Here is a 72,089-nt window from a genome sequence, read left to right as displayed (position 1 = left end):
ATGTCGAAATTTGCGATAATTTACAGCATAAACGTCTGTATCTTTTGATTGCGTTGGCTTATAAGTTTGATTTTTTCACAGATTTAAGGAACCGTAGATTTGAGTATTCGGTATGAATTTCATCTCTGTCTTGACAGGACAGGCAGACAGACAAACTTGAAAAATATATATTTTTTGCAATTATTCCTGTATCTGTACTATAAGATGTTGCTTTGTACCGAATTTCAAGATTCTGAGTTTACGGAAAGTACCCTGTAGGTTTTGAGTTCTAAGGAAAAATTCATGCTTTTCACAATTAGTAAACAAAGTCATTGTCTCTGTGCCTATGTCCCTATGTATGATTAAATCTTTAAAACTACGCAACGAATTTCGATGCAGTTTTTTTTAAAGATAGAGTGATTCAAGGGGAATAGTATATCTATACTATCTATACTAATATTATAAAGCTGAAGAGTTTGTTTGTTTGTTTGTTTGTTTGTTTGTTTGAACGCGCTAATCTCGGGAACTACTGGTCCGATTTGAAAAATTCTTTCGGTGTTAGATAGCCCATTTATCGAGGAAGGTTATAGGCTATATATCATCACGCTACGACCAACAGGAGTGGAGCCACGGGGGTGAAACCGCGCGGAGCAGCTAGTAATTTATAAGGATTTAGAAAAAGCGGGCGAAGCCGTGGGTGGTAAGCTATTCTGCGTTATAAGACGTTTGATTGTACTAAATTTCATGACTCTGTGTACTCGGGAACTACCCTGTAGGTTTTGATTTCTTAGGGAGTGTCGAATTTTGCGAAAAATTTCAGCATTTACAGCTGCATCTTTTGATTGCGTTGGCTAAAACGTTTGAATTTTTCACAGCATCAAGGGACCGTAGACCGTAGGATTTCGACATTAGCAAGGGAATCAATACCTGCAGGGAGCACCCTGTCCCGTAAACACAGTCTTGAAATTGAGTAAAAAGTATCGTGTTATAGCACAGATGTAGATAGTAATAACTGCGAAAACCCTAATTATTTAATTAAATTAAATAAAAATATACATGTATTTAATTGATGTTCACATCAGAACTCAGGTCTATAATAACTTAAATCTGTTATTTAATTCAAATTCTATCTCAACGCAATCTGAAGAAAAAGCAATTAGAGCCGCATATTCTGTAATTCGCAACTACTTGCAAGGGAATCATCAATCAAAACCTACAAGGTACTTCCCGTGAACACAGTCTTGAAATTTGGTTAAAAGCAACGAAGATATTTCGATATTTGAGGTTTTGTGTGAAAAGTGTAACAGCAAAAGTTGTAGAAAAAAAAAAATTACGTACTTACAACTTTACCATTACACTTTATTCCGCAGTTATAGATTTTTTCAAAAATCGAAAAACCTGTTTTTGTCCTTAAATTACGACCACAGGTCGACCCTAATAAACTTTTTCTATAATTTTTGTTATATTCTCTTCCGTTACCGTTTGTAATTGATTTCATTGTTCTATATTACTTTTATGTCTCAAAATTCAATAAAAACATCATGTTGAACAGTATTAATTTATTAATTTAAAAAAGTTAATATTAAATTAGTGGTCCACTTAGGTCGTGGACCTAGCCCAGGGGGGGGTCATGACCCCGTGACCCCCCCCCTGGATCCGCGCTTGAAACCTCACAATAGAGCTGTTACACTTAATAAGTTCAGAATAGATATTGGATTTATTCGTGTATTTATTCGGTGAAGGCTAATTTTATAAATATTTTATAAATGGTTTTCAAAAAGGGAAAGATATTGCATGTTTCTAATACATATATGAAATTCAAAATAATTAAATAATTTTACTAGAAGAAAGTTGAATTATCCCTGTTTTATTTTAAATATTCAATTTAAAATTAGATTGAAGCTAATTTGATAAATCAGAAAGTCTGTCTGTCCTACTGCAACGCTTTCACGGCAAACCACAGCATCAATTTCGTATGAAAATTGTTGAATTTTCATGCAGAAACATAAGTACTCCTTCTTGCTGAAACAATCAAAGAAAAGAAAAAGAATTTGTTATTACTTATGCAATAGAAAAAACCCAGGTTACGTTATTTTACTTCTCATCAGAATACACCACAGCGTTTCAATTACAGAACAAATATTAAAAATAACATCACGTATTCATACGTTAATCACACGTCGCTATCTTTGGACTTAATCAAATAATCTCCCCCATAGCAAACTGAATTATTCAGGAGGTTCCACACATTTCAGCAAGAAGTTTGAATAATGTAAATTCTAATTAGCCGGTAGGATTAAAAAGCCACTGGTAAAATCCTAAATAGTAACTACTAATTGCACTCGGGTCTCCGCTTTCCTTTATACCTAACGACTACGTAATTGCTCCAAATTGAGTACTTATAAACACTGTTAGACTTAATGTATAGTTTATTTTGAAGAAAGAAAATACATTTAATCACAAATACAAATACAACATTTTAACTTACAACTTATACACTTTAAAAGCAATAACAAATTAAAAAAAAAAAAAAACATTATTAAACCGATACGAAGTTTAGAGTATAGCCTATAGGTAAGCGTCAGAGGTAATTGGATATTTTATAAGTTTTAATGGTCGTTAGTATAATGTAGTCAATATTATCGTAACCTTTCGAAAGCAAACTCATAAGTAAATACTATAAAGCCAATTTATATAAAATGTAGACTAAAGTGAATTTTCAATGCACCTATCCTAAGTACTAATATTATAAATGCGAAAGTTTGTGAGGATGTGTGTGTGTGTGTGTTTGTTACTCTTTCTCGCAAATACTACTGAACCGATTATTACAATAAAATTTAGCACATAGGATAGGTTTTATCCCGGGAATCCCACGAGAACGGGAACTATGCGGGTTTTCCTTTGAAATTGCGGGCGAAGCCGCGGGCGGAAAGCTAGTTTAATATAAAACAAAATCACTTTTCACCGTCCATGTATTTAATTTTAATTTTAAATAGATAGAGTGATTCTCGAGGAAGGTATAGGTATATAATTTGTTAAGTTATAGACCAAGCGAGCGAAGCCACGTGCGGAATGCTAGTATTACATATTATAAAAACATAGCACATAAAAAATTCAGCTCAAATGATAGAAATGTTACTCTGTCAAGTCGTACATCCTTCGCAAACAAGCCGAGCCAGTCTAAGCTGCAAGGAATACAGATAAGATATACTTCACTTTAAATTTACTAGAATATTTTCTTTAGCGACGTACTGAAGACACTTGGACGCGTTCTTTGTTCAGAATTTTCATTTACTCGAAGAATATTGCAGCGTTCTTAGCAGATGTTCCTCAATGACTGAGTCTTCGATTATTATCTTTATTTCTTATTATGTTCCGCCTTATTTCTATACTGTGTCAATGAAATGGTTATTAACCCTTAAATTGTCACCCCTAGATAACTTGTGTTTATAATGTCCAAATTTGGAGGATGTGTTGGAATTAGGATAGAAAAGAGGAAAATGAAAAAAAAAATTAAAAATTTTAATTTTTTCTATTGTTTTCACTATGTCACATAAAACGGACACTGCCAATTATATGTACATGTTCGAACCGTCACATATAACGGACATTGAACATTATTCCTGCAACCGTGGTACATGAATACAATGCACATTTTCAACTCTGTAATTCAAAATGATTACCAAATTATAATTATGGACGATCTAGAATAAGCTTTTCAAACATCTGTCTTAAAATGTTGGTTAAAACTTTAACGATATCGTTAAAAATAATGGATTTTAAAAAACGACACTACCAAAAATCACAGCCTAAGAATATGCTAAGAATTGGAATATAAATAGTATTACATAGCCTGAGAACTTATCTAATACACCAAGAAAGTCCTCTTCCCATTCCTTATATTGTACAGATTGAAATGTGTTTGCATCATTGTATGCAGAGAAGTCGTATACCATGCCTGAAGTACCAAAACAAACAGGAAATTTAAATCGCTTTTTTTTGGATTCTTTGGCATATATTATATCCATTTTCTGCCAGTTTTTTAATTTGTAAGGTATTATTATTTTAATTTTTCAACATTGGGTGGTATTTCTGGTAAGTAACATCATGCTGTGGCTGAAGAACTACTGAAAAGTAGTAGTAGATTCATCTCGCACCGCATGTAACGGCTGTAATTCTGCAGCAATAATATTTTGTTGATGGTAAAAATTCTGACTTTTTGGGTCTTCATTGTGTCTCAAATCAATATGTCGTATAATTCCGAAGGTATGGTGCTGGGGGTAAATGATTGACATTGTTATCATAGTGAAATCACTCCCGTAGGTCTACATTTCCTTCAAAATCGTCATCTCAACTCAACGCGAGACTCTTCAGCTTCCGCCAGAGATAGGTAGGGAATTTTTTATTGATTGCCAAGTCATACTCCTCTAAAACATATTAAAAATAGAGAAAAATATATCAAAATGATGACGTTGAAAATGGATGGCCTTATTGGCAACGTCCGTTACATAGGACATGTGAAGAATACCCTAGTATATACTCCAAGTTGTCAACGTCCGTTTTATGGGACATCGTATATAAACTAAGATTTGTATTCCAAATATTGTAAAATATGTAAAAATTATGTCAAAATACTATGCTTACAATCGTATTCTAACTAATAATATAACATTATAAGCAAAATAGCCAAAATACTTACAGTTATTATCAATTTTATCAGGAGAGTAAAGAGATCCGTTTTTTGCAATTTTCAAATGGTCACCATTCGCGACTGTACTTCGCTTTGGTAAAAAAAACCTGCATATACGCGAAGGACATAGCTAGTACCTTCCCAATATACCAATTAGCGAAGCTTAGGTCTGCTATAACAGCGCCAGCATGTGTGTAAATACTATGTCCTTTAAAACGGACGAAATCAATTTAAGGGTTAAAATATATTTATTTATAACGGTAGTTTTATTAATGAGACGAGGGAAATATTTTATATTTCTATTACTGATAGGTTTTCTTTATGTGTAGATATATTTAATATATATATAAAATATATATAATAAATGTAATATATAAATATATTACATTTATTTAGAAGAGATATATGTAATATTATCTATACTAATATTATAAAGCTGAAGAGATTGTTTGTTTGTTTGAACGCGCTAATCTCAGGAACTACTGGTCCGATTTGAAAAATTCTTTCGGTGTTAGATAGCCCATTTATCGAGGAAGGCCTATAGGCTATATACATCATCACGCTAAGACCAACAGGAAACTTCAGGAACAGCTAGTGTAAGTATAAAATATATACTTACTAAAGATGACGTAAATTCATTGTAAATTCAAAACCAAGCCGATAATTGATCTCAAATAACCTACATTCGGGAATACATTTCATGTTATCCGTTGGCTTCGAATATTATTTTAATATTTCAAATCCAATCCACTATTTGTATGAAACCCGAAATTTGATTGAACTGTTATTTAGTAAATGCATTTTGAGAGTAATATAGTGATTTAGATAGATTGCATTGCGAAAATATTCATATCAAAAATTCAAAACTAAAGGTTGAAATGTATAAATATGTATATGAATTTAGATTTAAGGTTTTGCTTATACATATTAAATTTGACTTCGAATTCTTTTGTTTTAAATAAATTTTTATTCCACAATAGAAACTTTAACACGGAATATATATTAAACGTACCTAACTACGTACAGAAGGTTCACTCCCTAAACTTTAATTCGAAGTTTTCATACAATAATTGAAGATTGTAATTTTACGTACTCTACCTATTTAATGATATTATAGAAGTTGTATTTTTTTAACCTTTAACTTTAGGTACTTCATAGTAATTTCAACTTCTAACCCTCTGTTAAAAGGAATATAGGTATATAATATGTTTAACTATTTTAGCATCAAGAAGCAAATATGTATTACGTTACAAATTGGCCTTATCGTAAACTATTTACCCTATCGCAAGACTGAAAACTTATAGACTACAGTTGGGTTGTTGAGGAAGTGATTATGAGGAAGAGGAGGAGGAAGAGGAATTTTCACACACAAATTTAGAGGATGCGGATGAGGAAGAGGATATTTTTTTGAGGAAGAGGATGCGGATGAGGAAGCGGAAGAGGAAGCGGATGAGGATGAGGATGATAGGAAATTATAATCAAAATTAAAAAAACAAAAAACTTTAAAAATTAAAAATTAAAACAAAAGCCATTCTCCTGTCTCTATATATTGATGTTTAAGGTTAGGGGAGCTGTTAGCTCGCCCGATCGCGAATTTACAAAGCTTGTAAGTACTATACTATTTGATTCACGAGCCGGACTCAGATGAGCTTTTGTGCATATCTATACATCTATACAATACAAATATTATAAAGAGGAAAGGTTTGATTTTTTGTTTGTTTGTTTGTTTGTATGAATTGAATAGGCTCCGAAACTACTTGGCAGATTTGAAAAATTCTTTCACTGTTGGAAAGCTACATCATTTCTGAGTGACATAGGCTAGGTTTTATCCCGGAAATCCCACGGGAACGGGAACTATGCGGGTTTTTTTTTGAAAACGCGGGCGAAGCCGCAGGCGGAAAGCTAGTTACGCATATTACTCGAAAAAACCCACAGAAAAAACCTAATCTATATCAGTGCCAGAAGCGACATTAGGCGATTTCCACAAAAAAGAACTAACTGGTAGTTATTATTAAAGCTTAAACAACTTGTTTGTTTTTTAATTTAAAATGACTTTTGACAAACATTATTTGGTAAAATATGTTTCTTCTGAGTATGAGAGAAAATGTTATATTATTATGTTTAGAGATAAGTGAGGCGCAGATATAAATATGGCGGTAAGACTCTACTCTTGTTCGTTAGTAGAGTCCGACTCGTAACTCAAATACATACATAGTTTAAATAGGCTTTGTAAAGTCGCCGACCGATCGGATCAGCATCCTCATAAATTTCCTCTAAATTTTGAGGAAGCGATAGCGGAAGAGGATTTTTTTATTTTCATTTTTGAGGATGCGGTAACGGTAGAGGAACCCAAAATATTGCGGAACTTCCGCATTATGAGGAAGCGGAAGAGGAATCCTCAACAACCCTAGACTACAGGCCCAGTACAAAAATGGTGGTCCACAAAGACGATATTATTTTTTTTTTCCAACAATTGCCGGGGTAAATTTGGTCATTTGATTTTGTACGGCATCTGTGTCATACTATTTCAATACTGCTTTTTATCCATTATTCTGCAACGCCATACAAAAATCATGGAGATAAGGGGAAAAAAACTCTGTACTTTAATCTTATTCTCATCTGCACTCAGTTCGACAGCTTACAAGTGACGGCATAGTGCTGAATCTTATTATTTTATGCTCTTATATCGTTCTAGATAGGTCATCTGGTGGTTCCATAATTGACCCCTAATTTTATCAAATGACCCATAATTTTTTCAACATGGGCCTGTAGTCTATTATATGTATCATTTAATACTGAATCATTGCATCTGTACAGTCACGTGGTCTCCTCTGAAAATCAGTGCAGCAATACATTTTAAATAATGGTTGCTGCTTTGCTGACGGGGAGTCCTTTTTGCCTCCATTACTATCTTTTTTTTTCTGTTTTGTGTATTAATTACTAAGAGTTACATGGTGGCAAATAAAACGCTTTCTATTTCTATTTCTATTATATATCCAATAGAATATGTAGAACTTTGACTGAATAATGTATCTATCATTAAGATACATGGATTAAATACCTTGAAATACATGGACCACGTACTTACCTAACACATATTACAAATAGTAATCTTTATGCCACTACCAATACATAGATGTTAGATATCACTATAAATAATCAGTCGTTCGTTAAATTCGACAAAACCATTCCATGTTAACTAATACTCATCGATACGCAGCCGGATATCCGATATAACACAATGGACTTGTGAAATTGTTCAACAGTGAAGCGATATCTGAGATAGAAATAGTATTGAGAAGGTAGTCGTGTATGCGTGTGTGTGTGTATACACTGAGTTAGAGAGTAGATTGTTTTTATATTTGACTTCAAAGATGTTACTAAAAAATATCGTTACGAACATTTATAGACAACAGTAGGTATAAACACTATTTTAGGATAGAAATGTACCTATAGAGTAACAAATCAAGAAGACAACTAATCAAAAACCGTTGAAGTAACGTCGCATCTAAAAATCCACAAGAAGAGGAATTTAAAGGAAAGTTCCTCAACAATTTTAACTAGTTCACTTTGCAATTTGCCTCTCACTAGTAAAACCTGCAATCCAGTGGGTTTGCTCAAATTACTTTGGTAAACTGCATAGTTTTTACTGTGTAGGTAAGCTGTCAAGATTGTTGTTATGTGTATTTTAATACTGTAATTATACTGTATTTATCTCAGTATACATGTTACTACTTAATTCAAAAGATTTTATATGTATAATGAGAAGTATAAAACCTATTCTTACCTTATAAAACGGCCAAGCCGACATAAACTTACATGTAAACCATTCTCAAATAAAAAGGTTTAGGCTAGAAAACATGTAAATCATTTTCAAATATAAAAACTAAGCTGTAAGCTTAGTTTTTTTTATGTATTGTATATCATGCCTGTGCATAATGCTGTGAAAAATTACATTAAAAATTATATAAATGGCTCAATAATGGCAGATTATGGCTCAAACTCAATATAGAGTATTTCCTATTATCGTTATAGGTATTCTGTATATGCTATAGGAGCAGTTAGATTTAACCGTTATGAATATAATAACAATGGTCCCTAAATATTTCAATTATATCCTAGTACAATCATACAATCACCTGAAGCGGAAATCAATTAATAAAATTAATTATCCTAAAGGTCTATTATACAGCTTTCAAGAACATTCAGATTTATTAGTATTCTATTATTTTATACTAGCTGTGCCCCGCGGTTTTACCCGCAGTCCTCCGCTCCTGTTGGTCTTAGCGTGATGATTTAATAATATAGCCTACGCCCTACAGCCTTCCTCGATAAATGGGCTATCTAACACCGAAAGACTTTTCAAATCGGACCAGTAGTTCCTGAGATTAGTGCGTTCAAACAAACAAGCAAACAAACTCTTCAGCTTTATAATATTACTAGTTTTCCACCTGCGGCTTCGCCCGCGTTTTCAAAGAAAACCCCACATAGTTCCCATTCCCGCGGGATTTCCGGGACCTATCCTATGTGTTAATCCTAGTTACTCTCTATATGTGTGCTAAATTTCATTGTAATCGGTTCAGTAGTATGTGTGTGAAAGAGTAACAAACATACACACACATCCTCACAAACTTTCGCATTTATAATATTAAGTAGATTTAAGTATAGATAAACGGTCTTTTACTGTAATAATAAAGTCAAGAGGATTATTTAAAATACCTATTATTTTTCAACTTTACATATTCTTATCTAAGACTGAACTTTCTTCTTTGAATATTAAGTCAGTTTGAACTAAAAGACAATATTTTTACAAGCGTTCTTGTGTTTGAGAATTAAGTATTGAGTAGTATTTTATGAAAATACTAGCGGTCCGCCCCGGCTTCGCCCGTGGTACATATGAAAAATAGATGTTGGCCGATTCTCAGACTTACCCGATATGCACAGAAAATTTCATGAGAATCGGTCCACCCGTTTCGGAGGAGTATGCAGACTAACATTGTGACACGAGAATTTTATATATAAGATTTTATCAAAAATATTTATTATAAATGCAAATATTTTATAACGTTTGATATTCAGTTTTTTAACATTCAAATGAGAAATTATTAAAAAATATAAAGGTAATATGAAGACGCGGGTTAGAATCCCGCACCTGGATCGATTTTTTCTATTCTTTAAAAATTTATCTTTAACAGTATTCTATACAAGCAGCTCGGCGCGATTTCACCCCCGTGGCTCCACTCTTGTTGGTCGTAGCGTGATGAAATATAGCCTACAACCTTCCTCGATAAATGGGCTATCAAACAACGAAAGAATTTTACAAATCAGACCAGTAGTTCCTGAGATTACCGCGTTGAAACAAACAAACAAACTCTTCAGCTTTATAATATTAGTATAGATATATTTTATGAACATCAAACACTATCACCTGAAACATTTACATCTCGTGACCCGCCAGAGTGAATTGGTCAGGCATCCGCCCCGGTTTGGAGCGAAAGGATGCGGGTTCGAGTCCCGCTTTGTGATCGAATTTTTTCTATTCTTTATAAATTTATATTTATAAAGCATTTGAATGCCATTAAACCAAAAATATCAAATTCAACATCTACATCTATATCTTAGGTACTTATATGTATAGCTTTCACAATTAATTGCTAGTAATTAGGAACACTTTCGCGCCATTTTGCTCTGTCGCGATCATTAATTAGCCAAGATCGATAATCATTGAAGTAGAACATCTCTTTGAACAAAGATCCATTGTGTGATAATGGGAGTTCGGAAATGTTTGATCTGTGATATCTTTTTGTTTTTCTTTGTTGTGTTAAAATAATTCTGTTTATATAAAAACACGGGTGTTTTGGGAATTTCAGATCGTAATTAAGGCAGTGTTTAATATACTTTCTTATTATTTAATGGTTAAGTTATGCAAGGAAAACTAGGAGTTAGTATTTACAGAGACTTAAAAAAATGAACTATGGGTAAAGTATTGTACCTATTAATTAACTGTTAAGTTTGGTAAGTAGGTAATAAGTGCTGCATAATGCATACTGAGCGCTGTTTTGGCTACATAAATTTTAGCTTTTTTCTAAACGAACTGTCTGAAATATAAAACTTCAATCAATAATGGAATATATATAATTGTCAAACGTCATCCACAAAAAATAAGAAGCTATCTTTTTTAAATTTCGAAATTGGGACACGACCCAAGCATCTAAAGAAAAACTCTATTTCAATACCCGAATACTGGCCGGTTGCCCGCAAGAAAAATAAAACTTGAACTTTTAATGCCACAGATACAAAATCCTTACAATTCGAGGAGCCACAGAGTCGAACGGCATATGTCAGTTCACGAGTAATGTTCACACAAGCGAACTTTTAAAGTCTACGAAAGATGTGGAAATCGGCAGTTCCGGTAAACTTTTAGACTCGATGCTCATGAGATCACGAACCAGATACTTAAGGTGATGACACACAATGAGTGAAAGCGGTTTACGATATTTTCAAAATAAGTATTAAGAGTTGATACTTTTTATCTCGTTTGCCTGTTTTTATTCAAATAATAGAGCTAGAGTTAAAACAATATTCATCGAAATTAAAACGTCTATACAACTAAGCTTTTTTCAAAAGCACTTTTAAACATTTGATAGAGATGAACCATTACATTTTATATTCGACGAACTTCAAACGTAATCTATACAACTAAGTTATTTTCAAAAGCACTTTTAAACATTATTTTGATAGAGATCAACCATTTTATATTCGAATCTGAAAAAGTCTATTAATTTTTACCTACACTATTATTGAATATATGAATTTCCTGTATATTTTTTTGTCGAAGAGAAAGTAAAAGAAAAGGTGGGTAATGTAAAGTTGTAAGCAGTGCACCTAAACAGAAGCGACAGTGGTGGTGTATTAAGCCGGCTTCTTAGCAGGCAAATAGACGATTTAATTTCTCTCTGCCATTCTTAGTAAGTAAAAGTACGAATCTGCCGCTAGAGAAGGCTCTAATTAAGGCTAATTAGTCCATCAAAAGAAATGTTTTCTGACATAAACCAAAATTTTCTATACATTTATACACATAGCCTCGATCTTCTATCGCTCCTCTCATAACCATACCACCTTCCTTAAACTTCGGCTCGTTGAATCTGGTGACATCTCCTCTACAACTTCGCACGAGTTTGTCGTGATAAATTGATTCACTTATTGAGTGTTATATCACTACCATTGTTATATTATCGATATATTCTTCCTTAATTGGTATATTGTTATGATAAAAGTATGAATGGGAAGAATATCCTACTAATATCCTTCCTACTATATAAATGCGGAAGTTTGTGAGGATGGCCATCCATCCATCCATATGTTTGTCATTCTTTTACGCTAATACTACTGAACCGATTAATATTAAATTTATTATGTAGGTAGCTGAAGACCCAGAATAAGACACAGGCTTTTTATCCCGAAAATCCCACTAGAGCGGGAACTATGCGGGTTTTTCTTTGTAAACGCGGGCGAAGCCGCTGGCGGAAATTTAGTTATCTATATTCTTCCTTAATTGGTATATTATTATGAGTAAAGGTATGAGAGAAGAGTATTATTAAAGTGATCTGTAATGTATTACGTTATTGGCAATGTATTTATAAATTGTAATATATAGAACACACACTTTTTATTAAGCGAGGAAATCATATAGAACACACCTAAAAATTTATATTAGAAGAGATGAGTATGGTATTCACTATATTCAACCTATTGTTAATTATTACGGTATCAATTCCTTCTAACATATTATTTCAGTACAAAAACACATCTCATATCGCATTTGATCGTCTTTCACTGCAATTTTAAAGTGTTTGTGTATTTTACACTACAATAATTGATTTACTTTTAAATTTATAGTCGTAAATAAACGAGTAATAATTACGGTATAGATAAGTGTTGTCAAAATGGAATTGTGCAAATATTGTGTGATTAAATTACAATATATATTTATTTATATGTTTATATATTATTATATTATCTCTTTAAGTATTTAGCGCTGAAAATTAGCAAAATACTCCATTGTTTAAGCTGTTAACCGCGCTTGAACCAGCTATCTTTAACTTTTGTGCTGCTCATAAACTTCCTGTATTTTGGGCAAGAATAAACTACAAGATTTTCGCTGAAGTATTCCTCTGTATTTCAATATTTCCAGAAACAATATGGAAAAGATTGAACCTTGTATATCTCGGTTCATCAAAGAAGGTCGCGCAATAAACTGAATTGAGCATGAATGTAGCAGAGGGCAAAAACCTTGTCGTTTAAATTTATTATACAATGAGTTTGACGCGGAAGTTGCTATTTTTGTTACTCTTGTACATATAGGTTTTTTGTTAAATGCCTAAATATGTCTGTCTGTCTCGTCTTCACGAGTTTACGCTCGCATTTACTAAATTTTAATGAAATCAAATCAAATCATCAAATCAAATCATTTATTTATTTCTCCTCACAATTCCCAATCACATAAATTAATCTACATGCATACAAAGTTATCAAACAATAAGTTGGAGTTGGAGGAGCTGGTGTCTGAAATGGGTTTTAACCGGTATCACAGATCACCAGGTCCCCGCCCTCGGAACCAAAAAACAATTACAAAAATATGTTTCACATAATTCATAAGTTTGTGGTTAGGTAGTGAGAACGACATAAGTTTATTGTTATTTAAAATTTACAAAAATAAAAATTAAAAATATACCTACATATGTGTTTGTGTGTGTGTGTGTGTGTGTGTGTGTTGTGTGTGTATGTTTGTGTGTTGTGAGTGTGTGTGTGTGTGTGTGTGCGCGCGTTTATGTTAGTGTGTCATACATATTTTAAAATTCATCCATTTGTTTATTTATATTTTAAATAAAAATAATTTACACTGAAAGCAATTTTATCATTTTACCTACTGTAATAAATAATTTATTATTAGATATATTATTAATATTAATTTCATATTTACTAACATCACAAATTTCACAATTTAAAGCAAGTTTTCTGTAGCAGCATAATCCAATTTTTGAATCCATTCCCTTACCACACGTTTACACTTGTCAGTTGTTAGTGAAAAAATTGAGAGAATTTCGTTTAATTTATTGTAGATATTAGGGCCCTGGTAACAAAAAAAAGCGATGTGAAAATTTTGTACTAAACTTATTTGTTTCACAAATTTTGCCCCTTCTGCGTGACGCGTTAGCCCGCTCAAGGCTGAAGGTAGTAAGAGAATGTTGGCGTACAGCTGTGTGAAGAATAAATAATTGTCGTACAGTTAGTACCCTGGTCATCACATAAACGTCCTTTGTAGGGTGAAAGAAAGGCAGAAATTTTATAACTTTTAAGACAGCTCGTTGTGCTCTTTCTATCTTAATAAAATAAGTTTTAGGAGCACCACCCCAAGATGTTATGCAATAGGTCAACAGTGACTGGCATAGGGCTTTATATACTGTTATAATGAGTTGTTCATCAGCAACATGTCTTAAGTTTTTGAAAATTGAGACAAGCTTACGGGCGCGAGTGGCTATTAAGTTAATGTGTGATTGAAAATTCAATTTATCGTCTATAATAACGCCCAGGTATTTTATTGATTCAGTACTATTTATTCTAGGACATGTGCAGTTTGGATCATTTTTGTTACAAGAGTGTGTAATTAAACTATGCATATTAGTTTTATCAGTATTTTTCATAGAGAAAGTTATATACTTTGTCTTATCGATGTTTAATGTTAGGGAATTTTCATGTAACCACTCAGTAACTTCATTTAGTCCTTGTTGGGCATTTAAAAATACTTCATTCCACGTATCACCGCTGAATACCAAAGATGTGTCATCAGCAAAGGTAATGATTTTAGCTGATGGAAATTTAAGTTTACACAGATCATTAATATAGACGAGAAACAAAGTAGGGCCTAAAATACTGCCCTGTGGGACGCCATAGTTGATAGGAGCCTCATCACTGATAACATCGTCAATTATTACACATTGCGTTCGATCAGTCAAATAGCTTTTGAACAGATTCAATTGTATATCCCTAACACCTAAGCATTCAAGTTTGTTTATCAAGATCGGGACAGAGACTGTGTCAAAAGCCTTGGCCAGATCCAGAAATATTGCTAATGTTTTCTTCTTTTTATCCATATTAGTCACAATAAAATTTGTAAGTTCGTGTACAGCATCAGAAGTCGATTTGTTAGCTCTAAAACCGAATTGAGCTGAAGACAAAAGCTTATTCTTCTCTAAAAAGTCAACAAGCCTTTTATTCATGACTCTTTCCAAAATTTTTGACAAAGCTGGAAGGATAGAAATTGGCCTGTAGTTATTAACACAGTCCCTGTCTCCGCCCTTGTGGATTGGATGGATTCTTGATTTTTTTAAAACTTTAGGAAATTGTCCTGTTGATATTGACAAGTTACAAATATATGTTATATGAGGAGATAAAATTTCACAAAAATTCTTTAGGATATTGGAAGAAATCAGGTCGAGACCAACAGCGCAATCACTTTTTAGATTCCTTATTATAGATTTGACTTCATCTTCATTGGTAGGTAGCATAACAAAAGAATGGGGGTTGGAAACATGTGCTGAAGAGCCTGTCCGTCTGATATGTTTGTTTCGGTTTATTTTTTCTGCCAACTTTTCGCCAATATTAACAAAGAAGCTATTAACGTCATTTATAGATTGCTTAGAGTTATTGCTTAATAGGAGTTCGGATGAATTATTTTTAATTTTCGATGTATTTGTGATCTCTTTGATGGCTTTCCATAGTCTTTTATTATTATTTTTAGCATTTTGTAGTTGTAATTTCTCGTAATCTCTTTTTAATTTTTTAATCAAGGACGAACAAAAATTTCTGTATCTCTTATAAGTAACTTTTAAGATATCGTTATTTGGTTCTTTTTTAGTTTTTTTGTATAGATTATCTCGATTTTTGAGACATTTTAAGATTCCTTGTGTCATCCATGGTTTAAGAATTCTCCTTCTCTTAGACTTTACGGTCTCAGTAGAGTTCGCAACTATCAGAGTTCGAAGACTATTTATAAAGAAGTTAACAGCATCATCTATATCAGGAAATGTGTAGAGAGGTTTAAAATCTGTTTCATTTAAATCAATACCTAATTTATCATAGTTTATATGTGTTACATGTTTACTGGGTTTTAAGATTTTATTTATGGAAATATAAAGAACTACACTATTATGGTCAGTAAGAGATGTTGGAAGTATAAGACAATGAGCAGCTAGTTTAGTTTTAAGTAAAACGTGATCTAAGCATGATTTATAGCGAGTAGGAAGAGAATGAGCCGGTTGAATGCCATGGAATGCAAGCATTTCTAAATAAGTGAAGGCGTTTATATCCGAGCAATTTTCGCTAATGTCAATATTAATGTCACCCACGATAATTATATTCTGAGTGGAAGAATAATTCATCAAAATGCTGTTTAGAGATTGAATAAAGTTGTTTATATTTTTATACCCTGGAGGTCTATAAATAGCAATAACGATAGTATTACGATCTGGTTGAAGAATAACACAGTTTGCGTCCACTATTTGTGGTTCCGATACCAGAGTAACTAATTCATTTCTATAATACACCACGACGCCTTCGTTTTGAGTACGATTGTTCGTACTAGCGTGATGGTGGTACCCTTCCATAATTGGTATATTATAATTAAGTGACAGCCAACACTCCGTCAAGACAACATAGTCCCACAAAACTCCACTGCTGGTAAGAATCGCTAATAGGCCATCAAAATTACAATTTAAGCTACGTATATTTTGCTGGAAAATTTTTAAACATTTTTTAGAAACCGGAAGGTGAGACCGACAGTCTTCAATATCACACATAGTAGATTCAGCTATGTTAAAGGAATCTATGTCTTTGTGTATTTGATTAACATCATCGAATTTTAAATAATATGATATAATACTGATTGTTCATTATATAAAAGGGCGTAGACGATTTTTTAAGACAATACAAAATAACGATACCTTCTACATTTGTACATAGAAACGTATATAGTGTATTTAAAATTGGGGTTTTTTTAATTGCGACCAAGAGAAAACCTAATATTATAGCCTTACAACAACAAGCAGTTGTGTCTAAATTAGCTAAGCAATATTTACTTTTTTTTAAACGGATTATAAAAGCGGTTGTATTGTAGTGGAAGTGCAAATAACATTCAGATCCACAATCAATATAAATGGTAGTTATGATGTAGTACTGGAGGATGAATTTGGTGTCGTTTATAAAATGATAAAAATATGTGTTTCTGAAAATAATTAATGTATAATTAATATGTGTATATGTAATGTGTTTGTTGAAATTGTTTACATTCATTTTAGCAATAAATACATAATAAGTTGGAAGTAAAAAATAGTTTACAAAACTAAAACAATTAAACTTTACAAAAATTAGTCATTTTGATATACATAAGGATGTTAGAATATCTTGCGAGTTTACGCGAATTGCTTGACTACCCTCCTTTTTCTTCAAATAAACAAAACCTCGGGATGTCCAACAATAGCTGTAGTTATTGGTTTTTGCAAAATCTCGGGCTAAATAAAAAAGGTGTCTTGTTTTTGCGGTAAGAGATTCTGACATATAGACCTGTTTAGACGGTCCTTCAATTTCCAGATTTGTAGAGTTGAAGAAATTAGGTTTATTTATCTGATTATATTTTTTTAATGACTGTAAAAATTTTTCCTTAGTTATAACTGAATTAAATTCAACTATCAGAGATTTCATGCCTTGAGAATTTGCTTTAGTACGGAATACATCAAAGATATCCGAAGGAGCGACAGGAACACTTAGGAATTTGCCCGTGTTGATTACTATTTTAAAAAGGTCTTCTTTGGATTCCGGTATACGTGAAGGTATGTTTCTCAATTCTAGGCTAGCTCTTTTTTGATGCCTTTCAAAGTTTTCGATTTTATCTACGAGCATATTCGTGTTATTAAGAAGTGCTTTCTTTTCGCTTATTAAGGTATTAAATTGTTCTTTTAAATCATCGTATTGTTTTGAAATGAATTCCGTTGTCTTACAGAAATTTGATAGTGATTTATTCATTTCTTCAAATCTGTTAAGCAAGGAGGCATATTTCTTTTCTTGTTCATCTTTAAATTCCGTAAACACCTTTTTAAAATATTCCTTTAAATCACTCAATTCTTCACCGTGCTCCAGTTTGCGTTTACGTCTTTGGCTTATATTTATAGTTTGTCTTCCATAAGACGGAGTATTTGAGTCCGATTCGGTATCACATTTTGATTTAGATGAGCCAGTCGGTGGTGTTCTTTTAAGGGGCATTATGAGTCCCAAAAAATAAATAAATAGAAAATAATAAAAATAAAATATAAAAAATTCAATATATTCTGTTGGGACTAGAACTCGCTTTCCTCAAGACGTTGTCTCGTCCGTACTGCGGTCCAACTAGCTAAGACGACATTAATGGACGTTGTGAATTTTTTGTACAGTTTTTAGCGTTTTAATCTCTTTTACTGATGTTCTCCTAGTACATTTATTTGTAATTTTACTTCAACGCTTGCTCTTTTACTCACAGATTGTTTCACTCGCACATCCACAGCGACGCTAAATAACTTCGTACGGTTTATGCTCGCCTGGTACTGCTGACTTTAGTTTCGATTTAATTTAATTAATTATTCGCAAATAAAAATATTTTTAGAGAAACGAACACAAACACGTCCACTCTGACTGAGATCCGAGGGGGAAATAATGCTACAAAGATAGTTTGAGACCTGAGAAAGATTATAAGTAGTTAACACCCTTTCCCAGCTACCTGTATGTTTGTATGTTAGCGACATGTTTGTATATATAACCGACTGCTTCGATTTTGACCCTTAAACGCATAGATTTAATTCAAACTTTGTACACTTATCAAGGATTGTTGACATTACCAAAATTTCATGAATTTAAGCGTGTTTTTTAGTTTTATTTTTAAACTACGTTAATTATTATATCTCCAAGTAAGTATGTACTATGTAAATCTAGAACGAATATAATATCACAAACACATACAAACGATTTTCTTAAAGGATATAGAATATTATCCTACAATTTATTATATTGTGGGGTGTTAAATTGTGTCCACTTGTGCCCCAAGTCCCATTTTGTCCCCAATAAAGTATCAGGGCACATCCGACCAATGGACTATTCATTTCCTTTCTAAATTTATATATGAGGTTAAGAAATATTTATGATAATGTTAAACTGGCCATTCCAGATTCGTGACCCTTATTGGAACCCACAAGTCAATATAAAGTACTTGAATGCCTACTATTAGGTATATTAAACTAGCTGTGCCCTGCGACTTTACGCGCATTGCCCTGCTCCTGTTGCTCTTCGTCTTGATGTATATAGCCTGTAGCCTTCCTTGATAAATGGGCTACCTAACACCGATATAATTTTTCAAATCTGACCAGTTGCAGTAGTTCCTGAGATTAGCGCGTTCAAACAAACAAACTCTACAGTTTTATAATATTAGTATAGATTTTATCCAAAGCCTGTGCAATAGATAATTATCCTCATAATTTTCATACCTTACAAAATGAAGATAACCTTTGAAAATGGTATTGATAAATATTAAACAATAATAACGAAAATTAATAAAATCATATTAACTACTAGCGGTCCGCCCCGGCTTCGCCCGTGGTACATAATATTTACGTTTTCTCTACATAAAAACCATCCTCGTACTTCAAGGAATATACTTAATAAAAAAAGCATTATCGAAATCGGTTCAACCGTTCTCGAGTTATGCGCTTACCAACACATTTTGCGATTCATTTTTATATTAACTATTTAAGTACAATAACTGTTGTTTTGGACGTTTATTATCACGAAAGTTTCCTTTCACAACTCGATATTTAATGAATATTCTCATATTGTTTTAAGTGAAATTACCTGATGTTTATTTACCTATCGCTTCATCTCCATTTTGACAGACAGTACAACAAAATATGGACAGAATTTCAATTTTAACATTACCAACGTTCCGTTTAAATTTAATATTATTCAGATATTTCGAAGGGCGCTGTAGTGGAAACCTTGTTAAATGTTGGAGCAATTTTGTTAAATTTTAACAGTAAATTACGTAGTTTCATCATCATGTTAATAAACCTTTTAAAAGGTCTATCGTTTTCACAAATATAGGGGAATAATACACCTGGGTATAATTAAAGTCAATAAATTATTTATTATTTTATAAGTATAAGTATTGAAGCTATGAGAAATGCCTTCTTTGATGGTTTAAGCCATAATCCACCGCGCTGGCCCTGCGGGTTAGCAGATGTCACGTCGTCGAACTTTTTGGTTCTCAAACATACCTATTCCTCAAGTTAATTGTGTTTCCTTCACTGATAACTAAGTGCTTAAACTAATATAATGTTTGTCCAAGTAATTTTGAATATACGTAATTAGTTTACGTGTTTCGCCATTTATCAAGTGTTTATATTGAATCTGGATATGTTATTAATTATAATAACGATATACGAGTATGTATGTGTAGATATAATACACGCCGCTCTTCCCAGCTCCGCCCGGGTAGACCTGGAACAAAAAGAAAATAAAATATAGCCTAGTCACTCAGAAATATCTTTCTGTTGCTGAAATAATTTTTCGAATCGGTGCAGTAGTTTAGTAGCTTATTCTTTCCAAACAAACACATCAACCTATCCTAATAGAGAAGATATCTCAGTGTCATTTGTAATATTAATAAATATATACAATTATAGGTTAATACTCCTCATCCTGAAAACTCCTTATGTTTCGCAAAACAATGTTTATTACACAATATTAGCTATCAATGCTCAATTTTTTATACCTTCTCCGGTACCATATCTTAAAGCAGTATTTTTTCCAGTGTGGAAAAATGGCAGCGCTATTGTAGGTCGTCTAGCGCCATCTCTTTCCCACACTGAAAATACTACTATACTACTGCTGTAAGATATCATGGTAGACAGAACAAAATTGAAGATGTTCTCGAAACTTCTATTCACGTTTGTATGTGCGTGTGTATTCCAGAAATTAACACAGCCATAAAGTCAACGTCTTCCCTTTGATTTGTCGGTTCAAATCTCATTTGCTTTGTGTAACATTTACAGGGACTTAATAACGTTATAAGGGGTAAATAATTTATGTAATTTACTTAGGGATACGGGTAAACGGGTTATTCTTTTTGTGAATATTAAATGTGGTACGTTACATTATTACACGCGGCTTCGCTCGCATTTTGCGTTATTGTTATGTAATAGCAGAAGATTAACTGATAATATCTATTGTAATTAAAAAAAAAACATACAAACGGAACGTTCTCCCGAATTATAAATTTAACAAGCTCGTGTAGTTTTGTTTTCTTGAGGAATTTTAGTAAATTGAAGTTCTATCAAAGTCAATTCTATAAAAAAAATCTCTTTTTAATTTCTATATTTTCATCTTACCTTCATAAATGAATTTGAGGTAAGTATCGTTTTTTTCAATCTTCAGAGTAGCATGAAATCCATTACTTATTTAAAATTATTATTTTATATGCGAAATTAAGGCTTAATTGGATAATTTCATAAATCATTACAATCGTTAATGAGCAGGCAATAAATGGTTGACATTTATATGAAAATTTAATATATTTTATTATTTTTCATAATTATTCGTTAAATTCGTAATGAGCATTCATTTAAATATTATTGAGAAATTATAAAGGACGTGATTGAATTGAAATAAAGGTTCTTTTAAATTATAATTTTTATTGTATATACAAGTGAAGCTAAAGCGTCTTATAAAATGAAACATTAGTATGAATTTATGGATAAAGCTAATTGTATTTTAAAATAAAAATGTGTGCGTGTGTACAGACGTAAGATGTGAAACTTCTTTATGACCTTATTTTTCAAAAAATAATTTACTATATATTATGTAACTTTACAGAAATACGTCAAATCACGAGTGGTAGGGATAAGACAAAGATGGCGCGTAACGGAAAAGATTCACGCGTTACGAAAAAATGTTACACTAATTTTTTTTCCAAACCCGATAAAGAAGTTTCACTTATTTATAAAGATAAAGAAGAAGACGATAAAGAAGTTTCACTTCAAAAAATATTGCCGCATGGATTAAGATAGATACATATTAAAGATGTCTTTGGCTTTCATAAGGAACTGTATAGTATAAACAGGCTAACACACACACTAACAGACTCGTGAAACGCTTTAGCACAGCAATTTGAGGAATGTTTGGAGACGTCGGAATTTTCCGCTTGTTACCCGCTGGTATTCGCTTCTCTATCAGATGGCAAATATGCTGAGATTAATTATAGATATGTCGTAACTAAGGATTGTATGTAATCATTGTTTGAATTGTATTGCGATTTGTGGAGTATGTAATGATGTGAATATTTCGATGAGATTACTCTCGTAATAAAAAAGACGTGTGGCACTCAGGGACTGCCGCGGTAAAGCTATTGCATGCTATGTCTTTAAGCCACACCTCCGTGCCCGTCGGAGTGGGGAGCGTGAGGTTTTTCGTTACGCAATTTCTGGATTCGGTCCCCGCGCTCAAGGCCCGCGATAGAAGCTATACAATAGCTTAATAATAATTAATCGGTAATCAGTCAAATAGGCTTAAGAGCTGTACCTATTACATTAATAATGATAGAAATAAAATCTATTGTTTCACAAACAAGTGCAAAGAAAAAATATGTCTTTTTTGCGTAAAATAGGCAAATTACGAGTCAGTTGTTTGGTTTATTTCATTGAGCGTCATTCCATTTCTACGAATCAGAACCGTGTTTTATGGAGTCTGTAAGTAAATGTAAGTTAATAAAAATATTTCAGTAGATATGTTTTGAAGAAATTTGTTAATTAAACTATTGAAAACCATACAAAAATATATCTGAGATAGTGACTTTTTTTATTCCTACCAAAATATAGTTTAAAACGAAAACTAGACAACATTTCAGAAGAACTACGCAGGTACACCTTTTTGTTTAATCCTTAAGGAGCTAAAAGGTAACAGATAAACACACATCATACTCATAGATTTAGATGTTAAACATATACCACAAGGGCTAAAGCGATCTTCAGGTTAAGCCAGCTAAGGCGCGGTCAATTTATTCATGGGTGACCGCTTTGTGATAAATGGCGTCGCTAGGTTTTGGATATATGTAGGTATACGTGTATGTGGTCTTAGTTTAGTGGATCAAATTATTATACAGTTATACATTTTATATCCTGATAGTAATATAAGTAAATAAATTAATAGCTGCTCACCTTGGGTCCGCCCGGGTAGATTTAAATTACTATTTTAAAAAATTTAACAGTAATTATCGCAGTATTTTCTAGTTTACGCGAGTATTATACATTAAAGAAATTAAACCACGTGACCACGCTCGCTGTAAAGTGTTAGAAACGTCGGGAAAATAATACCTATATTGAATAAATTGCGTTTAAAATCGCTTAAAAAGTCTTTAATTTCCAAGTCATTATCGTATTTATAAACGGAGATAAATCAATAACTCGGAGATAAAAATCTAATCAATGAAATCCTTTCAGCCGATCTTGTATTCTACCTAGTGGTGAAACTATAGCAGAGCCATTTTAATAGGCAACATTTGACAGTTCAACAAAATTCAACAACGTAACCTAGTAACGACGACATAGAATAATATGATATTTCGTTTTGTTAGAACTGCACATTTGCTTAACTTTTTTCAATTACGATAACATATTTATAATAATAATGACCGATACAAGTAATTTTAGGATTTGATTTTACTGATAAACCATTCTAAACATAATAAACAATTTCTGATTTAAAGAACTGACGTTGCTACAATTTTGTGTCAATAACCCTTTTTTCTTTTTAAATACCAGAGACGTTACTCTAAAAATCGAAATCTGACATCTAGAATCGAATGCATTGATTACTTGGGAATAAAAATCATCATAAATTATTCACATGTGTTTCAAGTTCGATTGACAAATGTTTCAAGTCCGTATCGATTAATTCACTTTAATCGATTTTTTTAAGCAGGTTACCACCCTATGAAGATAAAATTGATAGACGTCAAATGTTGCCTATTAAATTGGCTCGACAATAATCGAATAATTTGTTTATGAATAAATTCAAATAAGGTGTTCGCGACTTCACTCACCTGAAAGTAAAGAAATAAGTGTACAATGTACGTAGTGATGATATCAAAATTACGAACGATACGATTTAAATAATTAGATTCTGGTCCTTTGGGTTGCCTGGCAGAGATCGCTGTCAGCGATAAGGCCGCCCTCTGTACATTGTTAAATAAGTTATTATGTGTTTTAAATTGTCCTATATAGTGTACAATAAAGAATTTTTCATTCATTCATTCATTCTTGAACCATAATTAATAAAAGGTAGAAATCAATAATAATCCGTTCTAGACAGGTTTTTGCATTTCCCAGACAATGTGCAGTCGTATTTTAAAACTTTCTCTTGCGACTGTAATAAAATATTATCTTTATTAGTACTTCGAAAAATTTTATAGAAATGTTACTTAGAAATGTTATTCGTATAAATTATACCAAGAAACTACCAAGAATTCAGACCTTGGCAAATAAATTAAAGTTCATAAAAAACTCACAAATGAAATCAACCAAAGAGGATTACCAAAAACTTTTTTCGTATTGATAAATGGCAGAATTTTTCGAAGAATCAATGTTTATTAATTTTTTTGGGTTTGGTTTCGTACTATTGATGTTCTTTAGAATTTTTTACACGTTTTATGGAGATTCTCTGAAATCATTAGGGTGCACTCACACACATCAGTCACCGTCAAGTCACCGATGACTGATCGGTGACGGTTTGTGTACGTATCCACAAACACCAGTCACCGTCATGTTGTCCGTCAGTCACGTCGCCGGTTTGACTGAATCATTGAACACATACATCAGGTTAGTCAGTGATTAGACGTGTGTCACGCTAGAGAACATGTAGCAATTATTGACGGTAGCACGACGCTGACTGAACTGAGACGTGACGGCACCGGGTGAGTGGGGATAAAAGTATGATACATGTATGGAAAGATTATTTGACGTGCCTGACCGGTGACGTCACTGATAGATTTCGTGCCGGCGACTGTCGTGTGGGAACAGAGTCATACTAGAACTATTGATACATATTTTTTTTTAATCCTGTCCGGTGACGTGCCGTGACGGTGACTGATGTGTGTGAGTGCACCCTTAAGTGAATAAACATAAAAAAACACAAATGATTAACGAATAACCTAATTTTCGTGTGATTTCTTATATTAAAAAATACACAAGCTTCAACTATAACGTTACAAAATATTTAATTCTAATTGTACGACACATATACTTCATGTATTTTAGAACCATATATTTATTAGTTACTAGCTTCCACCCGTGGCTTCGCCCGCTTGGTGTTTTGATAAAAGCTAGCCTATGTTTTTTCTCAGGGTCTAAAGATTGTCTGTGCCAAATTTCATCAAAATCGGTTGAGAGGTTTAAGCGGGAAAGTGTAACAGACAGACAGACAGAGTTACTTTCGCATTTATAATATTAGTAGGGATGTTATCATGTAAATCTGTCTCACCACACATAATATTATAATGTCTTACTAAGGCTCTGCAAATTTACATGCACATAATCCAGCTATACAATATTAGCAAGACCCAATTTTACCACATATTTCCAGCATTTAAGAAGCTTTAGTACGTTATTTACTAGTTTTGCAAGCTTGTAAGCCTATAAGCCCATATCTGGTAGTTAGTAATATCGCATAGCAGTGCATGCATGCATCTCTACGCGTGATTTCCATAGCATTATTGCTCGAATACCGTGTTGTAATTAACATAATATTATCATGATACCTGATAACATGGTGCGTACACTATGTAATATTTATATAACAAACTTTTCGAGTTTGAAGTGGTTAATAGTTTCTTTATCAAAACGATTCATAAGCGTATCTTAAAAAAGTATGTCAATCAATACATTCCGATTTCAACTAAAATGTATACAGGGTGTCCCACTTTTGGTATACTAAGCGCGAAGGAACTTGTAGTTTTGCATACACTAATCACGTAAAAAATACTTTTAAAAAAAAATTACGTCCAAAATTTTTTGCTAAATTTTTCCTGAAAATCCATGTTTTCTTCTCTAGCTTCGCGCAGCCGGCATATACCGCTTCTCTTATATGAGCATTTTATCTATGAAAACATAATCTTAAACGATAGCTCACGTGCTGGGGGCAAAGTTGGGCGGCTCGCTTGTTATGGGTGTACACATAGAGTTTTAAGAATTCATCTATTTGAAAAAAAAAAATGCGTCTGGAATTTTTTAATTATTTTTTACGTACTCAGCGTATGCAAAACTATAACCTCCTTTGAGCTTAGTATACCAACAGTGGGACACCCTGTATATTATAAATAAAGTTAAATCTTAAAATACATACATGTAGGTTTTTAATTATAGTCGATTTGTTTTCAACACTGTAGAAACAAATCAATGAACAGTAAATTAAAATGTATACTCTATTTTTTATTAAAAATATATTACTTTAAAAATATCCAACTGTGCTCAAGATATCAAAAAATCGGTTATAGAGGTAGATAGGAAAAATATTACCTTACTACGTGGAAGCGTAGCACTATCCGTAGCAGTTGTCACGTAGCAAATGTAGCCGATATTTCGTAGACCGCTACGATCTTAGTTGTTTGTTCTTGGGCAATTTGTATCAAAGGTTTTTCATTGTTCAATACAAAATGTATGATACTATATTCACCTATAATTTGTACAACATATGTATATCTTTTTTTAGAAAAATAATAATAAGTTATAAGTTTTACTTCTGAAGCGATGAAAGGAAGTTATCGTTTAATTAAAAGCCTTCTGCTTAAACTTTTTAAATTGCCTTCAATGCCATAGTCGGAAAACATAATGTATTTCAATATTAAATGACACGATAACTTTCTTATACAAAAATTATAGTAATGATAAGAACACAAATTCAGCCCATTTATACGTAATCTATCGCAATATAAATATAAAAAATTAACATTATCACAACGGTAAAAAAAACTTTGTATTAATAACAATAAATATATGGTAAACATTAATTTATCACATATTTACTAACAGTGGTTTCATTCCTAATCTAACATTATTTTTATTCGCATTGCTCTGTAACAAAGAGATTGCTTCTTTGTTTTATCTTCTACGTTGAATGTTGTCTATGGACTGAATTGTCCATAAAGATTGCTTTGCTTTTCGTACGAATATATTTAGAAAGCGAACTGTTCTATTGTACTACTACTATTGTATCGTACTGTTATAGAACTGAATTTATGTTAATGTAAATAAAATACAATAGTATTGTATTATTCATTTATAACAGTTGGTTGGCGGCCACGGCTTCACATATGTTATCTGGGTAAATAGTAGCCTATGTGATTGCCTACTGATTATCCAGACTTTAATCTGAACGATTAAAATAAGCTTTATTGCTAAATAGCTTACCGCCCGCGGCTTCGCCCGCTTTGTCTAAAACAATAAATTATATACTAAAACCTTTCTCTTGAATCACTCTATCTATTAAAAAAAACCGCATCCAAATCCGTTGCGTAGTTTTAAAGATTTAAGCGCATACAAAGGGACATAGGGACAGAGAAAGCGACATTGTTTTATACTATGTAGTGACAACAACTATAAACTATCTTAAATTATAAAAAAATACATAATTATGGCAATCTATGAATTAAAGACTATTTAACAGATTTTAAACGCGATTTATTCATTTTTATTATTTTCCCGACGTTTCGAACACTTTACAGTCTCCCCGTGACCACGCTCGCTAGTTTATATAATATAGAAGGTATTAGGAAATTTGTCTACGATTTTCACCATATCAATATTATTATAAATTTATTTTCACTTTATAAAATATTGTATTACGGTCTGATTAAGTAATTAAAGTCACAATTACGATCGCATGCATAATTATAAAACATTGTTGAAATGTATCTTATGAAAATGGTAATTAAAATTCAATGGATATATCGTTTATGAATTATAATTAAAAACGCATTTTCAAGAGTTATGATAGCGAAATGATATTATTTTTGTGAAGCAATTAACACCAAACTCATTATGGCCTTTTATTCATTATTGCTTTGTTCGTAATTGTTAAATTGCTTTAATCCTTGTTAAGAACGCATTAATTCAATAATTTTGAGTGTAAAACTGATATTTATTAAATGCAAAAATCTGTCTGTTAAACTTTCACGGTAAAACCATCCAAGTTAGTTCAAATCTATACTTAATATAAAACTGAAGAAATTGTTTGTTTGAATCTGCTAATATCAGTTACTATCTGATCTATTAAAAATATCCCTTGGATATGTTCGTGGTCTTTATGTAGGAGTAATGTCTGACAAGGTCTAATTATTTTATTAACGAATTTTAGAAATAAATAAATAAATAAATAATAACTATTTTTTTATTTACTAGTATTAAATAATTTTCTTATATTTATAACGTTTAGTACTAGTTTATTATGATTTTAAACTTCCGGGTACAACGCAATATATTATGGGCGATATTATAAGGCACGGGTCAAACACAAGCGGCGCGGACCGCGCAACCGTGGCACAACCGTGGCGTGCCGTCTCACCGTCTTTCCAAAGTTCTTTCTTAAAAAATGTAGAAGAAGGACGTGGTGCAAAACATATTGAAGACTTGAAGAGGTGCGCTTATGGCACGCCCACTACGCAGCTAGCTGTGCTCGCTGCGCATTGCTCTGCTCGTGTTGGTCTTAGCGTGATTATATATAGCCAATAGCTTTCTAGATAAATGGGCTAAATAATTTTTCAAAATGGGAGCAGTAGTTCCTGAGATTAGCGCGTTCAAACAAACAAACTCTTCAACTTTATAATATTAAGTATAAATTCATAATCTGTAGATTCTAAAAAATTATTAAAGTTAAAGATCCTATAACATACGTAAATAAACAAATCTTTTTCAACTAAATTATACTGTAAAGTATTTATTTTACATCAAACAAAAACTTAAACAGTCATTATCATAATATAAATAGCTTCATTAAGACCCAATTTCACCAATATTTTCTAAATCAGACATTTATTAATCGAGCTTCAAATTAAACATGTATTTTAACATCGTTGTCAACTCTACAGGTCCCAAGAAGGAAATCTAACAGCCGATTATCAAATCGACCATTAACTGAGCGACTCACGAATCATTCATTCGTATTTTAAACCGCCCGAAACAAAATGTCATAGTTGACAATGCCATAGTTTCGCACGTTGGGGCTATTTGTTCTAGTTGTATAATAACTGTCATGTTTGGTAATTCGACTAAATTGAAATGTTCTAACACAGTATACAATTTAATAATCATGTAGAAACTTTTACGTTTGCTGGTTTATACCTATGTCAAACGATTTGGTCGTTACCATGGTTACAAATGTTTGATGTTATTTGGAGATTGTTTTGTTGTGATTTTTCTTGTGTTATTTTAATTTTATTTTGAGTTGAATAAATACAATAATGTTGAAGAAAAATCGCGGTTCAATTTCACTTGGTCGAAGGTAAACTGGATCTGGTTGAAATTACGAAAAAAAATTCGGAGTCCGAAGGAAAGTGCGAGAGATCTCATACTAGAAGAGCAATTAAAACAAGAAAAATAAAGACGAAGCAGCAAGATACATTTAAAGTAAATTAATAGTAAATTCTTGTTTGTAATAACCTAGTATCTAGTTGTTATAACCTATTTATTGAATGATGTTGATAGGTACAATCTAAGGGTACAATAAAAATGTTTTATAAAAACACAAGTTTTATTTATTTAGGTAACATGAAAAATTACATATTTCTATAACAATGTCACATTTAAATTAAATTAGGATCATCATCATCGTCAGCCCATATACTTTCTCACTGCTGGGACATGGGATTGGTAGTGCTAACTTAAACTTAAACACGGTAAGGGATCAGGTCATTATCCACCACGCTATCTTATGATATGTCGGTTTCCTCACAATGTTTTTCACCACTGAGCCATCACTGCACTGCACTACAATAAGCAGTTGGTCTGTAGGTGAAACTGATAGATTCCTAAAACAGAATTTAAAATTAAGATAAGTACATTTCATAATCATGAGGAGGCCTGAGCCTTACCTGAGTAGTGGTGAAGTTTACATTTTAAGTACCTATATTGGTATTCAATACTAGATTTGACATGACTCACAGGATTATTATGGTTTAATTGAAAATAATACAGTATGTAGGAAGGAACCTTTATGCACATAAATATAAATATTACCTCACGAGATAGTTTTACTTACAGATCCGACGGTTATTCGAGTTTATCTTCAATTAATTGCAATACTTTCAAAACCGATTGTTTTGATAAACGAAATCTTGTACTAAAATCAACATCATCATATTCTTCGAAACAATGACGACGTCTTTATAAATTGTGGGCCGTCGCGGTCGCACTATATAATCCAAATTATACAAATCATCCAATACATCTTCATTTTCAAAAATAAAATAGTATGCAGAGTCCATCTTGACAGCAAGAAAACTTCAAATCATTTTTTCTAATCGCTTGTTAAAAATTTAAAGAGCCTCTATGCCACGGGTTAAATATAATGCCGTGTTAAGGAAACTAATCCTCGATTAGGTCATGGTGGGACACTCCCTTACATTGATGTCCCGTTAAAAGAGTTAACAGCGTGTTAAACTAACTAACAGAGCTTGATGAAACTGGGCCTAAATTTGGCAAATGCCAGGCTTGTTATAAAGTTAATTTCAAAAGTACTTCATTCCGCGGAATAACGTCACATATAAATATTAAGGGCCGATTTTTCAATGCTTGGATAGAACTTATTCGTCGAATAATGTATAAAACTACCATTTTAAAAACGTATTCTAATTGCCCGTATTTGACAGTTTACGTGACTTTTTAATACTATCGTGTAATACTTTATTGGACGGATAAGTTTTATCCAATCATTGAAAAATCGGCCCTTAATGGACCTAAAGTGCGTCACACACGGTGAAGATACTATAAAATACGAAAAAAATACTATACGATAAAATGTTACAGTATCTTAAGATAAAATATTATAGTATCTTCACCGTGTGTGACGCGCTTAATTCACTTACAAAAAATGTTATTCTAAGATCTTATAAAAGCAATATTAAATTAACAAACACAGAATATTATAATCCATTATCCTTAATTATCTACAAGACATCTCATTAGATGTGTTTTATTTTATTCTCTTTAGAAATAATTAGATTTATTTAAGATACGGCATTCCTGATTGCTTCAAGAACAACAGCAGTACTTGAAAAGGAATTTTATCTAATTAAATTGTTTTTGTTTTGGAAATCTGTTCAATGTTACAAAATTGTTTTTACAAAGTTTATAACATTTGTTTGTAATTTTTCTTCAAAGTTCAAACGTCTCAAATGAACTCGTGAATATTTTGATGCTGGTTAATTAATTAGTGTGGCAATTTAACATTTATATGAAGATTAGACGTAAAATGAGGTTAATAAATCTGTAATCTTTTAAGCAATTAAAGTGTAGCCCAGGGGACGTTTCCAATATAAATTATGTCCAGAAGTTAACCAGATTGTGAAGTCTTTATCTTCCCTAAGGATCCAATCTAACGATAGAAGTCACTTACACATTTAGGTAAAAGTGCCTCAATTAATGTTTTAGTAATTCTTTATATTTCTCCCGAATATATTTTATAAATTATTATATAATCACTTCAGGCTTCAATAATAGATAGACTTAGGGCCGATTTTTCAATGCTTGGATAAAACTTAGTCGTCGAATAATGTATAAAACTACCATATTTTAAAAACGTATTCTAATTGCCCGTATTTGACAGTTTCCGTGACATTTTAATATTATCGTGTAATACTTTATTGGACGGATAACTTTTATCCAAGCATTGAAAAATCGGCCCTTAACAGACATTATTTCATTTGTATGTTTATATGCTTGTGTGTATTTAACCGACTAATTTAGTCTCGGTTTTGAAACACATTAAACGAACAGATTTTATTCAAACTTTGTACTCTTATCAAGGATCGGTGACAATAATTTCAAGAGGTTATCTGAAAGCATGTTTTTAGTTTTTTACTATATTTATTATTATTACAGTCTTTGTTATTATAATCACATTAACACAAAGGCATCGTAGTTTTTATTGCTCAGTGTTTCAGATAAGTTTTCTACAACGAAAGTATTTCTAAAGCTTTTGTAGAATCCGATAGAGAAAAATAAAAAGTTGTCTGTTATAATTGAATTGAATATACTTTTGTTATCTATTTGAATCTCTAGTACATTTCCATATACTTAATGTTTTGTTTTTCCGTATTCGCAACCACGTCGGAATATAAAATGTATGAGCAATAAAATATATGCCTTATAGAAAATGTGATTTCAATATTTGCTTGGATTGATTTTTCTATGTCATTTGTACTGTTTCTTTTTTATAATAATAATATAATTGGTTGAATTGGTGATTTATTAGTATTATCATTTTCTTAACTTATAATTAAATAGCATTTAAAATTTTCCTTAGGTTAAAAAAACCGGCCAAGTGCGAGTCGGAATCGCGCACGAAGGGTTCCGTAGGTACTATCTATAATAGAAAATCATTTATTGTATGGGGACACCCCTTAGTATTTTTTTTTCCACTCTTATAGTAATATTTAAAGTCCTTAATTTAGTTCCTTAAAAATGTGATAACAAAATCACATCCACAAAAATTGTCAACCACAGATTAAATATTCGAGAACATTCTCTCCCTTCTAGAGATAACAGGCGAAATACAATGAAACCGTTGTCATGAAGTTGGCACGCAGCTTGAGCGTATCTTCTGCAACGGTATTTATAACACTGGGAAATAAATTTTAATATGGGAAATAAAAATTACTATTCACAAAAAGTCTTGTAATTTTTTTATTTAATTGTAGATATGGAGAAGTTATTCGGGAGTTTTTAGAGGTTAAACCATATGTTATTTCAATAAATTTATGAGCTTACATGTTACGCTTTTTCTCCTTTGTAGTTATTTCTCGTAAACCTTTATTACGCATATCAAGTATCAACTTTAACTTATACATAAGCTTATAAATAAAAAAATATAAGTGTGATATGTGACTTACATGTTTGAATTTTGATATATAGTTATAGTGATGGAAAAAACATATAAATGTCCAATTCAAATCAATTTCTGAAGAGTGGTTAAACAATATTCAGGTTAAAATATCTCAAAAGTAGAGTGCTTTTCGTAAGGAAATGTGAATTTTCGTCCGAATTGCTGTGCTAAGAGTTAATTTTTAAATTTCAACATATTTTTATTTTGTCTAATTTCCCTTAATCTATATCTTGTGCGAATTTCATCCATATCCGATGCGTAGTTTCTGCGTGGCAGTACACCAATCGTCCATTATTACAAGGAACATATCTGCAAGGAATATAACAGTATAATCACAAAGTTCACTATCACAAAACAGATTAATTTAATAGTATATTAAACATCTAGTTTTGTTCCACAATTGATAACAAAGTTCTAAGCATTCTCGCCTATAATCAGTTACTAAATTCAGATTCTGACTCGCTAATAAATCAGCCAATGGAGATTTAGGGGCCCATATCCGTCACTGATTTGCGATAATGTCTCTCCAACTGAAATCAGCTACGGAACCGTCAATTTTGCTTATTACTAATCACTTGTTGGAATTTTCAATGGATGAATAATTTGTCTGTGATATTTGTAGTTTTTAGGAGCGATTTGTGAGACGATCAATGATCATCAAAATAAATGAATGAAAAAAGAAAATGGTTAAAGACGCCTTCATAAATGTATACTAAAAACATTAAATAATAAACTGTAAAATAACACACCACCAAAATCGTAATTTTTAACAAATACACGCTTTAAATAGAAAAGTATCAGTTTTGAAGATCGGTTTGATAAACGAGCACCATTGTACCTCATCTTATTGTCACCTAACATCAATCACTTGGCTCATTTCAAAGGCCTTTGAAAACGTGCAAACCGTCAGGTAAATAGTAGGAACATTACTATGTTACGTATGGTTTTAAACACGCTTTTGAAGTGAAACTTCTTTAGGTGCATGAGAGATGCATGATGCATGCTAACAAATCCTACTAATATTATAAACTAGCTTTCCGCCCGCGGCTTCGCGCGCTTTGTTATAAACCTAATAAATTAATAATTATATACTAAAACCTTCCTCTTGAATCACTCTATCTATTAAAAAAACCGTATCAAAATCCGTTACGTAGTTTAAATGAAAATCTATTGTGTCGTGGCCCGATCGGGCCGTTCGGGGCTCAATGGGTTAAAAAGATTTAAGGATACATATAGGGACTGAGAAAGCTACTTTGTTTTATACTATGTAGTGATGATGCGAAAGTTTGTGAGGATGGATGGATGTTTGTTATTCTTTCATGTAAAAACTGCTGAACCGATTACAGTAAAATTAGGTAGGTAGGAAGCCGAAAACTCAGAATAAGACATAGGCTACTTTTTATACCGCAAATCTCACAGGAACGGGAACTATGCGGGTTTTCTTTGAAAACGTGGGCAAATCTAGTTAGCCTATGAATATGGTAACATAAGTTACAATAATGAATAATATTATTATTCGTAATAATTTAACTTTAAATAAATTAATGCCGTAGAATATTATAAGCTACTTTTGGCTTGATAATAAATGTAAAAGGTGTAACGGTATTCGCATAATAACGTGAAAGCTAAGGTTAGAATTAAAATACGACATCACGTCATGTAAAGTGATGTTTTCTATTTTTAACCAACTTAAAAAAGGAGGAGGTTAGATAGCCTACTTATTGAGGAAGGCTATAGGCTATATATCATCATGCTAAGACCAACAGGAGCGGAGCACTGCGGGTAAAACCGCGAAGCACAGCTTGTAGTTTCTATAATTATGTATTGTGGGTCTATGTTGCTTGAATAAATCAATAAATAAATTAAATTGAGTACATAATTACGAAAATAACTAATTGGTGACAGACAGAAACTGCCATTTGTTTTTATTCGCGACAATATACGGTTTCAGAGAATTCGTAATTAATAAAAAGGGAAAAGCTCTGGTATTCAACACAGAAGAAATTTGTTATCTATCTACAGGTATTTTTTGCAGTTTTCAAATTTTCATGATTGCTTTATGTTTATTTTCAGTACTCACGTAAATATTTAATTTTTTATTTCTCTCAATAAGATACCTAATTATCATTTTGTGAATACTTCCTTTGTGAGAAGACTCTACTTAGAAATATAAAAATGTGTAGTTGCGCATTCATCGTTTGTGAATATTTAAATCAATTTCGATGAAATTCAACCGTCCGCAAAGAAATCTTTTCCGTTAAATTATATAGCCTGATGGTCAGTTAAAATCTAAAAGAGACCTTGTGTAGTAAAATAAGAAGAAGAATCTCTATTTCTAAAGTCTTCTTTGTTTTTTAATTTAAAATCAGCTTAAAATGTCTTTTAAAAAGGTCGTTGAAAAGAGGTTTGTTTCGAAACCATTCATAAAATCGAAGTCTACCTTCAAAGTAGTCGTAATTAAACTCTTTTCACGCCAGATCCAATTAATTACGATATTTTTTCTAGACTTGCCACAGATATAAAAAACTAGAAACAGAACCTTTTTCTTAAAAAAATGAGTAATTATTTTTTTTTCCTCATTTTTCCCTACGCTTTATGTAATAAGTACTAATAGGGTACCTGTAGTGTGTATAACCTATATTATTTGTACTAATAGTATGTTCAGAGTCTTTATTTTTATATCTTCAGAGAGGCGTATAGCTTTCTCCAGGAATGTATGTACCTAAGTGCTACAAATCGTAATTAAAAAGCTCTGCCGATTTCCAAAATCACTTTACTATGAATAAAATGAAGACTATGATAATTTATTGCTGGCTTAAAATATTTATAATTTCATATTAATATTTTCGTTAATATATTAAACGTAACACATCCAGTATTTTTATATCTACGGGTCGTCCGTTTGAAAGTAATTGAAGTTGCAATTGACAGTAAAATGAATCTACATAATTCGCATTTCCATAAAAAATCTATTAGACAAAATTAATGTAGACTGGACGTTTCTTATATTCAAAAAACTCTCATTCAAAGTTGACGTTTTAAAATGAAAGAGAATTTTCGTTGGCCGTTGAATATTATAATTTGAATTATATTAGAATCCCTAGACGCCTTTTCGTTAAATATAAAGCCTAGATAGATCTATATAGATTTTAAATACTTCCTTAGCTTCATTAAGTTATTCGAAAATATACAGAAAACTATTAATAATTATTACTACTTACTATTAATATTATTACAATGCTAAGGTAATAATTACCTATAGGCTGTGCTATAAATATAGGTACTTAAGTCACAGAATACTTAATAGTAGCTAACGCTAAGTTAAAAAAAAAACTATGAAGTTATAAGCTCATGAAGTTATTGTATTGAAAGAAAGAAAGAAAGAAAGAAAGAAAGATCATTTATTTGACTCCACAAAAAAATAACACGCACACAATACAATTAAATTAAGACAATACAATTCAAACACAGTAAAATTAAAATATATATAACTAAATTAAAATTAATTGTAAATTAATTAATTGTAACCGATCCTTTATGTATTAGATAATATGTACAAAGTTAGAATTAAATATGTCAACAAACAAATGTACATGTGAAGCTAATACAAGCGTGTGAAAAAAACAAATAAAAAACCGTTCTAACGCCCTGCAAACGGTATAACTAACGCTCGGGTAAATGAATAGGTTATAAGGCTTGTAAAACTCGCCAAAACTCTATGAAACAGAGAACTGGGTCAATTTGAGCGAAATACAGTACAATTTCATAATACCAACAACGGATGTTCCAAAACCGACTGTATTTTCAAAGGCGTATTATTTCGCACGATTTTGTTGGCACCAAAATAACGCGTATTGTCGACTCCATGTCTTTTGTGTTCGGAGACACCGTGACGGGTTGTTCCCAGTCTTTGTCTAATAACGGTGGGAACGGGAAAGGGAATATTGTTAGGACAAAGGTGTACGTACTTTGAACTTACGGTGCTGTGGACTGATCGAAACAACTTCGTTATCGTTGACTTTGCAGCGTTTGTTTGTACTCTATGTTTTTCTTATACAAAATGAAAGGCATGGTTTACTGTTTCTACTGGTAGGTATTTCAACGTACGAACTAGGCAAAGACAAATGAAATTTTGCACCATTGCAAGAATGATTTTGGATATTTTAAAATAAGAGAGCAACGTTTATATTATGATAAATTGTTATTTTACTGCATTTTGACGATTCAAAAGTGTCTAGTTTAGTTACGAAGTCTAGTTTAATAAATAAATGTTTGAGTTTGAAAATAAAACCGCTACTTTAAAGACTTTTTCAAACTCAAACTCATACAAGTTTAAGTTTTAAAGTTCAATCATAAATGATCAATTCATAAAAAAAATATTGTTTACGTGATAAAAGTATAGTCAGAACTAGTATTACATTAAATAGGTCAATAGTAAAGTAGTATTAGTAGTATATTTTAAACAACTATTAATAATTTTTTGGCATAAACATTCATCATAATCATTGAAAATGATTTCAAATTCCTCGAATATATTTGAACAATGTTCTTATAATGATATATTTATAAAGTCCTACGTCTAATTACCGTTTATAGTGTGAGATCTTGTTGTTTACTGTTTCTTTTTTACTTAGTTTTTAATACAAAGATCAAAGCAAAAAAAACAAAGCAAGTCAGAATAAAGAAAACAGGAATATCTAAAGCAAGAAACTCCATTAACGAATATATTATATTAATTTAGTAAAATAATCAAATGTCCAGAACAAAAATTGCTTTCTAACGAATTACGCATTTTAATTAAAGTGGCAAATGTAAGGAAATTATGTTTTTATATCGGTATTTTTATACAATATACCTATTTTACGAATTTGTTACCAATGGTAGGTATCTATAAATTTTATGAGGAGTAATTTTTAAGCTATTGCATAGCTTCTATCGCGGGCCTTGAGCGCGGGGACCGAATCCAGAAATTCCGTAACGAAAAACCTCACGCTCCCCACTCCGACGGGCTCGGAGGTGTGGCTTGAAGGCACACTATGCAATAGCTTTACCGCGGCAGTCCCCGAGTGCCACACGTCTTTTTTATCTAGGTACGTAGTAATTTCTCATAGCTCTGAGAAAAACTATTAAGTTAGCGTAGTGCTTGACTTTTTCATCAAAACCTTGCTTCGTCAAGTTCCGTGTATGGAACGAATATTGCTGTAGACCTTTTTCAGAATGGGCTGGACGCAGCGACGTAGAAATAGTTTTTAACAAGTTTTATAATCAATTTTTAACGCCCAGAACATTTACACCTGAAATATGAAACTTGCATGTGTTCCAATATTAGAAAAAGGAAAAAGATGAATTAGGGTAAGTATATTATTGTAGCTGTGACATAATTTAAAGAGAGATATTTATACTTTACTAGCGGCCCGCCCCGGCTTCGCCCGTGGTACATATGAAAAATAGATTGGCCGATTCTCAGACTTACCCGATATGCACAGAAAATTTCATGAGAATCGGTCCACCCGTTTCGGAGGAGTATGCAGACTAACATTGTGACACGAGAATTTTATATATAAGATATCCTAAACGGATATATATTTTATTCCAAAAGAAACTTCAAAATTTCTGAAACTAAAATAATTTCAAACTAAAACTACGATATCTGAGACGAAATCTTTCGGGAAATACCTAGTCTAATAATCCATACTAATATTATAAATGCGAAAGTAACTCTGTCTGTCTGTCTGTTACTCAATCACGCCTGAACTACTGATCCAATTTGCATGAAATTTGGTATAGATATATTTTGATACCCGAGAAAGGACATAGGATAGGTTTTATCCCGGAAATCCTACGGGAACGGGTTTTTCTCTGAAAACGCGGGCGAAGCCGCGGGCGGAAAGCTAGTAATACATAATCATAGTAGATACCACATCGAATTAACGTATCGTAAGTAATCATGCTGTATTCTAGTATTTATTTAAGCTACGTCCTCAAAATGTTTTTTCATTTAAATTCAAAAATAAAGTCCAATTTAGTAAACAGCAAACTAAACCGAGCGTGTGTCCAAAACCACAACGCAAGCTTCGATACATCAGTTGAAATAAAACTACTAACTCTGAATTCTTTAATCTCGAATACTGCACTAAACGTATACATAAATTATTGGAATACCAGGGGAATTTAAAACGCTTGAAAAATATATTGAAACACATTTTTCAGTTTAATATTGAACACATGTAAGTGCGATTTGTAGGGGTTCATTAAAAATTTTAGCAATTCATGAACGCTTTCAAAGTTTGTCCGATACCGCTGCCAACTTTGTGTATTTTTCACGTATACGCTCACCTTTATGTTTTTTCAGGTATAAATATTAAAGTGGAACAATGAAATAAGCGTACGAAAAACTGAAACATTAATTGTCCTGAATATTACCTCTGCCAAAACGTTATTTAGTGTGTAAGTTTGTACTTTATTGTGAGTTATAGTTCCCAATTACCATCTCGTATTCTGAAAGATCAATCTATCTCAATACGTTCAACGATTTCAGATTTGGAAGACAAAAAATTTGAATAAAAAAAAAACCTACTTCTGTATTCGTAGTATAAGTTTTTATGACAAATACACACTTATGGCTTTTATAAAATTATTCGTTATCATCAATTTTTATCGTTATCGAAAATTTCGTACTTATTCTCTTGAAAAGCTCGCTATTTATTGTAACAATTCACATATAAGAAATATGAATAAACAAATATTTCACTTTGCAAACCTAATTCTTGGAACATACGAAGCAATTACCAAACGAATAGAATTCTACGAAATGATATCATCAATCAGCACGTCCTCATACAAATGCTACACTCGTTAAAATATCTTCATCTAAAATGTTATGTAAACTAAGATAGACTTTCCAAATTATACGCGCTAATTCAACCAATCATCGCTTCGAATTGCGTCCTAATTGACCAATCGCGTTCGATCTGTAAATTACGCGTCACAGCCTCTGATTGGCTTTAGATTATTATTGCAAAATATATATGTTTAAAACTGCAGTCTGCACACTGTTTTTGATTGCATCAAGAACATCATCAGCTCCATTTATTATTTTCCCACTGCAGGGAGAGTTCAGGCCATAGCCAGCAAGCCAAGCAAATCGTGCGGGCTGGCAGATGTCACATGTCGTCGATTTTTTTATTCTTCGAGATGTCAGCTTCCTCACGATGTTTTCCTTCACTGTTCTCACAAAATACTAAGAAATCTCAGAAATTTAATACTTTAAATTATTCAAATCACTATTAAAATATCTTCGCCAAATTATAGGAACTTGAGTCAAGACGGGTTTCAATTCCGGCCAACATGGAGCGATAAATCTTATAGTCTGCGAAATTTAGTCTAGCTTAGATAAATTGAACATTGGGGTTTTGTCTTGACGTATTACTGGACCAATTTATTACAAACAATTACGGAAAATCGCTTGTCGTATGTGAAATGGGATTATGGTTGGATATGCTGAAACTAGATGAAGATAAATGTTTTTCTCATAGTGTACTGGGATAAAAAATAGTCAGCTACATCCACGATGTAATGACAAACTAGTGTTTGATGTAGTCGTCAAACTGAAACATTTATTTATTCAATTAGCATTCTAGAAACACTTTTGAATCGCCATAAAATAGTTTCACCAATTACAAAGCAGAAAACAGTTTCTAAAGAGAAGAGCCGGCAAGAAACTACTTAGTCAGTATGTGAATCATGTCTGCAAAAAAAAAAAACATTCAACAATATTCATTTCACAAACATTCTGTATATATATCGCTTTTCAGCTGCTGCAAGTTTAGAAACAACACACTAATATTTTGCTATCAATACCCACGTGTAACAACCGAAAGAAATCTTCACATTGTTTCTTCTATTAAAAAAACCCACAACGCTTCATTCTGTGCGAGCCGTTGCCTCACGACGTCATGCAGAAAACATCTACTCTTTGATGTTAATTGTACTCAAAGTTTCGTCCCAATGCTAGGCGCGTCCAATCAACTTTCAATCATGTAGTTAATCTGGAATGAACAGAAGTATATGTTAGTATATTTAATTATCTGTGGTCTACGCCTTATAACATTTTTTAGTAAAGAACACACAATGCTTAATTCTGCCTCTGACGTCACATAGACAACAACTGCAGCTCTTTGATGTTAATTATTCTCAGAGATTCGTGCTAGGAGCGCGTCCAATCAGCTTTCAAACATTTAATCTCAAATGAACGTAATGGATTGTGTGAACATGTCCGATGGTTTAGGTTTAGGCAAATATGTATTTGATCGTATAGATAATTTTGTTACTACTGAATACTGAATATATTGTAATACTAGCTGCTCCGCGCGGTTTCACATGCGTGGCTCCTCTCCTGTTGGTCGTAGCGTGATGATAATTAGACCGGACTCTCAGTGGAGTTTCGTTTGCAAAAATCGCGGACCTAAATCTGACTTCTGATATATATTGTATAGATCCCAGACATCCTATAGACAGATGTTGCCAACCAGTTTTGTGGTCCCCCTGCCCGCACCCCGGTAATTAAATATGGCATACAAAGAAAAAAATAAAAATTTCCAAAACATGCCGTGTGGGGTATCAAATGAAAGAGCTTATTGAGTAGATCACGAATATATAGCATACTATATACATTTCTTACACTTTCTCTAAGATTTTTTAGAAAATTTACGAAAATGGTCCATTTTTGAGTTAACTTTAAACCACTATAGATTGAAAACTCATGAATATATTTTTTAAATTACTATTTTAAATAATTAACAATAGTCCATTGTTTACGATTCAATAGTTCGTACAGTGAAATAGTTGCATGGGGGAGTGGGGGGAGCATTCAAAGATGGCGAGTATATTTTCAAGTTCATATAGTATATAGTTATTTTCATCAAATCCACCACATAGCTCACTTATATTATACTACGAACTATTGAATCATAAACAATGGACTATTGTTAATTATTTAAAATAATAATTTAAAAAATATATTCATGAGTTTTCAATCTATAGTGGTTTAAAGTTAACTCAAAAATGGACCATTTTCGTAAATTTTCTAAAAAATCTTAGAGAAAGTGTAAGAAATGTATATAGTATGCTATATATTCGTGATCTACTCAATAAGCTCTTTCATTTGATACCCCACACGGCATGTATTGGAAATTTTTATTTTTTTCTTTGTATGCCATATTTAATTACCGGGGTGCGGGCAGGGGGACCACAAAACTGGTTGGCAACATCTGTCTATAGGATGTCTGGGATCTATACAATATATATCAGAAGTCAGATTTAGGTCCGCGATTTTTGCAAACGAACATCTCCTTGGAGCCTGCTCTAAATATAATATAGCCTTCCTCGATAAATGAGCTATCTAACACCGAAAGAATTTTTCAAATCGGACCAGTAGTTCCCGAGATTAGCGCGAGATTTTTTTTTCTAAATAGTGTTAGCTGTTTGTTATTTCAATAAAATGTGTTTTAATGAATTTGTATTTCCTAAATATAATCATTTATAAATATATTTTTTTAGAATTGATAAATAAAATAAATATTATAGGACATTATTACGCAAATCGACCTAGTCCCACAGTAAGCTCAATTAAGGCTTGTGTTGTGGGTACTAGGCGACGATAAATATAATATTTAATAAATACATATATAGATAATAACACCCAGACCCAAGAACAAATAATTGAGTTCATCACACAAATATTTGCCCTGACCGGGGATCGAACCCGGGACCGTCGGCTCAGTAGGCAGTTACTTTACCACTGCGCCAACCGCGTCGTCAATTGATAATATAGATTAATACTTATAATTTTTTAGAAATGGGAAGTACAATAAATTTTTTCTTATCTCACATATTATCTAGATAAACCTTTAGGTATTATCACAAGCTAAGCTTCTTAAATTATTTTTTAACATTCAAGGAAACTTATTTCACTGTTAAACATATTCTCAAAAATGGAACGTTTTAAAACGTTAGTATACTCGCAAAATTTGAGAGGGAAAGAGGGAGGGCTAAAATCCTCCCGTCAGATATCAATCACCTTTTGGACGGACGATCAATCAATTTTAATTATTAGATACTTTATTAAATTTCCCTGCCATCAAGTAGATGTGGAGTAAATTAGATAATTCTATGCGTTTATTCATTCTTTTTATATGGGATATAATTTTCGGAATTTTGTACACGTATGTTTGGAAGTAGGTATAATAGTATATTATCTGTGATTTGTACATAGAAAAGCTACATTTTAGAAAGAAGTACTTCATTTTAGAAAGAAACACACACTACCTTTTAGAAAGAAGTAGTCTTTAAACTCTTTATTATTATTTTTTATCAAAATGATATTATATGTTGTTAAATACGAAAAAAAGCATGTTTATTCAAATTATCATGGCAAATAAATGTTATGTAATCTGTACTAATATTATAAACTATAAAGCTGAACATGAGCTGAACAGTTTGTTTGCTTGTTTGTTTGAACGCCCTAATCCGTTATGTATCGAATTACTTATAGAATAACTTTACTTTTGAAGTAGGTCTTTAAAATTATTATTGTATCAAAACCTTGCTTAAATGGATACGAAAACATAATTATTATATGTGTAGTTTTTCATGGAAAGAGATTAGAATTAACACCTCTTAATTTGTTTTGTTTAAATTGATAATGATAAATGTATATTATGTAATCTTTTATATATTTTCATCAAAACCTTTTTAGTATTCTATGATTGTAACGTTTTAGAAATAGAGATATCTGTAGGTTTGTTATTGTTTATTTTCTAGTGAGGGTAATATTAAATTTCAGTCACGTTTCGACAGCTAAACGGTTTGGATGAAATCTGAAATTCAGGCTAACATTAAAACATGCTTTTCGTGTTTGGCGAAAACGACAACTAGTTATTATAGGCCTTTCTCTATTTGATACTATTTGTATTCTGAAAACAGACATTTTATTTAGTTTTGATATATTATATTAATGAATAACATTGGGCTTAAAAATAAAAAACTCAGAATAAATCATATAAATCGGAAGAATGGTACACAATTTTGATACTGATATAATAATATTATATTATGATACCAGCAGCTGTGCGCCGCGGTTTTACCCGCATTGCTTCGCTCCTGTTAGTCGTAGCGTGATGATATTTTATAGCCTATATAGCCTTCCTCGATAAATGGGCTATCTAACACCGAAAGAATTTTTCAAATCGAATCAGTAGTTTCTGAGATTAGCGCGTTCAAACAAACAAACAAACTCTTCAGCTTTATAATATTAGTATAGATTAATATTACCTATATTATTTGTTGTCATGGTGATATTCTATATCTAATTATGGCTAAGTAACATTCATTTAAATAAATAGTAGAAAATAAAGTCGCTTTCATAAAAATAATTTGAAATAGTTGTAAAAAGAACTAGTTCTAACTGCATTCTAACAGAACAAGGGTTTTAACATATTTAATTTCACACGTGATACGCCAGAGGTCTACTTATAAGACTACAAAATAACAAAAGAATGGTCCAACCAAACACCCCGAGACCTTGTGAGTTTGCGAAAGTTTAGAAAACAATGTTATTTCCTCAAGTTTTAGTAGATCTGTAACATCCTCGTATAACTTTTGTAATAGTTAAACGTTCAGAAGTTTGGTTCAACCGAATATTATAATAATTTTACGACCCGCTGCAGTTTGCTTTTGCCGCCAAATTGTAGTTTCGATTTTCACTGCTGAAAGGCCTTCTATTTATGATTTATTGAAAAAACAACACATTCGTACAGAGTTTCTTTGTTTATTAATATGTTAGGAAATATGAGTCCGATTTGAATATTTCAGTGTTATATAGATGTATCGAAAAATGTAGGATTATATCATCACGCTAAGACCAACAGGAGAAAAACAATGCGGGTAAAACCGCGAGGAGTAGCTAGTTAAGCAAGAAATTAAGATAGTGTTTTAATAAGAAAATACGTTCTTTTTTTCTAAGGCAACGAGTCTTAAAAGTCTAGAAAGTTCCAATTATCTGCTAAATAATAAGTGATGGATGAGATGTTCCCGTGATAATTGTCTTTGAAGAAAATCGTTATTATTTTTATCGTTTATATTTATGAATTATTTTATTATTCTTTGCGCAGATATAATTGTTAATTTTTAAGTGTTAACACATGAAGATACTATAATTTATTTTAATAGATTAACATGTTTTTAAAATTCTAGAAAGATTTTTTTTATAATGAGTTGCTTGTACTCCACAAAATAATTGTCTGTACCTATCAAGCCCTTATAATTTTCGTCTAATTTATTTTTAAATGTTTACGATGGAACACGTGTAGGCATAATTATTTCTTTTCTCAATTAAGATCTTATAAAATATGAGATAGGAATATAAAACTTCCATTTATAATTTACAAATATGGCGCGTGTAGAATAATTACTGTTTTCTCTGAATTTATCTTCGAAAGTCTTTGTAAATCTTTTACATTTTAAGCCACCCGCGTTACAATAATTATTTGTATTATATTTATCCTTTACCTTAGGTGGCCTGGAAGAAAACGCTTATAAGCGATAAGGTCGCCTTTTGTAATTTAAATCCTCTATACAACTATATCTTATATATAAAATTCTCGTGTCACAATGTTAGTCTGCATACTCCTCCGAAACGGGTGGACCGATTCTCATGAAATTTTCTGTGCATATCGGGTAAGTCTGAGAATCGGCCAACATCTATTTTTCATATGTACCACGGGCGAAGCCGGGGCGGACCGCTAGTCTTATATATAAAATTCTCGTGTCACAATGTTAGTCTGCATACTCCTCCGAAACGGGTGGACCGATTCTGATGAAATTTTCTGTGCATATCGGGTAAGTCTGAGAATCGGCCAACATCTATTTTTCATATGTACCACGGGCGAAGCCGGGGCGGACCGCTAGTTATATATAATATTATAAAGCTGAAGAGTTTGTTTGAACAAGCTTATCTCAGGAACTACCGGTCCGATTTGAAAAATTCTTTCAGTGTTAGATAGCCCATTTATTGAGGAAGACTATAAGGCTATATTATATCATCACGCTATGACCAACAGGAGCGGAGCCACGCGGGTGAAACCGTGAAGCGCAGCTAGTAAATAAATACCTTGTAAAACAAATGTGGGCAAAATTACATTGTAGACTAAGATTGTAGATTACACTTTTAATTTATAGAGAAACAACTCAAGAATAAATGCTTGTTTAAGCAATGAGTTGATGCTTTTCCTTATTACGTCCCTTGGGCTATAAAATGTGCTATAAAAAGGACAAATATGGACAATGTTTGTTATTTTATTGTATTTATTAAGCGATTTGTTTGTTTAGGAGATGAGTTCCGGTCTTGGCTCTTTAGAAATAAGATAAATAACATATGTATTGCGGATATAATAATATAAATTTTATTAGGAACTTAAATGTAGAGGTAATAAATAAATTGATGTTAATACATGACCATTATTTTAAAATTTTACATTATTTATTACATACTAATATCTATAATCTAACTAATGTCTCAACGAGCTGAATAGTTTGTTTGTTTGAATGCGCTAATCTCAGGAACTACTTGACCGATTTTAATAATTTCATCGTTGGATAGGTAGGTAACTACGTTATCCCTGGCTGAGTGACTGGTTAAGTAATATACTATAATATTCTCCTTGTATTTTATTCATATTATATTTTAAGTAACAGTATAGGAGTTGATACAATTTTCGCTTATATCTTAAAGATTACAAAAGTTAAATAGCTTTTGCAATCTCCTGAATTACTAATCCGATTTTGATAATTGTTTCACTAATGGGAGACCATAATATTATACCTTACACGTGCTACCGCTTACTTTAATCTTGGATATAGGAAATTACCTTATTCCATATTATGTTTGTGGTGTATTAAGCAAAATTGTTCCTTTACGATAAATCTCGTATGAAATAAACTTACGAGCTGTATTTACATCATAATTCATATTACATTGGGGGTCCAAGGTTCGAGACCGGGCGAGCGTGTAGGATATAAATAAATTTTTCAATTTATCTGCGCAGGTTATAACATTGCCATCGCTCGAACAGTGATGGAAAACATCGTGAAGAAACCGACATGTCGAAGCATCAAAAGTTCGACGACATGTGACATCCACCAACCCGCACTTGACCAAATTGAATTCAAGATTGAGCCAAGGTTCTACTATAAAAACAAGACAACTGATAATAACAATTTAATACTAAATACAGTTGTATTATTTATGCATAATGCATGTTGTACAAGAATACACCAACACTAAAAAAACAATGTTCATAAAACCACATTTATCCACGATACGCTCTTATTATTCTATTCCATGTCCACAAAACCAAATAAAATTTTAATATTTAAACACAAATACTGCAACATAAAAACAAGCAAACTATTTCGGTTGAGTTATTTGCTTGAATATTTAACAACTAAATCCTGTTTCAGGAATAACTAAGAGTCGTTTACACTTTACATGTATTATTTAAGGAGTGAATTTTACTCCAAACAAAATATGTCAAAGTTGAAACATAAATGTTCTGTTATTTTTGTAAATAATTTCTGCGATTTCGACTCTGTTAATAGAGATTTTTATTGTTGTAGGTTAAAAATAAACAGGATACCTAGCTGTGCCGCGCGGTTTCAGCCACGGTCGGGCCCGCAAAAGAAAGTATTTCTATAGATTGATCCATTTGTTGTTGTGGTACATAAGCTACGCCAAGTATGCCAAGTATCCTCAAAATCCGTTCAGTGGTTTCAGTTCAATTTTTTTATTCCCTTAAAATAATAACTTCAATTTGATAAAAAAATATAAATAATTTTAACACAATTTTTATTCTTGGAAAATAAAAAATATAGGCATCCTTTATAATTTGCATAACCTCTGTTTCTTCCTTTCACAATTTTATTAAATTTCTCACTTAATTGGTAATTCAATATTGACAAAGCTACGGAAATAATTATTATATACGAGACCTTTGTAAACATTTTTTACACGCATTATTCTTCTCTCTTCCGTATTTTTTCAAAAATGAACTTTATTACACGTAAAATACGTTGCATATTGAACCTTTGTCATTTGGTAACGTCAGCAAAAAAGGTTCCTCCTTTAAATAGCACATTCCACAAATCTATCAAATACAATGTTACAATCGTGTTTTTTTTTAAATCATGAATAAAGCAATTTTAAAGTACTTACTGTTTCAGGAATACTAGTAAATTGTGTGTGCGGCAACTTAATACAGATTCAACATCATCATCAACAGATAACTATTGTTTACTGGTGTCCCATAAGAAAAGAATAGGTACATCACTCTGCTCAAGTGCTAGTTGGTTGTCACATGTCTTCAACATAAGAATTGAACAGAATAAAACATTCAAATTACTACTTTTATACCAAAGCCTCATGTTCAAACATCAGACCGAAAAATAGCCGTCACTACAAAATATCATACAAATATTTTGTGAATTTTCCTTAAGACGATATACAAAAAAAAATCCACTGCTTGGCGGGCGGAGTCTAATAGCTCGCTATCGCGAACGCGGGTGTGCGCGAAGTCATTCTTGCAAACTCGCCGCGCTGCCGCTGGCCGACTCGGGACAAACATGTATGGAGTCGTCATACAGTTATAATATTGTTATACATATATTTAATTGTTGATTTATTGGTACACAAAATTATCTTTTTTTTAACAACTACTTAGACATTATTAATAATTATTAATTATTATTATTTCGTAATGTTTACTTTATTACAAAATAATACAGGTTATAAATAATCTTTAAAATAAGTAACAAAAAATATTGTTACTCTGAAAAAATGAAATGGTACCTAATTACGCGGACTACTGAATTGATTTAGATAGAATTTGATGCTGACGTAGATATTACATCATGCCCAGAAATGAAAGGTACTATTTCTGAAAGAAGTTATAAACCCTAATTCTTCTCAGTCAAAGTCAAGAGTGGAAGATATCGCTAATACAGTAAAACTGATGCGAAACTTTGGATGTTAATTTGTATATTTTTTTGTTAGTTGTTACTTAATCACGTCAAGACTATTATACATTACCAATTTTGATAAAATATAGCTAATTGCCTGGATTTACACATAGGATACTTTTTATCCGAACTGAACACTTCTGTGGGATAAAACAGGATTCACGATATAACCTAATTCCACGCGGGCAAAGCCGCGGTCGGAATGATATTTTTTTAAATAAAAAAATTGTTTAAAAAAAACACAAAATATATTGACGCATGTATTTATTTTTTGCACTCTATTATAATTGTAATTATTCATTACAAATAATCAAAATAAAATAGCCAGAACAAAGTTAGGCCCTGGTAGGATAGGTAGGCAGGTACAGCAATGTGAGACGAACACTGGCTTATTTATACCAATAATAATGTATTATAAACATTAAATTAAGTTTACTTTCTAACAACAAAAATACATAATATTAGCTAATGTGAAAACGAATCAACCAATCATCCCACAACAATGAAATGTGCACACAAATATTCATCCAAATCGGTTCATGTGATTAGGAGGAGTGACTGCAGCGCCATCCTCCGGGCCCAATTGTGTTTCCAGATCACCCAGGAACTCAATTTAATATACTTACACAAAATTTTTCGAAATGAAAACTCACATTACTATGTAAATATGAATATAAACCGGTTTTAGTACTAAGCAATTTCCCGCACAGGTGTAGTAAGTATAAATGAAATAAATATCAACATCAAATTCTTTATACAACATACTTATCTACCACCTACTAAGAAATTCTTGAAATTTTTTCGTATTTTTTTAAAATATAATACTACTCCAACGAGCTCCTGTTCCATAATTCCATATTACGTCCACCATACTTCCACTAAGTTCACCATGATTTTTTATTTCTTTGCACTTTGTTGCTTTTTGATAAAAATGGAATCATGCGATAAAACCAGTAGAGCGTTGATAACATACATTTTTGACTGAATAAAGGTACTTACGAAGGAGTGGGTTCACATTGTGAACAATCAGTGGGTTTATTTTCCTTCTGGATTCCGGATTTCTGAAAAGATTATTTATGCTATAAATGAAAAAATCTTACACATTCGTTATGTACTTAAAACAGGGGTACATATCAAACATCGTCTATAATACAATTATCATTAAATTTAAAATAAAACCAACTTACTTCATTAATTTGTTCCAATTGTAAGCATTCTTTTTCCTCCAACCTTAATGTTTCTTCTTCTTATTTTCTTTATTGTCCCCATTTGTCTCATTTTGTCTTATCGTGTTGTCACCCTTTTTTACGATTGCGCAAGCGACACAAGTTCCCCGTGTGACGGCCGTAGCGGGAATGACTCGTGCAGCGATCGGGGTAGGAAGGTACAGGGCGGCTCTCGCTATATTGGCTGGTCGCGCGCTAATTTCAAGTATTTCTTGTTTATTTCAAAACCATCGCATATTTCAAAATTCTAAATCGGTAGACGTATCGGTTGTATATTTTATAGTTAATATCCAAAAAGTCGTCACTTTACGTTTGTTATTTTGAAGATGCCAGAGATTAAAAAAAAATAACAATGAGAACTTTGTATTTTTTTTCTATCGAGAAAATATCATGGAATCATGTTTCTAAAACGGTAGACGTATTGTGTTACTATTGAACTTTCTTGTCAAGAATTTTCATCACGACAACTTTAATAATATAAAAATTACGAAGGTTTAAAAAGGGCCGTAAATGTTAGAAAAATTAATTCATCACCTTAAGGCCGTGTACGCGGTCCGTGCGCTGTTTGGCTCAAATATGTGATTTTTCAAACCAGATTGTCCATCAACCACTTATCTTACAAACATATGAATTACTAATAATTTTAGGAAATTTTATTGTCTATGTAGTTAGTGAAGAGTTTTTTTCAATTAATACAATATTTGTGAATACCATCAAGATAACTGAGCCGATGATTACTTGATTTCACTTTTAGTGTCAATTTCGAAGCTAAAAATATCTGAAATTGCTGACAGATCTAACACACAATTTTTTTTAACTAACTGCAAAAATCCTTATTAAAATAGTTAGTTAAAAGATTTTTTTATTTTCGACTCCTAACTTACGAAATTAAAATCTGAACAATGTGAATTTTTTTAGAAATTATAGTCGACAAAATGATTATTTTCACCAAGATCTTTGACTTAATTGAATATAATTTATACATATTGCAATAAAAGAATGTCTTACTTATAAGATAAAATTTAAAAATCAACTAAGGTACTTCTATTATTTTTCTACAATTTTTTTTAAAGTACTATAAAACACTGCGCGCGACCCGATTCAAATCAGTCGGCAGCGAGCCTTTCCAGAGAGAGGACATGTTGCTCGGCGCTCTCCTGTGGACCTATGCTGTTCATAGTAAAATGATAGCGCAAGCCGCGATCTATCGTAATAGATCGCGGAGATTTTGACAAGGAGCGGCTATTCATGGACGTTTGGAACGCGACGTTCAAAATGTTTGATTTATTAGTAAGATAGAACAGTACACAATAAACTGTATAATTGAATAGGTAATAAGATATATTATTCAATAGAATTTATGTCCGGAGATATTATTACTTTTACACAAAATATTAATAATTTCTGCTAATCAGAAGGGAACAGCTAGCAATTGAATAAGTTTGTAAATGACTTTAATAATTTTATTAATATCAAAGTTTCAGTGAAAACTTGCTTCGTGTATAAGCCGCCTAAAATCTTTTTAGTAAGTCAGCATTCTGTCCATTTCATATAGAATTTCTAATATTGCATGAAATTGTTGTACTCTTGCAGAAACTGAAATAACTGTTTGATTAAATAAAATTTTCAACTTTTTGTATAAACAACCTTATTTTATAGTTATTGTACAAACGTAAAACTATTCCAAAAATGTAAATTAATGAAGTTTTTGTTTTTTGACCTGTGAAAATATAAAAATTCTTTCGAGTAAGCTGCTGTTTTAACTGTTTTTATAATACATAATAAAAACAATAATTATTTCAAGTAGCACTTTTATAACAGTTTTTGTTTATAAATATTGATTTACTGTAAAATAGAACGTATTTCTCGTACTATTGGAACTATTTCGCCTCGAAATATTTTTTATTAGCTACTATAAGATTTTTAATAATAAATAAGCGAATAATTTTGCGCTCCATTAACATTATGATCTGTTTTATTACAAAAACGGCTGAAACTTTTAATTTTCTAAGAAAAATCAGCTTTGGGTATTGCTTTTTCTCATTTAATTATTATGTGGCTTATTAGTGAGTGAGTTTAAGGAGAGAAGGAAATAGAGGCGAATTTTAAAGGTTTTTTAAGATACATCTAAATCGAATGTTCTAGAATAAACAGATTTGGCTCACAGCCTCTATGGCGCAATGGTTAGCGCGTTCAGCTGTTAACCGAAAGGTTGTTGGTTCGAATCCAACTAGGGGCGTTACATGTTAATTTTACTGTTTTTGAGATTTTTTTATTAATTTAGTGTTCTAAAATATACAGATTTGGCTCACAGCCTCTATGGCGCAATGGTTAGCGCGTTCGGCTGTTAACCGAAAGGTTGTTGGTTCGAATCCAACTAGGGGCGATGTTTCTTTTTTAGTAGTTTGTTAAATCAAGCACAGATTACTAATTAGTTGAACCTATTATAAATAACTTAATTAAGAGGATTACAAGAGCTAGCTGAAATTGAGTGACTCGCGCACACATTAACACAATCGACGACGGCTGATGGAGATCACGCCGGAGTATTGTACTAGATGGCGCCACAGCGACCGCGACGTGAAAATAAGCTATACAACCTAAGAAACAACTAGAGGAGACAATTTGTTTATTTTTGATTTGTTGTATTACTTGGATAATAAGGATATGGGTGATTAAGTAAAACTAAATCAATGATACTTATATTTTTTTTTATTATTTGAAATATGCGATCGAAAAAAAAAAACATATTTTAATCGTATTACCTATATACTTTGAAAATTACCTGTGTACTATTATATGCTTCTTCTAGTACTTGCTTAGATGAATTTGGACTTGAATCAATAACTTCACATTCATGATCAGTAAGTATGGTACAGGTAAATTAGTTTGGAGAAATTTTTGCGTTTGTAGTAGTGTATGGTCAGCAAATAAAAAAAACAACATTTTATTTTTAGTTTTTATCCTACTAATATTATAAATGCGAAAGTTTGTATGGATGTATGGATGTATGGATGTTTGTTACTCTTTCACGTAAAAACTACTGAACCGATTACAATGAAATTTAGCACACATATAGAGGGTAACTTGGATTAACACATAGGATAGTTTTTATCCCGGAAATCCCACGGGAACGGGAACTATGCGGGTTTTCCTTTGCAAACGCGGTCGAAGCCGCGGGCGGAAATCTAGTTATACATACATATATAAATATGGGATTTTAAATTAAACTATATGTGTTTCTCCTCTGAAAAAGATGAGACTTTATTTTAATATTTGCACATTTAACATACGCATAACTTTTACATTAACAATTAACAATATAAAGTTACAACACTTACACACAAATTAAACACTTCAACAAATATTATAACAATAATAACAAATAATAACAACAATCAACAAATACAAAATTTAACAATTAAACTACGTAATAATTATAACTTTTGAATAAAATATGTGCTTTATGTTCTAACGGTACCAAACTACCAAGCGACTGACGAAAGACTGCACGTGGGCCGTGGCACCTGCGGACAGCGTAAACTGGTTTATTTTGGTTTTGTGCGTGTTTCCACTTTCCACTATCAAGTGACGATTTATTTATTTGTTTTGTTTCGTAATTATTATGGTCAAATATTAATAACGAAACAAATTATTATGGACACGATATTTTATTGTTTCACGGTAGTCGCCTTGTCGTTTGCTCAAGGACGTGAAATGTAATGATATACATATTTTAATTTATAAAGTCAAAACCATTTTCTTTCAAATAAAAACTTGTTTTTATTGAAAACAACAATCAGAGTGTTGCTAGGAATAAGTATAAAATTAAATAGTAATGTTAGGATATCGAAACATTTTTGTAAAGGCCTGAACGATATAGTGGAAACGCGCTCTAAGATCTGAGTAATATACACACAATGAATTAGTTTTATAATACTTTTTAATTTTTAGTGTTTAATTTAAATAGACATTTATAATGTGGTGCTCATTTTTTTTTTGTAATAAAATTATCCTGCTAACGCTATTGTATTTTCGTTGTTTTATTTCAAGTAAACACCCATACAATTTTGTCACGAGCCGCCTCTGTAATATATAAATATCACTAAACATAATATCACTAAAATGCTCTTACCTATATTACTTGCTCTGTGGCTCTTACCTTTTACTACCATATCGTTCAGATTTGCGTTTGATTTATATGAACGTTTTTAGTCCTCTTGACGGGTTTTGTTTTATTTCCCATACTAATTAATATTAACAAAAAATTACAAAATTACAAATAATCAGTTTTATAGTAAGGAAAATGGATTCTAAAAATAATTTAACAACAAAAACAAACAATTCTGGCGGGAAAAAATCAGGGAAACAAGCGACACGTCCGTCTAGTAACAGGCCTCGGCCGGTAGTGTCGGTACACAGGCGTTCACGCACACATGCGTACGTTTTTGGTTTGGGAATAAGAATTTGCGATTTACTCGAAATCTATTGATTGGACTAAAAAAATAAAACGACATTATTTTAGTATGTTGCTTGTAGAATTATTTGCCGTAAAAAGAATGATTGCATGTAGTTTAGTATGGTTTTTAAGCATCAAAAGATTTTTTTAGAGGTATCTTTGTGATTTTTTTCTATCGAGTGAAATAAGTTGTATTGTGTTTTCAGCACGATATCTTACTAGTATATATCCTGAAGAATATCATATATTTTTCTGAGATTTTTTACTACAGTTAATCATATACTTTAAAGCATTATAAAACTCGAGTTTTGCCTCGTTTAGCTCTTGTAAGCCCCTTAAGTAGAGACGTTATAATGTGAAAAATTACACCTTGTCTTTTTTTCCTACACATTATTGTTTCCTTTTTGCATTAGATTATGAATATATAAATAGATAATGCTATACGAATTTTGTATTTTTGTGTGTATGGGCAAAGAAGTAAAAACACAGTGACACAAATTCTCATTATAATAGTTAGGACTAGAACTCGTAAAGTGTATTAATTAACTCAATTAGTATCTACAATTAATTTACTTTTATCTACACATCGCATGTCTTACGTTACATTTACTTTATGCTACGCGATTCTAGCTCTTATCGCATTAGCGATAAAGATCTCTTTTGTTTAAAGATATAACCACTCAATGCACAGAGTAATTGTTACTTAGGGTTTGTATTCACTCAATTTATAAGAGTTATTCTGCTAGTTTATTTTTAATATCGCTTGTGATTTCACTACTCTGTAATAAACTTTTATCGCACTATTTTTACGATTTGTTACTCAAGAGATAAAATACAGAAATACAAGAAGAAATGGATAATGCCTTTCTTTGTTCTAGGTTTAGGATTGTTGGGCTATTACTAATTTAGCGTGACTTCTGACTTTGCCCGTTTTTATATTATAATCTTTTCGGAAAACATACTGGATAACTAAAAGATTTAGACATAAAGTATTTTTACACAGTGAACTAATTAGGCATTTTACACGTACCTATGTTAAATTTGAGAACCTCAAACAGTTATATTTCTTTATGATATTGTATGCTAGATCTGCCCCCCTAGTCAAGTGGCTTTCTGTTAGCGTAGCGTTCAATAGAATAGACTACGAATGTATGAGATTGACGTAGGCTGTAGATACGTTTATCTACAGCCTACGTCAATCTCATACATTCGTAGTCTATTCTATTGAACGCTACGCTAACAGAAAGCCACTTGACTAGGGGGGCAGACGTATCTGAGAAACAAACATACAAACAAAAAGGTGTTAGTGTGTGTATAATATTCTCTTTTAGCTGAATATGAAGCTACTAAATAAAAAATAGGCTACTAAACCGATTTTGATGCGGTTTGTATAGCGATAACTCTTTATATATTATTTATAGACCAGCTCTTTCACAACGTGCTTATTAAGTTATTTATACAATAAATTCGTCCACCATTATGATTCTTATTTTCTTTTTTACCTTTTTTTTAAACCTCCCACGGGCCATAACACACGTGTAAAAGATTAATTCGTTGTATTCCTATTTATTGTGCTTTTACCTCTTTTTTTATTATGAAGTATCGGCAAATAAATAGGAATATCAATAAATAGAAGGGACTAGTAAATTGAACAATGTGATTTTATGTACTACCTGTGCCTGAGGTTTTACCCGCATTACTCCGCTTCTATTGGTCTTAGCGTGATAGTCTAGATACTCTATAGCCTTCCTCCATAAATGGACTATCTAAAACAGTGAAATAATTTTCCAAATCGGACCCGTGATTCCTGAGATTAGCGTATTCAAGCAAAACAAAAAAACTCTTCTTCTTTATTATATTGGTATAGACAAATCAACATCATGAGTCCGTATTTGTTCCCACTGCAGACCTTCAGGCTAGGGTTCATCATATCATCCATAAAACATACCCCAAAATAAATACAAACATCATATTTTCCATTAAAAACAAATTTAAGCCACCAAGTTTATGTAAATACGATCTTGCCAGCCGAATGGCATCAGAAAAGAGTCAACTTTTAGATTGAAAGGGAAAATAATGGCTAAACAACATGCTCCGGGCTGTTTCCCGGTTGATTTGAACAGAATATTTGCGGAGCTGAGCTGCGAAGACTATGTGTGTTTTGTATTAAATATATTTCCGTAGATACCGAGACTTTCGCTTGCGGAAATTTGAAAGCTTCCGTGGTGTTTTTTATATCATGTGTAGTTGCGATTTAGGAACCTTTGATAAGAACGTAGGCCTATTCTAGGGGCTTATTACGCCACAAGTGTTATAAACAAAACATAATTATTAATATAATTATATTATACTGGCGTGTTTTGCACTTGGGTGACTCTGATCACTTACCATCACGTGAATTATTAAAAATATCGTATTTTTTGTTTGTATGTTTTTAACTAATAAAAAATCTTTCAATTTATTTTACCTTTCTTTATTTAAAAATTATATTGAGTAATTTGACTATTCGATATAAAATGAAGAAGATCACGTCTAACCCACAGGACCACTCTTGCAACCAAAGAACTAGGTACTCAATATTTACTTTAGAATTAAGAAGCTTTTAATCCATTCAGTCGTCTATTTGAACAAATTTTCATTAAATCATGCTAATCTTCAAAATACCTCATAAAACAGCATACAAAGAAGGCTATCCCGCAAGCATGTATGTAACCTACATCTCTTATAAATTGTTAGACGATGGACAAGACAAATGACGGGCCCAAATTGATGACGAAGTGCTTTCATGACAAGGGTCACCTTGGCGTCCTTAATGCGAGATAACGGCCGTGTAAAATCTTTATTGGTGTTATATTGTATGCCATGTTATTGGCCAAAAAGATTTAATATTTTTTTATAATATGAAAGAAGTGTGATAATTTGTAAAAAATAAATAATTTGTACTAGGAGTAGGACTGGAGGTACCATCAATTTTCTGTCATTGAAAAAATGTCCTTTTCATTTCCATTTCCATTTTCATTTTCATTCTCGCTCACTCCCTCTCCCCATATCTCTCTCACTCTCTCTCTCCCTCTCACTCTCTCTCTCCCTCTCTCTCCCTCTCACTCGCCCGCTCCCTCTCCCTCTCTCTCTCTCCCTCTCCCTCTCTCTCCCTCTCCCTCTCTCTCTCCCTCGCACTCTCCCTCTCCCTCTATCTCCCTCTCTCTCTCCCTCGCACTCTCCCTCTCCCTCTCTCCCTCTCCCTCTCTCCCTCTCCCTCTTTCTCTCTCCCTATCTCTCCCTCTCCCTCTCTCTCTCCCTCGCACTCCCCCCTCTCTCTCCCTCGCACTCTCCCTCTCTCTCTCTCCCTCGCACTCTCCCTCTCCCTCTCTCCATCGAACTCTCCCTCTCCCTCTCTCCCTCCCTCTCCCTCTCTCTTTCCCTCTCTCCCTCTCCCTCTCTCTCCCTCTCACTCCCTCTCCCTCTCCCTCTCCCTCCCTCTCCCTCTCCCTCTCTCTCTCCCTCGCACTCCCCTCTCTCTCCCACTCCCTCTCCCTCCCTCTCCATCTCTCTCTCCCTCTCTCTCTCCCTCGCACTCCCCTCTCTCTCCCACTCCCTCTCCCTCCCTCTCTCTCTCCCTCTCCCTCTCTCTCTCCCTCGCACTCTCCCTCTCCTCTCCCTCGCAATCTCCCTCTCCCTCTCCCTCTCTCTTTCCCTCCCTCTCCCTATCTCTCCCTCTCCTTCTCTCTCTCCCTCTCACTCGCCCGCTCCCTCTCTCTCTCCCTCTCCCTCTGTCTCTCCCTCTCCCTTTCCCTCTCCCTCTCCTTCTCTCTCTCCCTCTCACTCGCCCACTCCCTCTCCCTCTCCCTCTCCCTCTCACTCTCAATCTCATTTTCATTTTCATCAGAAACATATCAATACTGTAGACTGTAGAGTGTAGCATGCATGTGCTTAGTTATCATACACTAGCTGCGCTTCGCGGTTTCACCCGCGTGGCTCCGCTCCTGTTCGTAATGATATATTATAGCCAATAGCTTTCCTCGATAAATGGGTTATCTAACACCGAAATAATTTTTCAAATCAGACCAGTAAGTAGTTCCTGAGATTAGCGCGTTCAAACAAACAAACAAACAAACTCTTCAGCTTTATAACATTAGTGTAGATAAATTGTGCTAGCGACGGCTTTATAGTCGTAAAGTATTTTCCTCCAGCCAAGCATATAAGCAAAACAATATTAACATCAAAAGATATTCCATACATTTCACATTAAAACGTTTGTCCAAGTTTCGGTGTTAGATCTAAGAATAAAAATAATCCCATACAACAATAGTTTTTATAACAATTGGGCATTTTATCCTGTGTTCCATTTGATTCATTCGGTCACTTAACAAGCCCCTATAATATATTATACGACATTCCTATTCTTAACTTAAGATATGAGTATATAAGCTTGCGAATGGTCCAAAGATAATATATAGTGAAGTTATATTTTATCGGTAACAGTATTTTAGGAAAGAAAGAATTATTCAGAGACAAATATATATGCTGAAAGTAAAGAAATCTTTGCGTATTAAATACAAATCATCATCATCATCATTCCAGCCTATCAGGACGTCCACTGCAGGATATTGGCCTCCCCCAAAGATATAATAATAACGACCGATCACCGGCGGCCTGACTCCAGCGGCTACCCGCCACTTTGATCAGGTCGTCTGTCCATCTCGTTGAAGGCCGTCCCACACTGCGACGTCCTTCCTATACGTGGACAAATTCAAATACAAATACATGTTAACAAAATAATACTGAACCTTTTTTAAAATTCAAGAGTATTAGTTTTGTTATATTTATCATCGCTCTGAAAAACTAATATAATGAAATAAGCATAATCACTACATAGTATAAAACACTCGCTTTCTATGTCCCTATGTATGCTTAAATCTTTAAAACTACTACGCAACGGACTTTGATATAGTTTTTTTAATAGATAGAGCGATTCAAGAGGTTTTAGTATATATATATATATATATATATATATATATATATATATATTTTATTAGGTTTTAGACAAAGCGGGCGAAGCCGCGGGTGAAAAGCTAGTAATTTAATAATAATTAATGAAGAAGTTTTTTTTTCGGGATCAATATCAACTGATGGAATGGATAATGTATCAAATTAAATATTGTGAAATAATGTTCTCCAATTCAGAAACTTAAATAATAAATTAGCAACTTCAGTATAAAACTTTAATTTTATATTATAAAAAACTAGATTTCCGCCCGCGGCTTCGCCCGCGTTTTCAAAGGAAAACCCGCATAGTTCCCGTTCCTGTGGGATTTCCGGGATAAAACCTATCCTATGTGTTAATCCAAGTTACCCTCTATAGTCCGGGATACATCGCCCATTTTTGCAAGTGATTACTATCAAGCTAATTTTTCGTGAGTAGCTTTATTTTGATGAGATGCCCAATAATTTCATGTACGAAACTCTCGATTGTGGTAGCTACCAGAGGAAACAAGGATAAAATATTTTGATTTGATGGTTCTCAAATATTAATTACTAACTGAATGTTTTTTTTTGTTCAATCTCAAGATAATTATCTAACTTATTCGAAAAAATATTTGTCCTACAAAATCTATGGTTTGATCAAAGAGTCCCCCTTTCCAATGTGTATCGATAACGAAGTCATCATAAATGATTACTAACCAGCTGATTTTTTTATTTTCACTTATTTAATACTTATATAATTCAACAGACATATTGTCCTACAAATTGCGTAATAAATATTTGAGAACCGTCAAATCAAAAATTTGTATCCTTGTTACCTCTGTAAGCTACCACAATCGAGAGTTTCGTACATGAAATAATTGGGCATCTCATCAAAGTAAAGCTACTCACGAAAAATTTGCTTGATAGTAATCACTTGCAAAAATGGGCGATGTATCCCGGACTACTATATGTATGCTAAATTTCATTGTAATCGGTTCAGTAGTATTTGCGTGAAAGAGTAACAAACACACACACATCCTCACAAACTTTCGCATTTATAATATTAATAGTAGGTACATCTTGCAAAACTTTTCGTAAATAAACTTCTATCAATACAATATGTAAATTGAACTTTTTTTTCACAAAACAAAACCGATTCATCATAAAGTGTTAATTTATTTTGTACGTTCGCTTCAGCGGGCGTGACGGTTTGATGTATCGGTTACGGAGTTTTTAAATGTGCAATTTTAGTATTTAGATTCTTTTTTAGCGCAAAATGTAGACTTATTGAGTGAAATATTTTTGAATGTGGAATTTTTTATTTCTTTTTTGTACATAAATGTGTAATGTTCATTGTTCATGTTTAACGGCCGTTTAAGAATTTTATATTGAGAACGTTTCAAACCATTCTTAAGGGCCCATTTTTCAATGCTTGGATAAAACTTATCCGTCCAATAAAGTATTACACGTTATCATTAAAATTTAAAATGTCACATAAACTGTCAAATACGGGCAATTAGAATACGTTTTTAAAATGGTAGTTTTATACATTATAGTTTTATACATTAATGGTAGTTTTATATATTACTAGAGATCCGCCCCGGCTTCGCCCGTGGTACATATTTCGCAATAAAAGGTAGCCTATGTCCTTTCTCGGGTATCAAAATATCTCCATACTAAATTTCATGCAAATTTGTTCAGTAGTTTAGGCGAGATTGAGTAACAGACAGACAGACAGAGTTACTTTCGCATTTATAATATTAGTATGGATTCGACGAATAAGTTTTAACCAAGGATTGAAAAATCAGCCCCTAATCTATTATTTTAATCAAACCAATTCACAATTATTCATAAACCGGCGTTATATTATTTTTTAAGAACATATTATTTTTCGCTTATACTCTTTATTGGCATAGTTTAGCACACACTATTTTGTTCTGATACTTTGCCTCTGGGAAATACCTGAGCATGTTATACAATAAATTAACAAATAATCCCATATTTCTCTACTAAATTAACAAACCTGTGAAATCGGGCGAAAATAAAAATTTTCCGTATAAAAATCTATTTCAAAATTGAATTATCGCCCTAAAGCGCAGCTAAAAGTGAATAAATTTTAAATACTAAAGTATTTGAACTATACGTATCAAAGTTAAATTTAATCAGAAATTGTATAATTGCTCATTGTGGTCGAATTTGGACCTAAACAAACAATGAAGGTTAAATACGACTCGTAATCAATTTAAACTTTTGATAATTATAACGTTCTCAAAATAGGAAGCAAAAACTTCCTTTTGTTATTTCACAACCACAGTCAGATAATTTGATCGTATTTACATGTATTTACGATGTATTAAACAAAATTTGTATTTATTTACGTGTGTGTGTATAATATGTATGTGTGAGAATTGAAGCTACTAGGTAAATGAAGGCAGCTATGAACTAATTTGAGCTCGGTTTTTAAATTAGCCTTGAGTTGAAACTTCTCATAATATCGGGGATCTTAACTTATACTTCAGTACACATTGTTATTATTAGAGAGAGGAGGAATAGGATAGGCTTTAGTCATATAACACAGTCATCATTTTTTTTGTAGACCACTTTAATATAATATTATGTAGTTCCTTTGTACATTATTGTGATTTATATCAAGGTAACAGCGAAAGCAATCTTAAATTATGAATTTTTTTATTAAACTTTCAATGAACTTGACTTCTACCAAAGCAACTCTTAACCGCCGAAACGAATCACACACGCCAACCCCAAAACACAAACTTTAACAAGTACTTCAGTTATTTCGGAGAGGCACCGAAAAGCTCTCGAAAACTAGGTTATAAGTCATCATAGTTCAGTGTGGCGCGAAACAAAGGCGGGTCTGTAAAATAAAAACAGCTCTTGGTACCTCTTAACCCTGGTGGCGTAATATAAGGGTTATGAAATTGGTGCAAATTTCAACGTTTAGCGGCCAAGGTTAGCCAGCCGGTGGTATAATACGGCTATGTTGTGAAGTCACTATATATACAGGGTTACTTGTAAAACACCGGCAACCTCGCAGGACAAGATAGCTAACATCATAAGTAACAACATTTGTTCTACGACTTTTGATAATTTGTTAGATTTTATTTTCATACAAAAATAAATATTCATTTAATTTTCCGTCTGAATATTATAAACTCTACGCCTCCCAAAAATTACGTAAACAAAAAGCGAACGAGAGGGGGAAGGGGGCGTCGCGTCGTCCATCCGATAATTAATAGAACATAGACTTACAAATGTAAGGAGAGTACAATAAAAGTTTAAAAAATCATTTAAAAATAATTTATTGCGTTATGCCAAAAGTCGTAGAACAAATGTTGTTACTTATGATGTTAGCTATCTTGTCCTGCGAGGTTGCTGGTGTTTTACAAGTAACCCTGTATATTAGCCTGTATTCAACCTTTTTAACATATGAAAGCGATTTAACAGACTTTGGTAGCATATGTATTCAACCTTTTTTAATAATATGAAAGAGATATTTTCTCATTTTATTTGTAGCTGCGATATTTGAATGCGTTTTTTTGTAATTGACGCTTCAAACTCAAACTCAAACATTTATTTATTCAAATAGACTTCTTCTAGAAGACTTTTGAAACGTCATTACATATTTTTAACATTTACCACCGATTCGGAAAGCAGTCTCTACGGAGAAAAATCGGCAAAAATCTCCATAGTTGCTCTTAACAACACAAACACAACACATAAAGGGCTGCTTTAGTTTTATTAGGCACTAAACGCTCGACCTGGCTTGATTTACATGGGCGAAAAAAGCCCATATCGCCTCTATAATTATAAAAAAATCATATACCTACCTAATCTAATATCCTTCAACTAGTAGAACTCATACAACTATGCGCTTTTATTTTTGGCTTTTTACATAATTAAATAATTAAATTATTCCACTAAAACCGATATTCGACGTCTTGAAATAAAAACCAGGGCTATCCTATCAAAGTATAATTACCATCACCCAAAGTCTGCCATAGAAAGATTAACGGTTAATAGAGAAAAAGGGGGACGTGGATTAATTGATCTAAATAGACTATGGCAAAGTCAAATAGAAAACATTCGGAATTTCTTTTATAAAAAAGCTGAAACAAGCAAATTACATGCAGCTACAATTGAAGAAGACAACAACTTTACTCCGCTTAACCTAAAACATAAAGAAATTCATTTTAAAACTAGACAAGAACAAGAAAAACAGAAAATAGATACATGGAGACAAAAAGAATTACATGGAAGACACCTAAAAGAACTAGAAAAATCCTTCATAGATATACAAGCGTCCAACGAATGGTTGAAAAAAGGTTACTTGTTCCCTGAAACCGAAGGCTTTGCAATAGCAATACAAGATCAAGTCATCAATACCAGAAACTACAAAAAATACATACTTAAAGAAAATATACCAACAGATAGATGCCGCAAATGCCAGAGACAGCCCGAAACCATACAGCACATTACGGGAGCATGCTCTAGTTTAGCACAAAATGATTACACACATCGACACAACCAGGTAGTTCATTATCTTCATCAAAAGTTAGCTGTAAAATATAATTTCAATAAAGGAAAGCTCATACCATATTACAATTATAAACCAAAACCCGTATTAGATAGCCCAACATCTAAAATCTATTTCGACCGCGCTATTCTTACCGATAAAACTATTCATTTTAATAGACCAGATATAACCCTCGTAAATAAAATCACAAAAACTGCTTATCTCATTGACGTCACTGTACCCAACACACACAACATACAAAAATCAATTAGCGAAAAGCTCCACAAATACACCGAACTAAAAGAAGAAATCCTCCGAATTTGGAACCTTAGGACTGTTTACATTATTCCAATAGTTCTGTCATGTACTGGAGTTATCCCAACTAATTTACATCGTAGCCTGAAACTTCTAGATCTACCAAAAAATACATACATTACTATGCAAAAGGCAGCTATATTAAATACCTGTCGTATTGTGCGAAAATTTCTTAGTGACAGCGAAACTACTGTAACCGATATTTAAACCAAACCGTAAGTTACCTAGGGTCTCTTGGCTAAATAGCCCGCGCCCCTAGCAAACAAACCCCTGAAAAGGGAGAAATAAAAGAAAAGAAGAGAAAAATAATAATAACATGTCTGTATTGTACTTTTAAGAAATAGCTCTGTTTAATTGGTGCATGCTGTGTTAACCTTTAATTATTTGTTACTTTCGGCAAGAACATATCTTGATGCATGTAATATTTATATTGTAAGAATCACTGTAAACAAAATATGTTGGTTGACCAAATAAATAAAATAAAATAAAATAAGACTCTATTATACACAGAATCAACTCGACTTACTGTCGATACTTACTGCAATGTATGTAGATAGTGTCGCATACAAATTTTAAAGGTAGCATATAATATATTCCGTGTTATCTAAACGGTACTCTCCCGATAAGACCAACCATTCATATCTCGACTGCATAAAGCGAACATTCAGTGACAGAGCTACAAAGATTTCGTAACGATGCTCTGAAATAAATACCTTATATTTAACTTCAATATAAAGATACAGTAAAGAGGGGAAAATAAAAACTTATTATTATTTGTATTGTATCCTGAAAAATATTTTATTTTCAAAGCACAATACAATGTCTCTGTATGCTTTTATTTTGTCGACAAAAATTGCGCTCGTTATTTTTCTATCACTCGCAGAACAAATTTTATAAGTTACATCGTCGAATGCGCTGAAAAGCCGGAAAAACTAGTTTCAATTTGTTCTGCCATTTATGGCGTTATTAGCTATAGTTCGGGAATCTAACGAGGTACTGAACAATAATGTACCTTTTGTTGTTCTATTGTTATTTTAGAAACTTATTATTAGGCATCGTTGTATGATGCGAACATGGCTAGACGGTTTTCAGTTTGAGCGTTGAAGACAACGTTACGTTAGTTAAAGGGGGAATTTTAACCTCACAACATCTTTTTACTTATACTTTATGTCAGATTATTTGTGTTATTTGTCACATGGTGAAATTCATGCCAAATATATTTTTTTCAAATATATTTTTTTATTACCTATACCTATACCTGGAATTTTTTAATTATAGGTACCTAATAGTCAAATTACAATTATTTCTAAATTGTGTGTTGACAATTTAGCCGAAATTAATACAAAAGTGTTTTAAAAGATCCGTAAACTATTGCATTTTTTATAATTAAGGTTTTAATAGTTATTGTTTCTATAAGCATAATAAATATCGAACAAAATCAACTAACTTCTAACTCTATTTCATGTTTAATATATTTACTGGATTACTATGGATTCAGCTTTGACGTCAATTTCTATACAAACTTTGACGCTATATTAAATTGTATGAAAAGTTCAGCGTAATACATTGTACAACAATTTATAATGCTGTCGATATTTTACATTATTTATGCATTCACTGAGCATACAAAATGTATAACCTAGTGGCATAAAATAACAATTTGAAAAGAAATATCGATGTAAAGTGAAAAATATAGGCACAGGGCATAGTATAAATAGAACTTATACTATAATGCACACACCTAAAAAAGTATGTTTTGTTATTATTTCATTTAATCTCTGAAATCACAGCACTTATTTTGAGTGGACTTTCTCGTGCGTACTTGTGCGTACCTCAGTTTAGCCTAGTATCTTATCTGTAGTTGCAATATTGGAATTGCCAAACAGCGCACGGACCGCGTACACGGCCTTAATGAGCCGTTCAATTAAAAGCCTAGTCCGTTTATTGATACACTATTAAACTAATAAATTACTTATATTCAACATTACAATCGTTTGTTATACACATAATTTACATGTAAGGTTAGTAAACTCATCATATTGTATACTAGCTGTCTGTCCTGGCTTCGCCCGTGGTTCATATTTCGCAATAAAATATATAGGATTGTCTGTGCCAAATTTCATCAAAATCGGTTGAGAGGTTTTAGCGGGAAAGTGTAACAGACAGACAGATAGACAGAGTTACTTTCGCATTTATAATATTAGTAGGGATTTCATAATTTCAATATTATGCCATATTATAATATGTATCCAGAGTCAATACCACATTAAAATATCCTTACTCCATTTATACAGGGTGTAATCGTTAAGTGTGCACAGGCGATTATTCCGTAACTATTACAGATATCAAAAAACTTTAAACTGATATCGAAAGTACTTAACCTAATGAGTAAAATGGCCATAATAAATTTTAAAAAATAATACGAGAAATATCTAAAAAATTAACTTTAAACCCTCCCATACATTTAGTATGAGATATGAATATCCCATGTACATGGGTTGATCCAAAAGTAAAGATAATCAATATTAAACAAGGTTAACATTACAGTTAAAATAATTATGTATTTCTCTAGATAGTCTTCTAACTAGATAATATACTTCGATATTTTTTTCCTTAACTTAGAAAAAAAAAACTTTGACTTCATCTACAAAAACCCCTCAAAATCGGCCATCACTTCGCTGTCGTCTTAAAATTTCTTGTATCGACGGTGTTTCTTGTGCCAAGGTAAGAGATAGAATTAACTAGGAGCTAGATCTTACAAACAGGGTGGGTGTTCAAGCATTTTCAATGCCGATTTTTGATTGGCAGCCATCGCAACTGACGCTTTGTGATCTGGTGCGTTGTCTTGGTGAACCAACATTCAAGACCGAAGTTTGCCATGTCTCTTTTTCTTACTAACCTACCCGCAATCTTTTAATTTGGTCTGTGTAGTAAGAGCCCTGTGTAGTAGTGGCTACCTTCTTAAAATATTCCACATTTCTTCAGCGTCCCAAAAAACTACGGCTTTAATCTATCCCACTAATTTTCACTTTGAAAATCTTCACCGTCACTTTGGAAGCTCGCATCCAGGCCATTGATTGTTTCTTGGTTTCAGCATAAACATGGTGAACCCAGGTAACGCCCATGGTCACAAATCGTGACAAAAAATTATCCTGATCTCATTAAAAATTTAGAAATTCACCCTCTAAATGTCGAATCGTTGTTTCTTCTTTTCGTCGGGAAACATTCTGGCTCGCACTGTTCACATTAAAATTAATGTTAATACTTGGAAACGTGGCCTGTAGATATAATTTTTTTGTGATAACTTAGTGATTACATGAGCAAGCATAAAACATTTATATTATATTTTTATGTGCACAGGAAATACCCAATTATCATTACTTTTGGATCAACCTATACATTTAATATGAAAGATTTTAGCTTTTTTTTTTGTTTTTTTGGTTTTCTGCTTTAATTACTTCGCAAATTTGGAGGGAAGTTCATTTAGAAACTGTAAATAGACCTCCTCATTGTATTGCACAATAAGGACGTCACTTCGAAAATCTACTATGAATACAAAATGTATGGGAAATAAATTGTATGGGAGCGTTTAATGTAACGTTTTTGGTTAGTTCTCGTTTTATTTTTAAAAATTTATTATGGCCATTTTACTCATTAGGTTAAGTACTTTCGATATCAGTTTAAAGTTTTTTGATATCTGCAATAGTTACGGAATAATCGCTTGTGCACACTTAACGATTACACCCTGTATACATATATGAGAAACATCCCGGAAGAGAATCATTACGTACCTACATTTACTTAGTTCGTAAAATTTTATGTTATATTCCAGTTTATACAAAATCCAATATTCAGAGATAAGAATGAAGCGTGTATTGAACTCAATATTAAAAGCTAAATCCAGTATTACGCCGTTAGTACACCGACGCATTCGCGTGCGGCAGCGAATCTATGCGAAACTACTGCCTAGCGAAATATCTGCGGAACCTTAGTAAACAGCAATGTTTTCGCAACTTTTTCGCAATGCGTCTGTGTAATGGCCATTTCGCAGTTCCTTGCGAAACAATACTGACAAGGACGCAACTATTTCATCTATCTATGTGCTAGAGTGAGACATATCATATGCGAAAACCTGCCATACTAGGTACTGACAGATTTTTCGTTGTTTCGCTGCCGCACGCGAATGCGTCGGTGTACTAACGGCGTTAAGTGGGAAAGTTTTAAAGTGATTTCGAAAAAGGAGAATCTAAATTCGACTTGATTCTTCTATGTCATCTCAACTTTTTGGAGAGCTTTTTAGAGAGAATTTCGGTGTTTTTTATTTTATAATAAAGGCTTGTCATGGGTTCAAATTTGATAAAGATTTAGGGTAGTTTTTAATTAATTAAAACTATCTGAATCATTCGAATATGACTTGGCTTCTTAACGGCTTCTTGTGATTGTCTGTGAATGATAAAATACAAATTTATTAAGATAAATATACATTATACAGTAAAAAAAATCATATAATATCATCAAGTGAAACATTAGAAGGATAATAAGATTCCAATAAATGCCATCAATAACTGTTAAAACATAAAATTTATCGTTCCCTGAAATTGCTTGTTGTAATATAATATTTTTGTAAAATTTTATTGTGCAAAAGTATGGCTTTTATGCCTATGTCTAAATATTCATGTGAAAGTTATCAAACAAAACAACAACAAGCATAAACAGATGCAACGAATAGAGAGCTTTCCTGTTTTTTCGTACGTCGGTTAAAAAGCGAATCGCATTAGCAATCCGTGGAAGCATTTCTTAGATTTCATCCGAGAGTGTTTTCCGAGTCATTGGGCGGACCTATGAGAAATCATTTGGAAATACATATATAACGGTCTCTACTTGAGTTACGCATCGATAAAATTATGTTCATACATTGACTGTGGTTATGTGCTTTTAGTATGGTTGTTTATTATTATGAATTACGTGAACGAGAATAGGGGGAAGTTTTGAGTGGACAAGGCTAACTAGCCTATAACAAATGTTATACATAATATGACCGGTCGGAATAGAGACGAATAGCAATGTATGCAAACAATCTATACATTCAGTAGAAATCAATAAGTATAAAAATATCAACTTCTTAGTATCTATTGCTTTCGATAGGTATAATAAAATAAATCGCCAAATGTGTTGCTAAGCGCAAATCTCTAGCTAAACCGATTTCGTAAATTCCTTTTTTATAATATTCCTTGAAGAACGAGGATGGTTTTTAACGAGAGAAAACGTATACATGTACCATGGATGAACCCGGGGCGGACCTATAGTAGTATTATAAAAACATTTCAAAATGTTTAACATTACTTTTAAAGCACTAGAAATCATGTTAAAAAATGCAGAACATTTTTTTATACACCGGAGATTCTCTTGATACCTATACCCCAAAAGGAAGATTTTTCACTCGAGGCCAAATCAAAACCCGATGTAACTAATTTCGTTTCTGATACTCAAGACCTAGGCGTTTGCTCACTTATTAATTTGCCAAGTTTCACGTACTAATTTTATTGTCTGACCCCCTGAGCGCAATATAATCTTGCTGGTTCTACATTGTTCAACAAATTACGCTTTAATGTGTGCGTTTCTCATGAACATGATGCAGGGTTGCCTCGAACGAGATTTACCTAGTATGGAATTAAAGATTTTCATGTTTGTTCCTTGATTGTGACGTATAGACGTGGACTCGGGAAGGGGTAAAACAGTCTTTAAGCCAATAATTTATCTAGCTACTTCTGCCGACCGATGATCTTGTATCATATTTTTGTAGTAAATTAATAACAAAAAACTAGTCTTTTCACTAGCTAGCTACTAGAAAACAATATGCCTCTTGTCATTCAATAATGGTACTTAAGCTCTTTTATACATTTTGTTTTTAGGAATTACTTATCCCTCGCAAAGCAGAAATAAGTAAAAACCATGTTTGAATAAATATAAATCGGACGATTATAATAAGTTATTTAAAATATCCAAAGCACACCCCTATATATTATACAGTGGTTAAATTGTTTTAAGAATGACCTTCACATCAGAATAGATAGATATTAGATTAGACCTACAGCTATTACGAATATAACTCCTAAAATTTGTTGGATGGGTGTTTGTTACTCATTTAGGCAAAAACACTTAGCGGATTAAATTTACTATAAGTATTAGTTACAGTATATAGACTACGTTTTCTCTAGGAACTACACCAATGCTGGGAATTGGAGCTGTAAGAATATCAACATTAGGTAAGGGAATATGTATAGTAAGGTTGATTGCTTCTAGGAGAATGTAAGTTTAAACAGCATCTTTGTTTTTTTTTCATCTTATTGAATAAAAAAAAATCTTATTAGAACCAAATGGATGGGAATTAATTATTAACACCAACAATTAACACCCAGGGTTACATAATATATTATGATCTATACTATAAATTGTAAGTAAGTAGTATTCCTCGGGTAAGTAGTTGGACCAAATAAAAATAAAACTAATTAGCAGTTAAAACTACTTTTAGTGGTCGTTATCAGTTAATCCATACTAATATTATAAATGCGAAAGTAACTCTGTCTGTCTGTCTGTTACTCAATCACGCCTAAACTACTGAACCAATTTTCATGAAATTTGGTATGGAGATATTTTGATACCCGAGAAAGGACAGGCTACTTTTTATCCCGGGAAAATGACGCAATCCCGGAAATCCTACGGGAACGGGAACTATGCGGGTTTTTCTTTGACTGCGCGGGCGAAGCCGCGGGCGGAAACCTAGTGTAGAATAAACAAAGTTTAATGTTATGTTTAAAAACAGTTACTAATAATTAAATGTCACAAAAACACGCGTCAAAAAAATGGCTACCATTTTGTTACCTCTATACACCTACGGAAACAGCGTTCATTGTGTAGGCGGCTTCTAACTTACATATTTATATAAAGCAGTTTGTCGGAGCACTAAATAAGCGAACACATGCGTACTATAAGAGCTCTAAATAAGTTAAGTAAATAAGTATTTTGGTCCTTGTGTTTTTACCTTGGAAAGTAAAGGTTAAATTTGTGATGAGCTTTTTAGTGTTGCACTACATTAAAAATTTTATGAGTATTTTTGACAGTAAAATAAGTAGCATGAACATCAACTCGTCATTGATTAGTAATATGTATATTGTTCAGTTACAACAACAATAATTATAGATAGCGTACAATTCAAGATAGCGCCTTGTAGAGTATAATTTAATACGTCTTTAGGGTCGATTTTTCAATGCTTGGTTAAAACTTATCCGCCCAATAAAGTATTACACAATAATATTAAAATGTCACGTAAACTGTCAAATACGGAAAATTAGAATACGTATTTAAAATGGTAGTTTTATACATTATTCGACGAATAAGTTTTAACCAAGGATTGAAAAATCAGCCCTTAATGGTGCGAATTTAATCTCAATACATATATTTTATATTCCGCGAAAGAATTGGATATAAATAGATTTCTACTTTGTATATATTAATTTTATGCAATATCTTTCATTATTTATAAACAGTTTATCAAAAACATGCAAAACCGCGGAATTTACTTATCTAACTTCTAAAACTCGACGGAAAGAACCCATCCATTTATAT

The 72,089-nt window shown here is 32.4% G+C and overlaps 1 long non-coding RNA gene and 2 other non-coding genes across 3 annotated transcripts; 2 read left to right on the top strand and 1 right to left on the bottom strand.

Annotated features, from left to right (window-relative positions):
• Nucleotides 1-49,213: 49,213 nt before the first annotated feature.
• LOC149900016 (uncharacterized) lies at nt 49,214-50,726 on the bottom strand. Its single transcript, XR_016457805.1, has 2 exons — nt 50,152-50,726; nt 49,214-50,025 (listed from the first exon to the last, which is right to left on the bottom strand). It is a non-coding gene; the product is annotated as an uncharacterized LOC149900016 (long non-coding RNA).
• Nucleotides 50,727-52,356: 1,630 nt separating this feature from the next.
• Nucleotides 52,357-52,429, top strand: TRNAN-GUU (transfer RNA asparagine (anticodon GUU)). Its single transcript has one exon. It is a non-coding gene; the product is annotated as a tRNA-Asn (tRNA).
• Nucleotides 52,430-52,503: 74 nt separating this feature from the next.
• TRNAN-GUU (transfer RNA asparagine (anticodon GUU)) lies at nt 52,504-52,576 on the top strand. The gene has a single exon. It is a non-coding gene; the product is annotated as a tRNA-Asn (tRNA).
• Nucleotides 52,577-72,089: the final 19,513 nt, after the last annotated feature.

The sequence above is a fragment of the Colias eurytheme genome, chromosome 19 (genome assembly GCF_061535395.1).
Source record: "Colias eurytheme isolate Ceu_HAF_F1 chromosome 19, ilColEury1 Martin Lab GWU primary, whole genome shotgun sequence".
Taxonomy (NCBI): domain Eukaryota; kingdom Metazoa; phylum Arthropoda; class Insecta; order Lepidoptera; family Pieridae; genus Colias; species Colias eurytheme.
This window is presented reverse-complemented; position numbering and strand designations above follow the sequence as displayed.